Source organism: Hemitrygon akajei, chromosome 4, assembly GCF_048418815.1.
Source record: "Hemitrygon akajei chromosome 4, sHemAka1.3, whole genome shotgun sequence".
Classification (NCBI taxonomy): Eukaryota; Metazoa; Chordata; class Chondrichthyes; order Myliobatiformes; family Dasyatidae; genus Hemitrygon; species Hemitrygon akajei.
Genome location: NC_133127.1, coordinates 35,713,471 through 35,772,181, shown reverse-complemented (window position 1 = coordinate 35,772,181; position 58,711 = coordinate 35,713,471). Strand labels below are relative to the sequence as shown.

The 58,711-nt window shown below is 42.5% G+C and overlaps 1 protein-coding gene and 1 long non-coding RNA gene across 2 annotated transcripts; one reads left to right on the top strand and one right to left on the bottom strand.

The window, feature by feature from the left end:
- Positions 1-5,113: 5,113 nt before the first annotated feature.
- Positions 5,114-13,427, bottom strand: LOC140725902 (uncharacterized). The gene is made up of 3 exons (XR_012098506.1): positions 13,328-13,427; positions 8,866-9,014; positions 5,114-5,470 (listed from the first exon to the last, which is right to left on the bottom strand). It is a non-coding gene; the product is annotated as an uncharacterized lncRNA (long non-coding RNA).
- A 1,149-nt stretch (positions 13,428-14,576) lies between these two features.
- Positions 14,577-54,342, top strand: cisd2 (CDGSH iron sulfur domain 2). The gene is made up of 3 exons (XM_073042319.1): positions 14,577-14,720; positions 48,825-49,039; positions 53,860-54,342. Exons 1-3 carry the CDS (start codon positions 14,618-14,620, stop codon positions 53,947-53,949), a joined length of 408 nt encoding a protein of 135 aa, XP_072898420.1. The 5' UTR covers positions 14,577-14,617; the 3' UTR covers positions 53,950-54,342.
- The last annotated feature ends 4,369 nt before the right edge of the window (positions 54,343-58,711 follow it).

Sequence of the window (58,711 nt, the reverse complement as noted above, 5' to 3'; positions counted from 1 at the left end):
AGATGTTATTTCTGCTTCACAAATAGAACATAAGAAATAGGAGCAGGAGTAGACCATCTGGCCCATCGAGCCTGCTCTGCCATTCAATAAAGTCATGGCTGATCTGGCCATGGACTCATCTCCACCAACCTGCCTTTACCCATAACCTTTAATTCCCCAACTATGCAAAAATCTATCCAACCTTGTCTTAAATATATGTACTGAGGTAGCTTCCGCTGCTTCATTGGGTAGAGAATTCCACAGGTTCACCACCCTCTGGGAAAAGCAGTTCCTTCTCATCTCCATCTTAAATCTACTCCCCTGAATCTTGAGTCTATGTCCCCTAGTTCTAGTCTCATCTACCAGTGGAAACAACTTTCCTATTTCCATCTTATCCATCCTTTTCATAATTTTATATGTTTCTTTAAGATCGCCTCTCATTACCTGGCTGGAATAATTCTTCAAATAAAGAAGATAGTTGCAGGAATAATTCCAGTTCCAGGAAAGACCTTGTAAACTCCAGAACATACTGACTCCAACAATCTTCAGCTGCTTCTTTGGATCCTTGCTGATGATTTTACAATTCAGCTTCATAAATAGGGCAGAGACGACAAAAGCTGGGGTTAGTTTGAAGCTGGTAGTCCAATAAGTTACTCCATGTCAGGAAGGATGTAAATATGGGGATGCTATCTTAAAATGAAAGGCTAGAGGCTCTGTAAGGTTGAAGGAAACAAAATCAATCAACACTTTTTAAAGAGGAGTTAGATTGGGACATAAGAGGAAATAATTTGCAGAAAAAAACATAGAGAAAGAGTGGGGAATGGAAATGAGTCCTGATGAAGGGTTTCAGTCCGAAACATTGACTGCTTGTAGCCCTCCTTAGATGCTGCCTGACTGGCTGAGTTCCTCCAGCATTTTGTGTGTGTTGCTCGAGATTTCCAGAATCTGCACAATCTCTTGTGTTAGGGAATGGTTCTGTGCAGAGCTAGTGTAGACACAATGACCAAATAGCCTCCTTCTCTGATTCTATTCACAGCTCTCAGAAAACAAGGCAGTCAATAACTACATGCTGCAAGACATGTCGGTATGGGCAGATAAGTTCATTCACATCACAACGATCAATATTGACCAAGAAACCCTCAGACCTTACCCTAGATTGTAACTGGAATGGCCTCACCAAATCCCCATCATCAAGATCCTGGGAACCAGCTACTTTCATTCTGAAGCCCCCAGAATCAGTTAAGGGCTAAGTCACCTGAATCATCTCTGACTCTCCAAGCACTTTGGCTCCATCTACAAGGCACAAGTCAAGAGTGTGGTGGAACACTACCACTTGCCTGGAAGAGTGCAGTGCCAATAACTCTCAAGAATATTGACACTGTCCTGGGTAAAGCAAACATTTGAATTCCAGCCTCTTCCACCACTATAACCATTTCTTCCCTCTGAGGAAGGTATCACTGGAATGAATAATAATGGATGTTAATATGCTCACTGGACAACAGATTTCCTCTTATGGTGGAAGGACCTCAGTTTAAATTCTGACTTTGGGAAGTCACCCATCCCTAGTTCCCACTCCTGAGTCTGCTGATCACTCAGATCTGATCTTCCATTAGTACAGCTCTCCATGATAACACTCTTCTGACAATGCAGCATCCACTTAATGCCGCCCTTCATCAATTCAGCTGTTCCTCAGTACTAGCCCCCTATCCCCACGGTATGACACACCCTCAGTACCATCCCTGCCCTGCGATGGATTGGACTGCATCCACCACTTTATTAATTAATTAATTAATTAATTAATTTAGAGATACCAGGAAGAAGATGCCCTTCTGGCCCAATGAGCAGCACCACCCAGCAACCTACCTATTTAATCCTAGCCTAATTGAATTGACTTCATTACTTACATCCTTCATATACACGAGGAGTAAAAATCTTTATGTTACATCTCCATCTAAATGTGCAATTTATTGTAATTTAAAATAGTATGTACAACAGGACAGTCAATATAACATAGAAATACAATTGTGTCAGCATGAATTAATCAGTCTGATGGCCTGTTGGAAGAAGCTGTTCTGGAGCCTGTTAGTCCTGGTTTATATGCTGTGGTACTGGATGGTAACAGAACAGTTTGTGGTTGAGGTGACTCGGGTCCCCAATGATCCTTCGAGCCCTTTTCACACACCTGTCTTTGTAAATATCTTTAATAGTGGGAAGTTCACATCTGCAGATGTGCTGGGCTGTCCGCACCACTCTCTGCAGAGTCCTGCGATTGAGGGAAGTACAGTTCCCATACCAGGCAGTGATGCAGTCAGTGAAGATGCTCTCAATTGTGCCCCTGTAGAAAGTTTTTAGGATTTGGGGGCCTATACCAAACTTCTTCAACCGTCTGAAGTGAAAGAGGCGCTGTAGTACCTTTTTCACCACACAGCTGGTAAGGTTTATTCCAAGGAACTTAAAGCTGTTCACTCTCTCAACCCCAGATCTATTTAGCTAACTGCTATGCTGCTGTGGTGCGCCAAATCACAGAACAATTTACAATGTCCAATTAATCAATTAACAAGTATGTCTTTGGAACCTAGGAGAAAATAGAGCATCCACAGGAAACCCATGCACTCACAGAAGGAACATACAAACTTGTTACGGATAGATACTTGATCCCAAAGGAAATTACAGTGTCACAGTAGCATTACGAGTGCACAGATATAGAAATATTAGAAGAGAAGTAAGAAAGAATAGAAATAAGTTACCCCAAACAGTCTAACAGGAGGGGGTCATCACTTCCCCAGGTATAGGATGACTCATTATAAAGTCTAATAACCAAGGGTAAGATGGCTTTGAAATTGAACTTTGAACTCTGACGCCCCAGGTTATAATTGTGTCGTGCTAACTACTATGCTACTGTGGTGCATAAAAATTTATGTAGCCTTTTCAGTTCCTGGGCATTGATGTTTTCATACCACACTGTGATGCAACCAGTTAGGATGCTCTCCACTATGTATCTATTGGAGTTTTTCAACCTTCTGGTGACGTGCTGAATCTACGCAAACTTCTAAGAAAGTAGATATGCAGTCATGCCTTCTTTGTGATGACACTTCTGTGCTGGTCCCAGGATAGATCCGATATGTTAACGCCAAGGAATTTGTAACTCCTACCACCATTCCCTTAACGTGGAATTCCCTCAGAACTGTCCCTCCCACAGTGCAACTCTCCCTCAGTACAGCCCCTCCCACAGCGTGATGTTCCATCAGTACCAGTCCTACCACAAAGTTACTATCCCTCATTACCATCCTTGCCTGGGTTGAGTGTTGAGCTAGCAACTTGACCTCGTAAAAAAAAAATCTGGAGAGGGATGGGCTCCCCCAGGTTTCAGATGCCCAAGGCACGCCGTACGATGAGCAATCACCAAAAAGATCGGTGCAAAAAGCTTGTCATGATGGTGCCCCGACGACTTCACCAGGAGTTAAGGGGGCGCGCGCGCGCGCGCGCGCACACACACACACACATCCATCTCATGGTGTGTTGTCCCTCTGTACTGCTGTTCTCACTGTGTAATGCTCCCTCAGTATTCTCCTCAGCACTGCCCCTCTCACAATGTGACACTCCCTCAGTACCACCCCCCCACAGTGTAGCACTGCCTCAGTACTGCGCCTCATACAGTGTAATACTCCCTCAGTAATGCCCCTTTCTCAGCAGTACCTCTGTGACAGTGTAAGTTCTCCATCAGTGCAGTGTTCTTTTTCTGTGTGCTCCCCTGGAAGTTATATCACTCATTCCACAAACTGGAACCACTTCCACTTCTAAGTTGCCTAAAGGACTTGCCATGGTCACTGCCTGACATCACCATCACTCAAGGAGAACTTTGTTCTCTACTTGTGCCATGGACCACATTCTCACCGCACCCTCGCAAAATCAGCAACACTGCAGAAACTCTGGGGTAACTCTCAACTAAAGCACAAAGCCCAGAAACAACAAAGTATTCAGAGTCAATTCACATGATACAAACCAACACTTAGGAAAGATTGTACTTCCTTTAAGCCTCTAATCTGATGGCATGAATATCCATTTCTCCTTCCAGTAAAAAAATTCCCCTCACTTCCTCTAATCCTCACTCTGACCTTTTATCTCTTCTCACCTCCTGTTGTGTCCCTTCCTTCTTCCCTTTCTCCTAAAGTCCACTCTCCTCTCATATCAGATTCCGTCTTCTTCAACCCTTGACTTTTCCCACTTACCTGGGTTCACCTATCACCTTCCAGCTAGCCTCCCTCCTCTCCCCCCACCTTTTTATTCTGGCATCTTTCCCCTTTCTTCTCAGTCCTGAAGAAGTGTCTCGGTTCAAAATGCCAACTGTTTATTCATTTCTATAGGTGCTGTCTGACCTGCTGAGTTCCTCCAGCGTTGTGTGCGATGCTTTGGATTTCCAGCATCTGCAGTCTTTCTCATGTTTATGTACTTAACAGGTTTTTCTTTATGATAAGTGGTATTAAGTCCCCATCCATGTCTTCCTACAATCAGTAATATGGCCTAATGGCCTAATTCTGCTCCTAAATCTTATGGTCTCACATGGTCTGTACATAACGGCTGTGTGGTGAAAAAGGCACAACAGCGCCTCTTTCACTTCAGACGGTTGAAGAAGTTTGCTATGGGCCCCCAAATCCTAAGAACTTTCTACAGGGGCACAATTGAGAACATCCTGACTGGCTGCATCACTCTGCCTGGTATGGGAACTGTACTTCCCTCAATTGCAGGTCTCTGCAGAGAGTGGTGCGGACAGCCCAGCGCATCTGCAGATGTGAACTTCCCACTATTCAGAACATTTACAAAGACAGATGTGTGAAAAAGGCCCATTGGATCATTGGAAGCCTGAGTCACCCCAACCACAAACTGTTCCAGTTGCTACCATCCGGGAAACAGTACCGTAGCATAAAATCCAGGACCAACAGGCCATCCGACTGCTTAATTCATGCTGACACAACTGTATTTCTATGTTATATTGACTATCCTGTTGTACATAATATTATAAATTACTATAAATTGCAGATTTATACAGAGACATAACATAAAGATTTTTACTCCTCATGTATATGAAGGATATAAGAAATAAAGTCGATTTAACATGCTAATAGGTACCATTAAATATTCTTAATTATGTTTCTTCTCACTGATCCCACCAGTTGATGTCCCACAAGAGGGTTCAATGACTCTGTAGCTATGATCTTTATTGCCTTCTGTCTTCTCCCAAAACTTGTACCCATGTGAACTGTGCCCCAGCATGTGACCATTGAGGAACAAAGTCACCTTAACTGACCCAGCATACACCTCCAGGACTCCCAACTTTGGCACACAGGAGACCTGGCTTGTTGCAGTCATGTGACCTGCTGTCTCTTTGCCCATTCCTTCTGGAGAACACACGTGCCACAGCAGGGAAGGGGGAGACCACACCAGTATTTCCATTCCTGTGGGTGTTCTCCTTGCTCAGAACTTGAGGCTTGGACTGAAAATTAAACCAAAGAGTTAAATGAGAGACCTTCCAGGCAGTTGATGTCCAACCAGTTGTGAGAAAACCTTACCATAAAAAGGCCATGCAGCTTTTCTGGCTGTGCTGTGCTGTGGAAACAGCCAGTGATGGGTCTGTGTCCTACAAGACTCAGCTCTTCAAGTGTAATTAAAGGTTCTTTCTCCACTATTCCTTCCTTCAGTGAGTTCACCACTTCTATCAGTGAATATATCTTTCCTATTTATTCTGTCTACACCCCTCACTATTAAACACTTCAGTTTGGTCTCCTCTTAGCTACCCCATACCAAATGAAACAAAACGAGGCTATCTAATAGTTACCTACGGCTAAAATTGTCCAGTCCTGGCAATGTCCTTATAACTCCTTTCTCACCCTCCCCAGTGCTTTCTGTACTGTGGTGACCAGATCTTTTACTGCTGGGTCTAATTAATTTAATATATTCATAGTCACAAAGTCATACAGCATGGGAACAGGCCATTCCACCCACCATGTTCATGCCAACCAATGAACACCCATCCTTATGAATCCCATTTTCTAGTTCTTGGTCTGGAGCCCTCCATGTGTATTGGTTCAGCTACTTTTCCAAACTCTTCTTAAATACTGTCAGTGACTCTGCTTCCATTGCTCTCTCTGGCAGTGTGTTCAAGATATTCACCACTCTCTGGGGGACAAAGAACTCTTCAAACCTCTTCTAACTCACATCTGATATGGGGAATGGTTTCCTGCAATCTATCTATATCACTCATAATTTTAAATACCTCAACCATGTCCCCTCTAAACCTTCTCCATTCCAGAGAGAACTGATCCATTTCTCTAGACACCACCCCACCACCGGCTGAGACACTCCATCCCAAGCAATATTCTGGTGAATCTACTCTGTACTCTCTCCAGCACTATCATATCTCCTCCATATTGAGGTGAACTTTTCCCCAATCTGGATGGATAAAACAAGATCCCTTTGTTCCTCTAAACTACCGAGTATCCTCACATTTATTGTACACTCAGTGGAAACTTTATTAGGTACGTGTGGCACCAGTCTATTCGGCATCAAAGTAAATTTATTATCAAAGTGTGTGTGTGTGTGTGTGTGTGTGTGTGTGTGTGTGTGTGTGTGTGTGTGTGTGTGTGTGTGTGTGTGTGTGTGTGTGTGGTGTGTGTGTGTGTGTGTGTGTGTGTGTGTGTGTGTGTGTGTGTGATGAAGAGTCCTTGAAAGTGAGTTCATAGGTTGTGGGAACATTTCAATGATGAAGTAAAGCTGCATGAAATTATCCCCTTTGATGCCAGAAAAAGGCCAGTAACATCATGAAAGATCCCACCCACTCTGCTCATGGATTGTTTGCCACACTCCCATCAGGGAGGTTATGTAGCATCTACGTATGCCAGAATCACTAGGCTCAAAATAGGTACTTTCCCAAGCAGTAAGGCTGATGAAAACCCAGAACACTAACCCCCCCCCCCCCCACCTCCCCCACTACCACTACTTTATCATTTCTTGTCAAAGTCATCTTATGTACAGAAACTCCTGTTCCTAGTGTTACCTTATGGACATATAATCAATCTATGCACATAAGCTGTCTTATGTATTTATACTTATTGTAGTTTTAAAAATGATTCTGTTATTTATCTTATTGTGTTTTTTGTTCTGCATTGGATCGAGAGTAACAACTATTTTGTTCTCCTTTGCACTTGTGTGCTGGAAAAATCATTAAACAATCTTGAATCTTGAATAAAGTGGCCACTGAGTGTATGTTCATATCTGCTGTTACTGTAGACCATCCATCTCAAGCTTCAAGAGATGCTGTTACGCACATCACTCTTGTAAAATGTACATAGTTATTTGGGTTACTGTCGCTTTCCTGTCAGCTTGAACCAGTCAGGCTAAGCTCCTCTGATCTCTCATTAACAAGACTTTTTCACTCACAGAACTGCTGTTCACTGGATGGATTTTGTTTGTCGCACCATTCTCTGTAACTCTCAGAGACTGTTGCATGTGAAAATCCCAGGAGATCAGCAGCTTCTGAAATACTCAAACCACCCTGTCTAGTACCAACTATCATTTCATGGTTGAAGTCACTTAGATTAATTTCTTCCCCATTCTGATGTTTGGTCTGAACAACTGAACCTCTTGACCAGGTCTGCATACCTTTATACATTGAGTTGCTGCCACATGACTATTTGCATTAACAAGCAGGTGTACCTAATAAAGTGGCCACTAAATGTATATTCCCTGCCTTGTTTCAATTTCCCAAATGCATTGCCTTTTCTTTGTCTGGATTAAATCCCTTTTGCCAACTGTCTAGGGCATCAATACTTCCTGCAGTCCAAAGCCCTTGTCCTCACTCTCCACACATAGCCAGTGTTTTTGTCACATTTGTGAGCTTATTTATTTTGCCTTCTACATTTATCTAAGTATAATAAATTTCACTTTTTCTCAGTGAGAAACAGAATCAAGTTTATTATCACTGGTTTATGTTATGGAATTCGTTGGTTTGCAGCAGCAGTACAGTGCAAGACATTAAAATTACCAAAATAAATATATAATGCAAATGACAAATAATGAGGTAATGTTTATGGGTTCATGGACCATCCAGAAATCTAATAACAGAGGGAAAGAAGCTGTCCCTAAAAGATTGAGCGTGGATCTTTAAGCTCCACTACCTCCTCCCCAATGGTAGTAATGTGGAGAGGGCATATCCCGGATGGTGAGGGTCCTTAGTGAGGTTTAATGCCTTCTTGAGGCACTGCCTTGTGAAAATTTCCTTGATGGTGGGGAAGATTGTGCCCATGATGGAACTGGCTGAGTCTACAACCCTCTGCACCCTCCTGTGATCCTGCATTGGAGGCTCCATACCAGGCCGTGTTATGGTATGTTCTCCATGGTGCATCTGTAGAAATTTGTAAGAGTCTTGGTGACATTCCAAATCTCCTCAAATTCTTAATGAATTATAACCATAGCACACCTTCATGATTTGTTGGGCCCAAGATAGATCCTCCAGGATGTTGACACTCAGGAACTTGAAGCTGCTCACCCTTTCCACTGCTGACCCCTCTGGCTTCCCCTTCTAGAAGTTCACAATCAGTACTTGGTCTTGCTGACAGAGTGCGAGGTTCTTGTCACAATACCACTCAACCAGCTGATCTATCTCACTTCCTCGTCATCATCTGAGATTCTGCCAACAGTGGTTTCATCAGCAGATTTATAGATAGTGTTTAAGCTGAGCCTAGCCACACAGTCATAAGTGTAGAGAGAGTAGAGCCATGGGCCAAACACACATCCTTGATGTGCACTTGTGTTGATTGGCGAAGGAGGAAATGCTATTATCAACCCACATTGACTGTGGTTTTCCAATGAGGAAGCTGAAGATACACTTACAGGTCCAGGTTTTGAAGCTTGTTGATTAGCACTGAGGGGATGGATGTGTTGAATGCTGGGCTGTAATTGATAAGCAGCAACCTGATGTATGATTTACTGCTGTTTCGGTGCTCCAAAGGCAAGTGGAAAGCCAGTGAGATTGCGTCCATCTGTTGTGGCGGTACAGAAATTGCAGGAGTTAATTCTAGCCATGACCAACTTCTTAAAGCATCTGAAATCATTAATTAAAAAAGCAAGAGTCTGGGTAGTTTTTTGGATCCCATGGGGTTTTACTTTGCAATCAGCCATATGACACCTTGCTAAAATCTTTATAGATGACATTAAATACTTCTCAAAGTTATTGCCTCAAACATTCTACATCTGTCAGAATCTCTTCACAATTCCACACTGACTACCCCTGATTAATCTGTACCTTTCTAAGTTCTGGTTTATATATAATGCTCCCTCTAATTTTTATTACAGCTGCCTGGACCAATCATTGCTTTGAGCAGGAAATTTTTACATAGCCTGAAAACTGCATAGCATTTTTAAATGTGTAAATGTTAAGAAAATTCCAATTTTGTGACAACAAAGTCTATGTGCATGGGATCGTTTCAGTTACTATGTAACTGTGCACCCATGCAACTTAGAGGGAACAGTGTTTATATGGTTCTTTAGAAAGCTTTTGAATAATTTTCACATCACTGGTTAAATTTAGCTGGTACTTATTATTTCAGAGGATCTGTCCTGGGTCCAGTATTATACTTCTTTAAAATTTATTTTTTCTCAGCTCAAGCTGGTAAAACCTGAGGTACAGGCATAGACAAGCACACTCATTTCTCAATTGATTTGGAACTTCCTGACCATTCTAGTTTTAGTGTTTAGTATTGTGGCTTTCTGGGGATTTATTTAAATATTGCTGTGTAGGCCTAATTGTTCAATGCTATTGTGATGATGCAGTTGTTGGGACAATGTTCATGTTCCATAGTCTTTCAATTTCCCATTTTACTTCAGTGTACTGGAGTTTTTCGTGCATTATTATTATTATCATCATCACTTTTTCTTTTTCTTTTTGTATTTGAACAATTTGTTGTCTTTTGCACATTAGTTTCTTGTCTGTGCTGTTGGGTGCAGTCATTCATTGATTCTATCGCATTTCTTGTATTTACTGTGGCTGCCTGCAAGAAAATGGGTTGTATATGGTCACGTACTATCTACTTTGATAATAAGCTTGCTTGGAACTTCTTTATCCACTTTCCCCTTTCACGACTACAACGTTCACAATCCTCTAATTCTTTGACACTGTTCTTGCAGCTGGAGATTGAAAAATTATAAGCAGAGTTTCTTCAATTTTCTCTCTGTGATAGATTTTATCTGGGCCCAGTAAATTACCCATCTTAATCTTCTTAATATTTCTTCCTTTACTTTTTATCCCATTAAATATTTTGCATTCATCTTCTTTATCTTCAACATAACCATCTTCCCCCTCTTTTGTCAGGTTTGGATTTATTTAACACATGTACACCAAACATACAGTGAAATGTTCTACATCCAGTGATATGTTCTACACATTCCACTGTCAACCTAGCATGCCCACAATGTGGAGACAGGTGCAACACATTCATTAAGGACCTTACCCACATCCTCTATTTCCATGCACTGATGAACTCTTTAGGCCCACTCTCCTCAGTTATACAGTTTTATGTTCTATGTTCTAGTTAAGAGAGGGAAAATGATAGTGGTATTTCAGAGCCCATTAGCTAGACATATGAACCTGCGGAGAATGGAGGGATATGGATAATGCATTGTCAAAAGATAATTATTTTATTTAGGATTGTTCAATGCAGTTATCATGAGCCAAGGGGCTGGTTTCTGTGCTGTACTATTTTGTGTTCTATGTTCTCAGCTCACTATTTAGCTACTTATAAAGCATCAGATTGAATTGATGCCAATATTCTTTCATGCCTTCTCTTTCTTTTGTTTTTACAATATTTTTATTCAGAAGAAAAAACAAGATTTACAGAGTGCAACACATAGATACATCTCAACATAAATTGTGTACATTCATATATTGTAATAAAGTTGATCAAAATGTTATAGTGTATCACATAAAGGTATACCACTCTATAATCAAAAATTTAAAGATAGGTCATACATCATAAAAGAATTTTTTTTATATAAAAAAATGTCAACCCCCTACCAACTACCAAAGAAAAAAGCTGATGGATGATAATGGATAATTAGAAAAAAAACATTCGCTTAAGAAGGGAAGATAGAAATATACATAAAAGTCTGTGCACTGTTAAACTTTATAAATTGGAAAAGTAATTTAGGAAAGGTCCCCAGATATCATAAAAAGATTGTCTCGAATTTAAGACTGAGCAGCGGATCTTTTCTAAATTTAAATAAGACATAATATCACGTAGCCATTGAAGATGCGTAGGAGGGGTAGACTCCTTCCATTTAAGCAAGATTCCTTTCCTTGCTAAAAGGGAGGTAAAAACTAAAACCTATAGGTTAGGAGTATTTAAAGTTATATCTTCATTTGCAATAATACCAAACAAGGCAGTAAGGGGATTTGGGTCAAATTGGACCCTAAAAAGTTGTGAGAAGGTATGGAATACTTCCCGCCAAAACTTTTCAATTTTAGGGCAAAACCAAAACATGAATCAAAGAGGCATCAGCAGAGTTGCATTTATTACAAAGTGGAGAAATGTTCGATAAAAACTGGACAGCTTCTATTTAGAAATGTAAGCTCTATGAACCACTTTAAATTGTAGAAGAGAATGACAGGCACAGAAAGATGATTTATTAACCCATTTAAGAATTTTATTCCATCTTTCATCAGAAATCTGACAATTTAGGTCATCCTCCCAAGCTTTTTCTATTTTATCTAAAAAGTCTTGTCTAGAATCAATCATCAAGTTATAAATACGGTACTGGTAATAGAACCATTAACAAAAGGTTTTAAATTTAAAAGATCATCCAGTAAATTTTTATCAGGACCTATAGGAAAAGTAGTTAATTGGGAACGTAAGAAATATCTCATCTGAAGGTATCTGTAGAAATGTGTTTTTGGCAGTGCAAATTTAGTTGAAAATTGGTCAAATGAAGCAAGAGGTCCTGAGATAAACAGGTCCCCAAAACACTTAATACCTAGTTCATCCCAATCCTTAAAGACTTTGTCAGTCATGGAAGGGATAAAAAATGGGATGCAGAAGTCTTAACGAAGGGTCTTGGCCTGAGTTCCTCCAGCTTGTTGTACGTGTAGATTTGACCACAGCATCTGCAAGTGTACTTTGTGTTTACCATGCAAATATTTGGGCACCCCAACAGATTTGAACTCTCAGATAACTTTTACCAAGGTCTCAGACCTTAATTAGCTTGTTAGAGCTATGGCTTGTTCACAATCATCGTTAGGAAAGCCCAGGTGATGCAAATTTCAAAGCTTTATAAATACCCTGAATCCTCAAACCTTGTTTCAACAATCAGCAGCCATGGGTTCCTCTAAGCAGCTGTTTAGCACTCTGAAAATTAAAATAAATGATGCCCACAAAGCAGGAGACAGCTATAAGGAGATAAAGTGTTTTCAGGTAGCTGTTTTTTCAGTTCATAATGTAATTAAGAAATGGCAGTTAACAGGAATGGTGGAGGTCAAGTTGAGGTCTGGAAGACTAAGAAAACTTTCCTGGAGAACTGCTTGTAGGATTGCTAGAAAGGTGAATCAAAACCCCCATTTGACTGCAAAAGACCTTCAGGAAGATTTAGCAGACTCTGGAGTGGTGGTGCACTGTTCTACTGTGCAGTGACACCTGCACAAATATGACCTTCATGGAAGAGTCATCAGAAGAAAACCTTTCCTGCATCCTCACCACAAAATTCAGCATCAGAGGATTGCAAAGGAACATCTAAACAAGCCTGATGCATTTTGGAAACAAGTCCTGTGGACTGATGAAATTAAAATAGAACTTTTTGGCTGCAATAAGCAAAGGTATGTTTGGAGAAAAAAGGGTGCAGAATTTCATAAAAAGAAAACCTTTCCAACTGTTAAGCATAGAGGTGGATTTATCATGCTTTGGGCTTGTGTTGCAGCCAATGGCATGGGGAACATTTTACTGGTAGAGGGAAGAATGAATTCAATTAAATACCAGCAAATTCTGGAAGCAAACATCACACTCAGTTTTTTTTTTAAAAAAGCTGATGATGAAAAGAGGATGGCTTCTACAACGGCATAATGATCCTCGACACACCTCAAGATCCACAATGGACTACCTCAAGAGGTGCAAGCTGAAGGTTTTGCTATGGCCCTCACAGTCCCCTGACCTAAACATCATCGAGAATCTGTGGATAGACCTCAAAAGAGCAGTGCATGCAAGACAGCCCAAGAATCTCACAGCACTAGAGATCTTTTGCAAGGAAGAATGGGTGAAAATCCCCCAAACAAGAATTGAAAGACTCTTAGCTGGCTACAGAAAGCACTTACAAGCTGTGATACTTGCCAAAGGGGGTGTTACTAAGTACTGCCATGCAGGGTGCCCAAACTTTTGCTTCGGGCCCTCTTCCTTTTTTGTTATTTTGAAACTGTAAAAGATGGAAATAAAAAAGTAATTTTGCTTAAAATATTAGAAATGTTTTCATTTTTAACTTTAAGCCTTTTGGAAATCAGTTCTTCTTTTACTTGCTTAGCTATTCACAGTAACAGAAATTTTGACCAGGGGTGCCCAAACTTTTGCATACCACTATCTGAATCTTCTGAAATAGCTCCCTTTTCTCTGAATTGCAATACCTTCCAGGTATTCCCATATTCTCATGGTCAATCACCAGATTTTTGTAAAATACTTCAAGTATAATCTTTTATCCAATATATTAGACTATTTCCATAGTTCTATGGAGAATCTTTTTCCTGTCATCTACCCAATCTATACTTACATAATTTTTCATACCTGTCAGGAAATCCCTCAGACTCTTCAATTTCATAGTAAACAAAAGGAAGCCTAACCAACTCTGCCAGAGAGGAATATGATGGAAGAAACTGTGTTGTGGAGTGATGGAGTTTGGAGAATGTCAGAGTTTGTGGTGGAGATACCAATTGATGATGAACAGAATTAGTAGAGTGCAGAATTTGGGGAATTATATTGGAGAGGAGACATGGGGTTGGTAGAGTAATGGTTTTGTTAGACTTGCTATGTAAAGGTGGTGTGGCAACACAAACAAAATACTGATGGAGCTCAGCAAGTCAAGCAGGATAGATGGAGGGGAGGGTGTTTGATGAAGCACAGAAAGAATTTTTGGAACAGGCAGCGTAGGGGAGTGGTTGGCTGAGGGCATGGTGGGGAAGGGGTGAATTTAATTCTAATATTGATTTAAGATGGCGCTGAAATGCGATGTCCGTCGAAGTCGAGGTCACACCATTGTATTTTATTTGTCGGGATGATTTTAAGGATAGCACGGGGAGACAGGGGTCAGGGATGAAGGGGAGTTATACGTCCAGGAACAAGAGTTGGTAGTCGGAGCACTCCGCGATTAAAGAGCAGGGTCCAGGCGATGGACGGAGCTCGGGACTTGTAGGCGGGATTGGAGTGAGGGGCGGAGTCTAGGTGATGGACGGCTGCGGACTGTCATTCTTCCAAAGCCAAAGAATTTCCCGCTCGCCCTTTCACCTCAGCACTGAGCCAATAGGAAACACACATCTGGCAGCGTTTACCATCGCGAGGTGTGACGTCATGTGTCGTCGGCCTGAGGGGCGCGGTCTCCGTCTTCCGCTGACACCACCATGGTGCTCGATGTTCTGGCGCGCATCATCAAGGTGCAGCTGCCTGCCTACCTGAAGCGGATCCCGTTGCCGGTCACGCTGGGCGGCTTCGCCCAACTCACAGGTAAAGGAGGGGATATAGATTCACTTTTCCGTCATCCCCAACCCCCTTTTACTTACCCCTTCCCCTCACCTCAGTTACCCAAACCCCGTACCTTCACACCCCAACCCTCTCCATCCCCCCTTTGAACTCCACCCCCACCACTTTCAGCGTCAGTTCCACGTGTCTTTGTTTAGTTCCTTGACTTTATAATACATTACTACTTCCAGCATTTTACCAAAGGCTAAGTTGTGAATGTTTCCTGTGTTTTATCCCCTTTCTTGGATGGGTGAAGGATGTCTGCTTGTGTTTTGCCAATCTATTGGGACCTTTCCGGAAACTTGGCAAGTAGAAAGTCATAAATAAACTGATGGAAATGCTCTGGTGTTTAGTCAGGATTTGCAGTTTTTGGATCCGCTATTTTTGCAGCCATTTCTCTTAAGAGCAACGCAAAGGGCTGGGATAACTCAGTCTGTCATGCAGCATCTACATTGGGAGATGGACCATTGGCACTTCAGGTCAAGACCCTGCATTCGTACTGAAAGATAGAGATGAGATAAGTAGTCTAAAAAGATTGAAGGAAGGGATGGAGCAAGAGCTGGCAGGTGACAGGTGGATCCAAGTGAGGAGGGAGAGTGCTAATAGTGAGTCACTATGAGGTGGAAATGATAAAAGGCTGAAGATAGTGGAATCTGATTGGAGAGGAGGGTGGAGCTTGGAATAACAGGAGGGATGTTGGCAAAGCAACTAGTGGAAGTAATGTGGGGGTGATGGGCAGATAGAATCAGGTTTATTATCACCAGCATGTGATGTGAAATTTATTAACTTAGCAGCAGCAGTTCAATGCAATACATAATTTAGCAGAGAGAAAAAATAAATAAATTTGGGAATCAGATGGTGGAGGGAAAGAAGCTGTTCCTGAATCACTGAGTGTGTGCCTTCAGGCTTCTGGACCTCCTACTTGATGGTAACATTGAGAAAAGGACATGCCCTGGGTACTAGGGGTCCTTAATGGATATTGCCTTTCTGAGACACCACTCCCTAAAGATGTCCTGGGTACTTTGTAGGCTACTGCCCAAGATGGAGCTGACTAAATTTACAACCCTCTGAAGCTTCTTTCTGTCCTGTGCAGTAGCCCTCCATAACAGACAGTGATGAAGCCTGTCAGAATGCTCTCCACGGTACATCCATAGAAGTTTTTAAATGTATTTGTTGACATGCCAAATCTCTTCAAGCTCCTTTATTCTTTATAAAGGTGCTCCCCTCCCCCTTTCTTTCTCCCTAGGCCTCCCATCCCATGATCCTTTCCCTTCTCTAGCTCCGTATCCCTTTTGCCAATCACCTTTCTGGCTCTCAGCTTCACCCCACCCCCTCCAGTCTTCTATCATTTTGTATTTTCCCCTCCCACTCCTACTTTCAAATCTCTTACTATCTTCCTTTCAGTTAGTGTTGACGAAGTGTCTCAGCCCGAAACGTCAACAGTGCTTCTTCCTATAGATGCTGCCTGACCTGCTGCGTTCCACCAGCATTTTGTGTGTGTTGCTTGAATTTCCAGCATCTGCAAATTTCCTCGTGTTTGCCCCTTGTGATTGTTGCTGGGGATGTATCATGTTGTGTAAATGTGGGGAGGCTGAAATCCATGACACATCTTAAAAAGTGCCTGGAAATTTGTGGCCCACTGTGTCAAGTGTTGGAAAGTGGGACTAAGTTAGAGTCCAATCACAAACAAGAGAAATGAAGTCCTGCTGAAGGGTCTCGGCCTGAAACATCGACTGTACACTTTTCCATCGATGCTACCTAGTTTGCTGGGTTCCTTCAGCATTTTGTGTGTGGTTTTTGTGTGTTAGAGTGCTATATTTGACCTACGTGGATGTTATTGGCTAAATGGCCTTTGCTTTTCTAAGAGACCACTCTTATACTAATGGAAGCTTTTTAAATTCCTTGCTAGCTTACTCTGTAATTTATTTTTACACTTTTTCCATCATCCTTTGGTAAATTATAGACACTAGCATTTTACTGGGTTAGCACTTATCTTCACAGCATTGTTTATCTTTCCCTTAAATTTGATATGCTTCTTGACTTGACTTTTTAAGAATAAAATATCTCAAATATCTGCTGTTGCCTATTTATGTCTTGACTGTAATACAGTGACCCTCTGTGCAAGCTGCTGTTTAATGTTGTATGTCAGTTTTAGCATAGCTCTCCTGCTCTTGTATTTTGTGCAACAGCAGGGACAAGTGCTGCTCAAGAGCCTGCTTCTGTGCTATTTAACTCTGACACCAATGAAGAAAATCATCCCATATCCTTTTTTAACTATGTTATTGCCATTCCTACTATCTTTCTAAATATCTGTAGATGTAGGTTCAAAGGTCTTTTTCTCTTCCTGCAAATTACAGCATTGTCCTGCTTTTGTCTTGGGAAGAAACAAGAGACCCTTAGAATGAACGTCCTCAGACCCCTTGTCTTGTTGATACTTCCCAAATTCATAATGTCCTAATTGCCTGCAAGAATTAGTGCAACAGACATGTAGGGAGATAGTAAGAATAATAACTGTAAGAATAATGTTGTAATAATAGGTAATTTTAATTTCCCTCACATTTATTAGTGCAAAGGGATTGGATGGGGTGAAATCTGATAAATGTCTAGGAAAGTTTTCCAAAACAGTATGTAGATGTTTTTTTTAGAGATGGGACAGTGCTTGACCACCTCTTGGGAAGTGAGGCTGGGTAAGTGACAGAAGCATCAGTTAGGGGAGCTCTTTGGGGGCCAGTGACCATAATTCTATTAGTTTAAAAATAGTTCTAGGAAAAGATAGGATTGGTCCATAAATTAAAATACTAAATTTTGGCAAATTTTGGTTGATTGGGAGAGGCTATTTGCAAATATAGGGCTGTCTGGTAAATGGGAGGCTTTCCAAAGTGAAATAAGGAGAGTTAGGGGACAGCATGTTCCTTTCAGAATGAAGAGCAAGGCTGACAGGATTAGAGAAACCTGATTGACGAGGGATATTGAGCCAAGAATAAAGCATGTCAGCTGGGATCAACTGATTCCCTTCTGTGTAAGAGATGTAAGAGAACATGAGGGAAATCAGGAGGGCAAATTGTCAAATAAATGAGTAAATTGGTTTATTATTGTCATATGTACCAACGTACTTGCATATTGTTCACACATATCAATTCATTGCAACAATACATTAAGGTAAAACAATAACAATAAAAAAGTTACAGTTACAGAGACAGTGTAGTTGGGTAATAATGTGCAAGATCGTAGGATAGAATCTGTCTTTGAGCTTAGTAGTACGGTATGTATTTTCAGGCTTTTGTATCTTCTGTTGGATTTGAGGGGAGAAGAGTGGATGTCTGGGTTGGGTAGGGTCTTTGATTATGCTTTTGTGGTATAGTGAGAAGTGAACTCAGTCCATAGAGTGTAGACTAGTTTCTGTGATGTGCAGAGCTGTGCCTACAAACGTCAGAAGAGCAGTGATGCTTTCCATAGTGCATTGGTTAAAAATTGGTCAGTGTCAAATGGACATGCCAGATTTCTTTAACCTCCTGAGGATGTAAAGGGACTGGTGTGTATTCCTGGCCATGGCATCAATGTGATTGGACCAGGACTGGTGATGTTTACTCCTAAGAATTTGAAGCTCTCAATCCTCTAGACCTCAGCACCTTCATAATTGAGAACCTGAGATAGCTTTGGGATAGACAAGGAAAATATTTAGAGTATAGAGTATTAAGTGTAAAAGGGTAACTGGGGGAAAAATAGGTGCTGTTAATTATCACTGGTTATGTGTGGAGCCAAAGAAGGTAGGAGAGATGTTAAATCAATATACATTGTTGGTATTTGTCATGAAAGTTCAGGAACTAAGGGAAACATAGTTACTATAGGGGAAACATAGTTACTGTATGTATTGGAATATATCCACATCAAAGCAGTGGTGCTGACAGATTTGAGGCCTATTAAGGTGAATAAATCCCCTGGGTCTAACCAAGGATATGCTAGGACACTAAGGGAAGATAGGGGAGGAAAGACATTGTAGGGGCCATTTTTAGGCACTGATTGGATACCAGAATACTGGAAAGAAAAGCCAGGTAACTGTAGGTCTGATGTTAGTGGTGGGAAGGTTAGTGAGGGGATTGTGATATGTGGGATATACCAACATTTGGAAAGGAAGGTCACCATAAATTTGTCTCTCATATTGGATTGGTTTCTTTTGAGGAGGTAACAGAAATTTGATAAGCGCAGGGTGGTAGACGGTGGGTATGTGGATTATAGCAAGGCTGGGGTTTTTTCTTTGGAGCTTAGGAAGCCGAGGGTTGAGCATAAGAGGTATGGAAAATCATAAGGGGCTTAGATAAGGTAGATGACCAGTCTTTATCCCATGGTAGGGGAAGCTAAAACTAAATGATACAGATTTAAGGTGAGAGGGGAAACTTTAAACATAGGTGGTTTGTATATGCAATAAGCTGCCAGAGGGTAGAGGGAGATTGAAAATCTGACTGAGTGGTGCCATAACAATCTCTTAATTAATGTCAGCAAAACCAAGGAGCTGATTATTGACTTCAGGACGAAACTGGAGGTCCATGAGCCAGTCCTCATCGGAGGATCAGAGGTGGAGAGGGTCAGCAACTTTAAGTTCCTCAGTGTTAGCATTTCAGAGGATCTGTCCTGAGCCCAGCACGCAAGTGCAATTATGAAGAATACACGGCAACGCCTCTGCTTTCTTAGGAGTTTATGAAGATTCATCTTGACATCTATAACTTTAACTAATTTCTTTAGATGTGATGTGGAGAGTATATTGACTGGTTGCATCACAGCCTGATATGGAAACACCAATGCCTTGAATGGAAAATCACACAAAAAGTAGTGGATACAGCCTAGTTCATCACAAGTAAAGCCCTCCCCACCATTGAGCACAGTTACATGGAGTGTTGTCGTTGGAAAGCAGCGTCCATCATCAGGTACCCCCACCACTCAGGTCATACTTCCTTCTCACTGCTGCCAACAGGAAGAAGGTACAGGAGCCTCAGGACTTTCACCACCAGGTTCAGGAACAGTTACTACCTCTCAACCAGCAGACTGCGAAACCAGAGGGGATAACTTCACTCATGTTTGAACTGATCCCACAACCTATGGACTCACTTTCGAGGACTCTTCATCTCACATTTTCAATATTAATTGCATATTTATCTATTATTATTTATTTTTGTATTTGCACAGTTTGTTGTCTTTTGCACACTGGTTGAATGCCCAAGTTGATGTAGTCTTTTATTGATTCTATTATGGTTATTGGATTTATTGAGTATGCCCACAAGAAAATGAATCTCAGGATTGTGTATGGTGACATATATGTACTTTGATAATATACTTTGAACTTTTGAGGAAGCTGTACAAGCAGATACAATTACAATGTTTAAAAGGCATTAAGATGGGTACATCAATAGAAAAGGTTTAGAAAGTTTGGCTTAAACATCTGCAAATAGGACTAGCTTGAATGGACATCTTGTTTGGTATGGACAAGCTGGGCCAAAGAGTTTGTTCCATGCTGTATGACTCCAAATGCTATTTGTCATGTTTTTTGTCCAAATTACTAGACTTTATGTATTTTCAGAACTTAAGATAATTAATGAGGATGTCTTGGGGGGTAGTCTGCATTATAGCAGATGAGAGGATGGCTGACTTTAGGTGCAGGAAGGTAGGTAAATCTGGGCCTAATCAGGTACATCCAAAACATTGTGGGAAACTAGAGAAGAAATGATGGAAGCCCTGGCTGAGATATATGTATCATTGTTAACAGAAGTACCAGAAAACTAGAGTGTGGTTAATGTTATGCCTTCGTTCAGAAGGGCTGCAAGGAAAAGCCTGGGAACTATAGACCAGCAAGTCTATTGTCTGTGCTAGATAAGTTACTAGAGGGAATTCCAAGGGGTAAGATATAGAAGCATTTTGGATAGGTGGTTCATGGGGATTATTAGCAAAGCTTTTTGTATGCAAGAACTTGTCCTGCAAATTTGATTGAGGTTTTTGAAGAGTAACCAAGAAGGTTGAGAGAGGCTGGTTGATAAAGTCTATAGTAAGACCTTTAAGGTTCTACATAATAGGTTGCAATGGGAAGTTAGATTACATGCGATCCAGGGAGAATTGGCTAATCAGATACAAGGCTGGCTTTGTGCTAGGAAACAGGGTGATGGTGCAAGGTTGATTTTGGACTGGAGGCCCATGACTAGTGTCTCCCCAGGGTTAGTGCTAGGCCCATTACAGGTTTTCATCCATATCAACAGTTTGGATGAGAAGGTATTGTTAGTAAGTTTGCAAGTGTTATAAATATTATTGACAGTGAAGATGGTTATAAGGATTTAGGGATACTGAGTACTGGCTGAGAAATGGTGAACACAGTTCTGTTTGGATAAGTGAGAGGTGTTACATTTTAGAAAAACAAATTGAGGTAGGACATTCACAATCAACAATAGGGCATGAGGGAGTATTGTAGAACAGAGGGACAAGGACTACAAGTACATGGTTCCCTGAAATTAGCATTGTAGGTAGTTAAGGTAGCAAAGAAGCTTTTTGTCATTTTGGTCTTCTCCAGTTGGCATTAAGTTGGGATGTTATATTGTTGTACAAGATGTTGGTGAGATTGTATTTGGAATATATTTCGTTTTGAACTGAATAATGGAAAGAGACTGAACACGTCAGGACTTATTGGAGCATTGGCGAATGAGGAGCTAATCTTAGAGGTGTATAAAATCATGAGAGGCATAGATAGAGGCATTGCACAAAGTGCAGGTGTAGGGAATCAATAACCAGAGTGCATCAGTATGAGGTGAGAGAGATGTTTAATAGGAACTTGAAGGGTAACTTTTTCAATCAGAGTGATCAATATATGGAATGAGCTGCAGCTGCTGGAGGAAGTAGTGGAGGCACATACATTAATACCATTTTAAAAATTACTTGGATAGATATAATACATGCATTGGAAAGGTTTAAACTGACGTGGATCAAATGCGGCCGAATGAGGTTAGCTTAGTTGAGAATGTTGGTTGGCATGGAGCATTTTGACAAGGAGTCCATTTATGTTTTATCACTCTTTCTGCTGTTTATAGATTTTCTCAAAATCAACCACAGAACCACTTGTTTCATCAGCAAACTTTTTAAAGCCCCAATTCTTTTATAAGTGTAAATCTGTAAAATATACTGTGACAAAAAATAGATGGTGTACTGATCAGTCATGCTCTTGATGCTGGTGTGTAAGAAATCCAGGTGGCAAGTCTCTAGTGAGATCACATGGGTTATTGTGTATAATTTTGGCTTTGATTTAAAAAAAAAGGATGTATGTATGATATTGTAATTGAGCAGGTCATTTAGCAGTGTAATGTGTGACCTCAATGAAACAAATAACTTTTTCAAAGGGCTTTGCAGGTTAGATAAGGAAAAGTGGAGATAAAAGCGACTGTAGATGCTGGAATCTGGAGCAACAAATAATCTGCTGGGTTGAGCAGATTCTGTGGAGGGAAATTAATTCTCAGTTTTGGGTCAAAGCTATGTATTGGGACTGTGAATGGACTGGTGAGATAGCTAGTTTAAAAAGAAAGGGAATAGTGATTGATGGATTGAGGAAGGCTGTAAGATGACAGGCAGCTTATGCCATGGAAGAGAGCAGGGATGAGTTGGGAAACAGTAATAAATGAATGATCGATGGAAGGAAGCAGAGAAAATATAGAAAAGCAGATGTGGGAGGAGATGAGTGGATTGACAGCTGCTGGGGAGAGATGAGCAGAAATACAAAGGGCTACTGGTGCTGGACTCTTGAGTGAAGGAGGTGTGGGACCACTGAAGATGGGTGAATGGTAGTTGGAACCGGAACCAGGACCAGATGGAGGGGTTTGGAAGATCTGTGGGGGAATCATAAACTGGGGGAGGGGGGAGAAAAGGGTCAAAAATGGAGGACCAGAGGAGGATTGGAAAGAGAGAGAGTGTGGGGAACAACTTACTGGTGGGGAGGTCACTAAAACTGGAAAACCCAATACTCATCCTTTGGGTTGTAGACTACCAGGCAGAATATGAATTGTCGTACCTCTAGTCCGCGTTGGACCTCTCCCTGGTAGTACGCAAGGCTGAGTATGGACAGGTCAGTGTGAGAATGAGAGAAGTATAAAATGGCATGCAACTAGGAAGTCAGTATGGTCATTATGAACTGAGTGTCGTTTTGCGAAATGGTCCCCTAGTCTGTACTGGATCCTGTTGATGTGGAGGAGGCCATGTGGGGTGCACCAAATGCAATAGTTGAGGTTGGAATAGGTGCATGTGAACCTTTGCTGTGTGATGGGGTCCTGGGTGATGGGGGTCCTTAATGATGGATGCTGTCTTTTTGAGGCATCGCCTTTTGAAGGTGTCCTTGATGCCGGGGAGGCTAGTGCCCATGATGGAAGTGGACTTGTTTACAACTTCCTGTAGCTTTTTCTAATCATGCACTGGCACCTCCATTCCAGATGGTGATGCATCCACTCAGAATGCAGTTTATGGTACATCTGTAGATATTGGCTGAGGGTCACAAATTTAAAAACAAAGGAGCAATCTCCTAAAGAATTTTTGTTTCTGGAGAACTCAGGGATGTTCACTGACTCTTTTCAAAAGTGAGATCAGTAGTTTTTTGGATATGTGGAATTCAAGAATATGGGGATAGGGCAGAAAGATGGTATTGAGGTAGAAGATCTGTCATGAACTTATTGAATAGCAGGTAGTTTGAGTAACCAAATGGCTGCAAGTGCTTTTATGTTCTTGACATCCTGATGTCTATAGCACATTATTTATATTCCCATTGAAAGGACACCTAGCATCATAACGCAGAATGTGTTACTTGCTTTGTTCCAACAAATTCAAGCAGCTCAAATTTGCATTTCAAACTAGTTCAGAAGAGAAAAACCAGTTGTGTAGCTCTCCAGGTAGTTCAGTGGATCGTTTATCTAATATTAAAATAATGGGGTGGGGGAAAATGGAGTACTGGAAATTAAAATTCAAGATTATTTTCTTTCTCAGTACATGGGGTGGCACGGTAGCATGGTGGTTAGCACAATGCTTTACAGTACCAGCGACCTGGGTTCAATTCTTGCCACTGCCTGCAAAAAGTCTGTATGTTCTCCCTGTGACTGCACGGGTTTCCTCCCAAAGATGTACAGGTCGTTAGGCTAATTGGTCATTGCAGGTTGACCCGTGATTAGGCTAGGTTTAATTTGGGGGGTTGCTGGACAGCGCAACTCGAGGGGCCAGAAGGGGCTACTGCAGGCTGTATCTCAGCTAAATAAGTAAGTGTAATGAAGTATGGAATAATTGCTACTCTGGATCCGTTGCAGCATGAAGAGCACAATAAAAGAAAACATAATAGACTTGTATGTATAGACTGATTGTATGTACGTAAAGTGATGCTGTGTCCAGGAGTATCTGTATATAAGGTGACTGACAGAAAATGATATAGTGAGTTAATGGATAGAGGTGTTGATCAGACTGAAGGCTTGGGAGATGTAACAGGTCCAAGTGTGGATGCTGAATAACCTCTTTCCTAGTGGGAGTGGGGCAAACAGTTTATGAGCAGGGTGGATGGAGTCCTTCATGATGTGCTGGTCTTTTTCTGGCATCTTTTTGCATATACAGTGCCTTTAAAAAGTATTCACCCTCCCTGGTTGGAAGATTTCATGTTTTATTGTTTTACAAAATCGAATCACTGTGGATTTAATTTGGCTTTTTTTGACATTGATCAATAGGAAAGACTTGTGTCAAACAGAAAATAAATTTCTACAAATTGGTCTAAATTTATTACAATTATTAAACACAATAATTGATTGCATAATTACTCCCTTAAAGTCGATATTTAGTAGATGCATCTTTGGCAGCAATTACATTCTTGAGTCTGTGTGGATAGGTCTTTATCAGCTTTGCCCATCTGGACACTGCAATTTCCCCCCATTCTTCTTTACAAAATTATTTAAGCTCTGTCAGATTGGATGGGCATTGTGGGTGAACACCTCTTTACAAGTCCAGCCACAAATTCTCAATTGGATTGAAGTCTGGACTCTGACTTGGCCACTCCAGGACATTAACTTTGTTGTTTGAAAGCCATTCCTGTGTAGTTTTGGCTTTATGCTTGGGATCATTTTCTTAATGGAAAACAAATCTTCTCCCAAGTTGAGTTCTCTTACAGACTACCAGGTTTTCGATTTCCTGGTATTTTGCAGCATTCATTTTACCGTACACCTTCACAAGCCTTCCAAGCCTGCTGCAGTGAAGCATCCCCCACAGCATGATGCAGCCAACGCTATGCTTCACAGTAGGGATGATGTGTTTTTGATTATGGTGTTTGGTTTATGCCAACCATAGTGTTTAGTCTGATGGCCAAAAACCTCAATTTTGGTTTTGTCATACCATAGAACCTTCTTCCAGCTAACTTCAGAGTCTCCACATGCCCTCTGGCAGACTCTAGCTGAGATTTCATGTGAATTTTTTCAGCAGTAGCTTTCTCTTTGCCACTCTCCCATAAAGCTGTGACTGGTGAAGCACCCAAGCAACAGTTGTTGCATGCACAATCTCTCCCATTTCAGCCACTGAAGCTTGCAACTCCTCTAGAATTGTCATGGGTCTCTTGGTGGCCTCCCTCACTAATCCCCTTCTTGAACAGTCAGTCAGTATTTGAGGATGGCCTGCTCTAGACAGAACTGTGCCATATTCGTTCCATTTCTAGATGATTGACCTTCCAGATACAGGTGTAGTTTTACTATAGTCAAATTTGACACTGACTGCAAACAGGGCTCCAAAAACAGTTCTCCATTTAACTAATTATGTGAATCTATAACCAACTGGCTGGACGGGTGATGATTTGGTGTGTCATATCATAATGGGGGTGAATACTTCTGCAATCAATTATTTTGTGTTTTCTATTTAATTAAATTGTATCACTTTGTAGAGATCTGTTTTCACTTCGACACAGAAAACATCTGTTTTCTGTTGATCAGTGTCAAAAAAGCCAAATTAAATTCACCGTGATTCAATGTTGTAAAACAATAAAACATGAAGAGTTCCCGGGGTGGGGGGTGCATTGTATGTCCTTGATGGCAGGTAAGCTTATGCTGGTGATACATACATCGGACGACAGTTTTAGCTATCTGTTGTAAAGTGCTCCTCTTCGCTGCAGTGCAGTCTTCTTGCCAACAGTAGGTGGGATGTCACTGTTCATGACATGAACCTTGAGTGGTCATGAGCAGTGCATGGAAAGTAGATAAGGTGGTGGCAGTGCTATGAAGAGTGGATAACTTTGTAAGTAGAATCAGAATCAGGTTTTATATCACTGGCATATGTTATAAAATTTGTTTTTTGGCAGCTTTATGTTGTAATACATAATAAAAAGACTATAAATTAAAATTACAAATACATATAAAAATTAAACAAGTAGTGCAAACAGAGGAAAAATAATGAAGTAGTGTACATGGGTTCATTGTCCGTTCAGAAATCTGATGGTTGAAGGGAAGAAGTTGTTCATGAAACAGTGAGTGTATGTCTAAAGGTTCCTGTATCTCCTCATTGGTAGCAATGAGGAGAGGGCATGTCCTGTGTGACGGAGGTCCTTAATATTGCCTTTTGAAAATGTTCTTAGTGCTGGGGAGACTAGTGCCCATGATGGTGCTGACTGAGTTTACAGCTCTTTGCAGCTTTTAACAATCATGTGAAGTGGCCCCTCCCTACCAGATGGTGATACAACCCAGTTAGAATGTTCTCCACAATACACATGTAGACATTTGCAGGAGTCTTTAGTAACATGCGTCTCCTCAAAATTCTCATGAAATATAATTGCTGTCATGCCTTCTTTGTAATTGCATCGATCTTCAGAGATGCTGACACCCAGGAATTTGAAACTGCTCACCCTTTCCATTGCTGATTTCCCTCAATGAGGATTGGTGTGTGTTCCCTCAACTTCCCCTTCCACAATCAATTCCTTGGTCTTACTGACGTTGTGCGCAAGTTTGCTGTTGTGATACCAGCTAGATGGGTCAACCAGCTGATCTATTTGGCACCTGTATGCCTGAAATTCTGTTGAGAATAGTCGTATCATCTGCAAATTTGTAGATGGCATTTGCACCTTGAGGTGCATGTATTTATTGTCAGTGAGGAGCAGTTGGATTCATTGGTACCATTTTCTAATCAGCATCTGAGTACAATCAAAAAGGAAGAACATAGGTGGATGATTGAGAGGTTTTCAAGAAAGTTGAATGAACTCAATCATAAGTGTGCTCAAAACATCTTTAAAAAAACGTTTCTGATCTGTCTGCCCCGTGGCAAGACTACCTGAAAGTTATGTCTAGTTTTGCATATAGCATTGGGTCAGTGCAATCTCTTGGCTCCTTCACTGTCTAAAGCATGATGTTGTTCATCCAGCAACCAGTTCTGGGTGAAGTGAAATATCCTCTGTCCAAATATTGATTCAGCAGAAATCTCTGGTTCAAGAAGTTTACTGACTAACAACATATCCTCTAATTTTTTTTATATAACAGTTGCACGGACAAAGCATTACTCGGAGCAGGATATTTTTATATGGCCTGAAAACTGTGCAGCACTTTTATAAAACATTTGTATAAAAGAAAATTCCAGCTGATGGCCAGATACAGTTTTGAGGGGACAGTGTTGACCACTCCCACTTTCTAAAGTGTAATTGGAGAGGGGCAGTAAATTCTGGTCTTGCTAGTGACATTCAGGAAATGAATTCTAAATCTGCTGAAGCAGTTGGATTGGATTGTTCTTGTTTCAGTTCACACTGCAAGGTGATTGATGTCCAACCCTTGGTCTGATTACTCTGCTGCCACTGACCTTGGGTGGTGGCTGTGGTGACCCTATTACCTTTGAATGTTGCTGATCAGAGCCACTTGTTTAGGTGGATTTATGTAAAGTTATTCTTAAATGAATTAAACCCCTTTTTAAAGTGTAAAATTAAGTAAAGAAAAAGTCTGCTTTATTTTTTTCTCTTCTGGAGGAAAGGGGCCATTTTTCATAGGTCAGCCATCACTGGCCACATCTGAAGCCCAGATGTACTGCATGCAGCTTCTGTACAGCCCCAGGATTGGATGCAGGGTCTATTGGGTCAATGTGGCTTTGTGTGTGGTAGGTCACATCTAACCAATTTTGTAGAATTTTTCAAGGAAATTACCAGGAAAGTTAATGAAGGCAAAGCACTGGATGTTGTCTACGTGAATTTTAACACTTTAACAAGATCTTGTTAACAAGAACTTTAACATGGGAGTTATCAAGAAGGTTCAGTCACTTGGCATTCAAAATGAAGTAGTAAATTGGATTAGACATTGGTGTCGCAGGAGAAGCCACAGAGCGGCAGTAGATGGTTGCCTCTGACTGGAGGCCTGTGACTAGTGGTGTGCAACAGGTATCGGTGCTGGGTCAGTTGTAGTTTGTCACATATATCAACAACCTGGTAAACTGGATCAGCAAATTTACAAATGACACCAAGACTGGTGGTGTAATGGACTGTGAGGAAAGCTATACAAGCTTGCTGTGAAATCTGTATCAGCCGGAAAGATGGGCTGAAAGATAGCAAATAGAATTTTAGTTCAGGGAATTGGGGGGACAAACCAGGGTGGGGCGCTGAAGAATGCAATGGAAGAAAGGGATCTGGGAATACAGATCCTTAATTCCAGTGGCATCACAAGTACATGGGGTCTTAAAGAAAGCTTCTGGGATATTGGCCTTCAAAAATCAACATTTTGAGTACAGACATTGGGATGTTAATGTTGAAGTTATATAAGACGTTGATGAGGTCTAATTTGGTATATTGTGTGCAGTTCTGGTCATGTACCAACAGGAATGACGTTAGTAAGATTGAAAGAGTGCAGAGAAATTTTATAAGGATGTTTCCAGACTTGAGGACCCAAGTTATAGGGTAAGGTTGAATAGGTTAGGACTTTATTCCCTAGAGTGTAGGAGAAAAGGGGAGGTTTGACAGGGGTATGTAAAGTTATGAATGGTATAGATGAGAGTAAGTACAAGCAGGCTTTTTCCACTGATGGTGGGTGAGACTAGAACTAGAGGTCATTGTTTTAAGTGTGAAAGGTGAAATGTTTAAGGGGAACATGAGCAAGAACATCACTCGGGATGTTCAGGTGCTGCTGCAACTTATTTTCTGCTACTTATCTATTTAATACTGTTTTTCTATTACCGTCTTGTTTTTATCTACTGCTTTATTTAATTGCCTGAGAGGAAGCCAAACAGTTTCATTGTATCTATGTATAATGACAATAAAGATCATTCATTCATAAAATGAATTGCCAGTGGAAGTGGTGGAATCAGACTGTCTGTAAATTCCGGTGTATAAGCCGAGAATTTGGCCCTAAATTTTGGTTGTAAAATTAGCGGGTTGGCTTATACAGAGGGTGCCAACTTTGGAAAAATGAATACACGGAAGACAGTTTGTATTTATTGGCTGTTTTTGAGTCAAATTGGTTCCACTATCAACGCATGAATCCTTCGGTTTGTTTAAACTCGCATCTAGTGACTGGAGCATGGACATCAAACCACCGGGGATGACTGCAATGTCTGTATTTTCAGCTTTCAATGCTGCTTTTGTCTCACCTGACAAGTGCGCTTTGAACACGTCCTAGACAAATAGCAACTTTTCCTTCCTGACACCTTCAGGATGTCGACGCCACACCTCTAACCCACTTCAAGCAACCTGCTTCATCCATCCAGCAGCGTTCTTGAACGTAAACAACACCCCACAGGAATTTTCTGAGCAATCTTTGTTTTTTGTCTCAACACAAGATCACGTCTATACATAAATAGGGTGCACCAACTTCGCGTAACTTTGAATTTTTCGCTGACCTCACGGTGTTTTTCGTCCCATTTCAAAGCTTGAACTTGAATCATTTCTCTGGTAACAATATATCCAAACGATCGCTGGTGATTCACCCACTCTAAAACTTTTTCTTTCAGTTCTGGCCACTGGCATGTTTTCCCACAGTTTGCACATTTCATCTTTGGCATTTTCCCTCAGCATGTCCCCTGCCTTTCTCCACTCACTCTCTCTCGTTTACACTAAACTTCTTAGCAGCCGCAGAATTATTCGTTCCTTTAGCAAAATCAACAACCTTCAGCTTGAAGCCAGCATCATATCACATTTATTTGAATCTTTTGTACATGGTGGTCGCAAACTCAAAACTGAGTACACGTACTGATCCCACCAGCCTGTGTTATATTTTAAAGAGATTACAATGGGCGCTAAATGGTTTCACGGGGGTTACATTTTAGAGGATTCTTTTCCATTGGAAACCTAATCCAAAATTTCTCTCCCTGATTTATTTATTAAGAATTTGCCTATAACGCTCTATAATGTGTAGGCCTGTTTTCTTAGCAGGTACTAGTTCACAAAATTTCCAGGGTCCGGATCCAGCAAAGCTGAGTGCCAGTATGTGAGGTCTTGTGATTGTTTCAAAAACCTCTACAAAAGGGGTCGGCTTATACAAAGGTAACATGAAAAAGTCACTTTTTTAACCTTGAAAATGGGGGCCGGCTTATACTATGAGTCAGCTTATACACCAGAATATACGGTAATTTCAACATTTACGAGAAATTTGGATAAGTACATAGATGGGGAATGGAGGGCTATCATCCAAGTGCTGGTTGATGGGGCTAGGTAGATTAATAGATTTCACTTGTTAGATGGGATAAACGGGCAGTTTCTGTGCTGTAGTGTTCTATGACTTGGCAGAACAGGTTTGAGTTTGTTAGGAAGAAGCCAAGTCTTACATTATAGTTAATTGGTGGTTTGTTTGGGACTGCTGGCGCAAGTTCAAGGCCATCCTCCCTTTTGGTTGTTGATAACAATTGTGTCTTGTATGACTTTGAAATAATTGTCCACCCACATCTGTCACAAGGTCACCTTTTCTGACCTCCCTGTAGATTCAGTCCATTGACATCCTTGAGTCCATGGCATCACTCCTGATTAACCCTGGGGCTTAGTGCCAACTCCCACCTTGTCAGTCCCTTCAAACTTTTACTGAACTGTACTGATTAAGTAATACAGTGTTTAGCCTTAAATCCTCATATACAGTGGTATGCAAAAGTTTGGGCAACCCGGTCAAAATTTCTGTTACTGTGAATAGCTAAGCAAGTAAAAGAAGAACTGATTTCCAAAAGGCATAAAGTTAAAGATGAAACATTTCTTTAATATTTTAAGCAAGAGAACTTTTTTATTTCCATCTTTTACAGTTTCAAAATAACAAAAATGGAAAAGGGCCTGAAGCAAAAGTTTGGGCACACTGTATGGCAGTACTTAGTAACACCCCCTTTGGCAAGTATCACAGCTTGTAAACGCTTTTTGTAGCCAGCTAAGAGTCTTTCAATTCTTGTTTGGGGGATTTTCACCCATTCTTCCTTGCAAAAGGTCTCTAGTGCTGTGAGATTCTTGGGCTGTCTTGCATGCACTACTCTTTTGAGGTCTATCCACAGATTCTCGATGATGTTTAGGTAAAGGGACTGTGAAGGCCATGGCAAAACCCTCAGCTTGCGCCTCTTCAGGTAGTCCATTGTGGATTTTGAGGTGTGTTTAGGATCATTATGCTGTTGTAGAAGCCACCCTCTTTTCATCTTCATTTTTTTTACAGACGGTGTGATGTTTGCTTCCAGAATTTGCTGGTATTTATAATTGAATTCATTCTTCCCTCTACCAGTAAATGTTCCCCATGTCATTGGCTGCAACACAAGCCCAAAGCATGATCGATCCACCCCCGTGCTTAACAGTTGGAGAGGAGTTCTTTTCATGAAATTCTGCACCCCCTTTTCTCCAAACATACCTTTGCTCATTGCAGCCAAAAAGTTCTATTCAAAAGGTTCAAAGGAACATCTAAACAAGCCTGATGCATTTTGGAAACAAGTCCTGTGGACTGATGAAATTAAGATAGTGTGGCAACCCACTTCCTAGCGCACTGGAACTGGCTCACAAATAGCCAGCACGCTGGCACAAAGGCCAGTCCCAAAAGGGCGCCAGGTCTGCTTCACCAACAAAGGGAAAAGCCCACGGGACAGGACTGTGAGTACATGCCCCCTACAGCATCCGCGCCCGGGGAGGGCGGGATCAGGGAGGCTTTAAAGCGAGGCTGTGAAGTTCGAATAAAATCTTCTTTAACTGCAGTTTACCGATTCCGTGTCGTTATTTTAGCGCTGCGTGTAGCACACCGCTACAATTGGTGACCCTGACGCTCCAAACAATATTTGGACCGGAGATGAATGATGCCGCATCTCTTCATGCGGTTTCGTTGAAACTGCCAAGCTTCTGGACGCTGCGACCTCACCTATGGTTCCAGCAAGCAGAAGCCCAATTCCACGTTCGGCAGATAACCTCAGAGGACACACGTTACTATTACGTGGTGAGCTTCCTTGACCAGGAGACAGCCGCCCAGGTTGAGGAGTTCATACAGTCACCCCTGGAGGACGGCAAATACACGGACTTCAAAGCCCTACTCATAAGGACTTTCGGACTCCCACGGCGCGAGCGGGCTGCCCGTTTACTGCACCTGGATGGCTTGGGAGACAGACCTCCATCGGCTTTAATGAATGAGATGTTGTCTCTGGCCGGCGGACACAAGCCCTGCCTCATGTTTGAGCAGGCATTCCTGGAGCTGCTGCCCGAGGACATGACGCCTGCTGCTGTCCGACGTGGATTTCAGCGACCCCCGGAAGGTGGCAGCCCGGGCGGACTTGCTGTGGAACGCCAAGAAGGTGAGTGGGGCGTTCATCGCACAGATCACCAGGCCACGCTCCCAGCAGCAAACCAGACCAGGCCCGGCCACAGAGCCCGCTAACCCCGGAGGCAGGGGTGAGGAGACCAACGTACAATGGTGCTTCTACCACCAGCGGTGGGGCGCAGAAGCCCACCACTGTAGCCCACCCTGCAAGTTCCCGGGAAACGCCAGGGCCAGCTGCCGCTGATGGCTATGGCGGCTGGCCATCGGGATAGCCTCCTGTATGTGTGGGACAAGAGGTCGGGACGCTGTTTTTTGGTCGACACCGGTGCCGAGATCAGCGTCTTACCTCCGACGAGTTACGACACCCGCAGCAGGGCACCGGGTCTCCCCCTGAGGGCTGTGAACAGCAGCACAGTAAGGACCTACGGCACCCGTACGGTGCAGCTACAGTTCGGCTCCAGCCGGTTCACGTGGGACTTCACACTGGCCGCCGTAGCCCAACCGCTTCTGGGTGCGGATTTTTTGCGGGCTCACAGCCTGCTGGTCGACCTGCCGAGGCAGAGACTGGTCCACGCCGAGACTTTTCAGACGTTCTCCCTGGGTGCAGCCCAGTTGCCAGCCCCTCACCTCGACTCCATCACGCTGTCCGACAACGACTTCACCAAGGTTCTGGCGGATTTCCCATTGGTTCTGGCACCGCAGTTCATGGCAGCCATGCCCCGACACGGCGTACAGCACCACATCCCGACCCAGGGACCACCCCTCCACTCCCATGCTCGAAGGCTTCCCCCGGACAAGCTCCGACTGGTGAAGGAGGAGTTCAAGAGGATGGAGGAATTGGGGATCATACGGCGATCCGACGGCCCATGGGCCTCCCCCCTGCACATGGTGCCCAAAGCAACAGGGGGCTGGAGACCATGCGGCGACTACCGCAGGCTGAATGAGGCTACAACACCAGACCGCTACCCTGTGCCGCACATTCAGGATTTTGCAGCAAACCTGCACGGCGCACAGATCTTCTCCAAGGTAGACCTCGTCCGGGGATACCATCAAATCCCGATGCATCCGGACAACGTCCCCAAAACGGCACTCATCACCCCGTTCAGCCTTTTCGAGTTCCTCCGCATGCCGTTCGGCCTGAAGAATGCCGCACAGACGTTCCAGCGGTTAATGGACGTGGTGGGACGCGACCTGGACTTCGCTTTCATCTATTTGGACAACATCCTCATAGCAAGCAGCAGTCGTCAGGAGCATGTGTCCCACCTCCGTCAACTCTATGCCCGACTGAGTGAATACGGTCTAACAATCAACCCGGCCAAATGCCAGTTTGGGCTCGACACCATCGACTTCCTGGGCCACAGGATTACTAAAGACGGGGCAACCCCTCTGCCCGCTAAGGTAGACGCAGTCCGCCATTTCCTCTGACCCACCACAATCAAAGGCCTTCAGGAATTCGTGGGTATGGTAAATTTCTACCACCACTTCCTCCCTTCAGCTGCCCGAATCATGCGCCCCCTGTTCGCCCTGATGTCGGGTCCGGGCAAGGACGTTACCTGGGATGAGGAGTCCGCCGCCGCTTTCATTAAAACGAAAGAAGCCTTAGCAAACGCCGCGATGCTAGTGCACCCCAGAATGGACGTCCCTACCGCCCTCACAGTGGACGCATCTAACACGGCAGTCGGTGGGGTACTGGAGCAACTCATCGCGGGTCGCTGGCAACCCCTGGCATTTTTCAGCAAACACCTGCGACCACCCGAGTTCAAATACAGTGCTTTCGACCAGGAACTGTTGGCGCTATACCTGGCAATCCGGCATTTCAGGTACTTCTTAGAAGGTAGGCCCTTCACCACGTTCACGGACCACAAGCCGCTTACCTTTACGTTCACGAAGGTGTCCGATCCCTGGTCGTCCCGCCAGCAGTGACATCTGTCCTACATCTCTGAATACACGACGGATGTCCGGCACGTCTCGGGTAAGGACAATGTCGTGGAGGACGCGCTCTCTCGCCCTAACATTCATGCCCTTTCCCAAGGGGTAGACTTTGAGGCGCTGGCGGAGGCGCAGCAGGCAGACGAGGAGATCCCAAGTTACAGAACCGCAGTCTCCAGTTTGCAGCTCCAGGATCTCCCCATAGGCCCAGGTGAGAGGACCCTACTCTGTGACGTCGCCACCGGCCAGCCCCGTCCCGTCGTCCCGACACCTTGACGGCAACGCGTTTTCGACTCCATTCATAACTTAGCGCACCCCTCCATCAGGACAGCCGTCCAGATGGTCTCCAGCAGGTTCGTTTGGCACGGACTCCGTAAGCAGGTCAGTGAATGGGCCAGAACGTGCATGCACTGCCAGACGGCCAAGGTGCAGCGACACACCAAAACTCTGCCGCAGCAGTTCCACCCCACCCACCGGCGTTTTGACCACATTCACGTGGATATCGTGGGCCTCCTGCCAGTGTCGCGTAGAGCGCGGCACCTCCTGACTATCGTGGACCGGTTCACAAGATGGCCAGAGGCAATCCTGCTCACCGACACCACCTCCAACTCTTACGCCCGGGCACTGATCGCCACCTGGGTGTCCCGCTTTGGTATACCGGCCCACATTACCTCCGACAGAGGCGCCCAGTTCACTTCCGGCCTGTGGTCAGCTATGGCCAGTCTTTTGGGGACACAGCTGCACCACACCACTGCCTACCACCCACAGTTGAACGGACTGGTGGAGCGTTTCCACCGTCACCTAAAGTCGGCTCTCATGGCCCGCCTGCGAGGAGCTAACGGGTGGACGAGCTTCCCTGGGTCCTACTCGGCATCCGCACGGTGCCCAAAGACGATCTGCATGCCTCGTCGGCCGAGTTGGTGTACAGCGCACCCCTGGTCGTCCCCAGGGAGTTCGTACCAGCCCCAAGAGGGCACGAGGCAGAACCCGCAGCAATCCTGGGCAGACTACGCGAGAGGCTCGGCAACCTGGCCCCCATACCCACTTCGCAGCATGGGCAGAACCCGACCTGCGTACCCGAAGACCTGCAGAACTGTAAGTTTGTGTTTGTACGAAGGGGCGGGCATCGGCCACCGCTGCAACGGCCCTACGAGGGGCCGTTTACGGTGATCAGGAACAACGGGTCCACGTTCATGCTGGACGTTGGGGGGAGAGAGGAGGTTTTCACGGTGGACCGACTCAAACCGGCCCATGTGGACTTGGCGCAACCAGTCGAGTTTCCGGCACCGCGGCGCAGAGGCCGACCTCCCAAACAGGGTCCGGCCCAGACTGTGGACATTGGGGGGTGTATCGCCGGTTCTGGGGGGGAGGTTATGTGGCGACCCACTTCCTAGCGCACTCGAACCGGCTCACAAATAGCCAGCGCGCCGGCACAAAGGCCAGTCCCAAAAGGGCGCCAGGTCTGCTTCACCAACAAAGGGAAAAGCCTGCGGGACAGGACTGTGAGTACATGCCCCCTACAGCATCCCCGCCCGGGGAGGGCGGGATCAGGGAGGCTTTAAAGTGAGGCTGTGAAGTTCGAATAAAATCTTTAACTGCAGTTTACCGACTCCGTGTCGTTATTTTAGCGCTGAGTGTAGCACACCGCTACAATAGAACTTTTTGGCCGCAGACGGACATACTTTATTGATCCTGAGGGAAATTGGGTTTCGTTACAGTCGCACCAACCAAGAATAGTGTAGAAATATAGCAATATAAAACCATAAATAATTAAATAATAATAATAAGTAAATTATTCCAAGTGGAAATAAATCCAGGACCAGCCTATTGGCTCAGTGTGCCTGACACTCCGAGGGATGAGTTGTAAAGTTCAATGGCCACAGGCAGGAATGACTTCCTATGACACTCAGTGTTACATCTCGGTGGAATGAGTCTCCGGCTGAATGTACTCCTGTGCCAAACCAGTACATTATGGAGTGGATGGGAGATATTGTCCAAGATGGCATGCAACTTGGACAGCATCCTCTTTTCAGACACCACCGTCAGAGAGTCCAGTTCCACCCCCACAACATCACTGGCCTTATGAATGAGTTTGTTGATTCTGTTGGTGTCTGCTACCCTCAGCCTGCTGCCCCTGCACACAACAGCAAACATGATAGCACTGGCCACCACAGACTCATAGAACATCCTCAGCATCGTCCGGCAGATGTTAAAGGATCTCAGTCTCCTCAGGAAGTAGAGACGGCTCTGACCCTTCTTGTAGACAGCCTCAGTGTTCTTTGACCGGTCCAGTTTATTGTCAGTTCGTATCCCCAGATATTTGTAATCCTCCACCATGTCCATACTGACCCCTTGGATGGAAACAGGGGTCACTGGTGCCTTAGCCCTCCTCAGGTCCACCACCAGCTCCTTAGTCTTTTTCACATTAAGCTGCAGATGATTCTGCTCACACCGTGTGACAAAGTTTCCCACCGTAGCCCTGTACTCTGCCTCATCTCCCTTGCTGATGCATCCAACTATGGCAGAGTCATCAGAAATCTTCTGAAGATGGCAAGACTCTGCAGTAGCTGAAGTCCGAGGTGTAGATGGTGAAGAGAAAGGGAGACAGGACAGTCCCCTGTGGAGCCCCAGTGCTGCTGACCACTCTGTCTGACACACGGTGTTGCAAGCGCACGTACTGTAGTCTGCCAGTCAGGTAATCAATAATCCATGACACTAGGGAAGCATCCACCTGCATCACTGTCAGTTTCTCACCCAGCAGAGCAGGGCAGATGGTGTTGAACGCACTGGAGAAGTCAAAAAACATGACCCTCACAGTGCTCGCCGGCTTGTCCAGGTGGGCGTAGACACGGTTCAACAAGTAGACGATGGCATCCTCAACTCCTAGTCTGGGCTGGTAGGCGAACTGGAGGGGGTCTAAGTGTGGCCTAACCATAGGCCGAAGCTGCTCTAGAACAAGTCTCTCCAGGGTCTTCATGATGTGGGAGGTCAGTGTCACTGGTCTGTAGTCATTGGAGCCACTGGGGCGCGATGTCTTTGGTACAGGGATGAGGCAGGATGTCTTCCACAGCACAGAAGAACCTCTCTCCAACTGTTAAGCACGGGGGTGGATCAGTCACGCTCTGGATAGACCTCAAAAGAGTAGTGCATGCAAGACGGCCCAAGAATCTCACAAAACTAGAAGCCTTTTGCAAGGAAGAATGGGCAAAAATCTCCCAAACAAGAATTGAAAGACCCTTAGCTGGCTACAAAAAGCGTTTACAAGCTGTGATACTTGCCAAAGGGGTGTTACTAAGTACTGCCTTGCAGGGTGCCCAAACTTTTGCTTCAGGCCCTTTTCCTTTTTTGTTATTTTGAAACTGTAAAAGATGGAAATAAAAGTTTTCTTGCTTAAAATATTAAAGAAATGTGTCATCTTTAACTTTATACCTTTTGGAAATCAGGTCGTCTTTTACTTGCTTAGCTATTCACAGTAACAGAAATTTTGACCAGGGGTGCCCAAGCTTTTGCATACCACTGTAATTACCATCAGAATGAGCAACAGGTACAGTCATACAGCACAGAAATAAGTCATTTAGGTGTTTTGAGTTAAATATCCATGGAAAACCCACAGATTGATTCTTGACTGTCCAGACATATTTTGCCTCACTAGAGCTTAATTTCTGGATTTTAATGCTAAAATCAATACCTGAGCAATGCTTAGATCTCAGATCCCGAGAATCCAAGAATCCTGCTGACTGATAACACTTTGTTTTGCTGAACCCTGTTCTCGTGTCTGGATTACAATTGTTTCTGGATTAACAATCAAATTCCGTGAAAATACTGGGAACTAATTTGCCTCTGTAGTTCAGGGCATTGCGTGTGTGTGTGCGTGTGTGTGTATAAAAAGTAGGATTATGATAGTTGAAACTACATGTCATGTTTAGTAAGGTAGTCTGGAGGGTTAGCCAATGTAGAACCGAGGAAATGTTGAAATATCTGTGGTAGTAGTTTTCATCTGGCTGTGCATTTTGCTTTTTTAATGTGTTAATGAGGCAAGTATCTGATGGCAGATATCCCAAAAGCTGTGGTAAATGAAGTTGCATTATCCAAACACAAAGCTATATTTAAATGAGATTAACTTGAAATTACAGCAAAATTAACTTGAGCATTAATAGCTTGGGTTTATACCTCTCATAGGAATTATGCAGAGGCTAAGTTCTTGGATCACACTGTGAATTGAGCACTTAATGCTTTTAGGAGCATTAAATTGTGGGTTCCACAAAGGTATAGATTTCATTTTTTTCTCTCTCTCTGGTTTAAATTGCATGTAATATTGAAGTGGCAGCTCTGTAGGAGAAGGAAAAGCTAGTTGCTCGAAGTATTTATTACAGAATTCAAAGGGCAGCTATCTATTGCCCTGAGCTGATTTCTGACTACAGTGGTTCCATGAAATGGGCTGAATACGTTCAGCATGTTCTTGATTGTGTGAAGAAAGGAATAAAGGATGCAGCATTTCTTGTTCACTTTATTCGGCTGTTTGACTTCCTGAAGGTTTTGCTGAGTTGTATTTTGTCATTTCTATTTTCTAAGCATTGCTTTATTTTGTTTATGTATACTTCAGAAATTTGAGGGCCGGGTACAGAATTTCTAGTTGTACATTTTAATATTTTGTGGGTTTTTGTGGAGGAGGAGTAAGTTATAGTTGGGCCTGTTTTGTCCTTGTGGGAAGGTGAATGGGTGTTTAACTTTTAAAGGTTCAAAGATTCATTTATTATCAAAGTATGTATGCAGGAAACAACTCTGAGATGCATCTTCTCCAAATAGCCATGAAACATAGAAAACCATGGAAGTCATTCAAAGAAAAATCACCCCAAATTTAAACCACACAGTGACAGCAAGATCATCAACCACATCCCTCCCAACAGAAAACTGATCAAATCGGCTGAACTGCGAGAACATCAAACCCCAACCCCCCCCCCCCCACACGAAAAACTTACAAATTGTGTGAAAGCACAGAATCTAAAAGACAAAAAAATAGAGACCAGTCCGGTACATAAAACCATTATATCTCAGAACTTCGATAACATCCTCTACAGATTCTCCACAATCTCCACAAGAGAGGGAGACCACTTGAACAGAGGCAGAGTAGCGAGGGAGATAGGCTGTCACCCACAGCCACCTTGTCTGGCGAGCAATAGGTGGTCATACACAGTCACCTTATTTGGCAGAGATACATCACAGCACAGCGAAAATCAGGTCATCAGCACTGAACACTCGCTCGCCTTTAGCATTTGCCTCGACATTTCAATCTTCCTCAACGTTCGCCTCGATGTTTCAGTCAAAGTTAGATGGTCAACTTAAAACTGAGCAAGGCCTGGAGGTCTCTGTAGCTTAAGCTCCTGCTGGTCAGATCCAGCAGCTGGTCATTCTGAGCTTCAGGAATACTGATTGTTTGCCTGGGCCATTCAAATATCAATGTTTGTGTTCTCTCATGAATACGATATGTTCCTCATCCTACGACTCCACATGAAGGAGTTGGAGCTGGATGCACTCAGAATCATCAGAGATTCTGAGAGTTTCATAGGTATGTAGGCAAAATATAGAATTTTAGTGAGGTGGTCAATAGAAAATAGTTGGGTGTCCACCAGGAAAAGGGAGTAGGCAGAGAAAGGAAAAGGGAGTATGCCGATAGGGGGAAATTATCCTGGTGGCTATTCCCTTCAAACAAGTATACCATTTTGGATACTCAATGGTGGATGACTGTTCAGGTAAAGTCAGATCTGTGGCACCAGGACTGGCTTTGAGGCTCAGTGGGGAAAGATTACAATAGAAAGGACTTTGGTGAAAGGGAACTCAATAGTTCGTGGGGGTAGGAGTGGACTGAAGATTCTGTGACCTCAGTGGGAACTCTGAAATGATTGATTGTCTCCTTTGTACCAGATGGCTCAAAGTGGCTCCAGAACATACTCAAATGGAGTGTGAGCAGCCAGAAGATGTTGTACTTGTTGGCACAAATGACAGATAGAGAAAAGGATTGGATCCTGAAGAGTGAATATAGGGAGCTAGGAAAGAAGTTACAAAGCAGGACCTTGAAGCTAGTAACCTCTGGATTATCAGTATTGTGTGCTAGTGAGGGTGAGAAAAGGGGAATGTGGGAAATAACTGTGTGGCTGGGAAGTTGGTATAAGGGTGTAGGGATTTGGATTTTTAGAACATTGTGGTCTCTGCTGGGGAAAAGGTGACCTATATAAGAGAGACAGGTTACACCTGAATTGGAAGGGGACCGATATACTATCAAGCAGATTTGCTAGTACTGCTAGGGTGATGAATGGAAATTCCGAGCATCGGAGAAGAAAATGAGAGGCTGTAAAATGATGCAGAAGTCAACGACAGCAAGTTGAATAGGCATAACAAATAGGGGAATGGCCAGGAGTGAGGAAAGCCTGTTGGATTAAGTTGCATTTATTTCATTTGAAAAGGTCTGGCAGCTGAGGTAGATGAATATAGGGGCTTAGATAGTTACATGGAACTGAATGTTATAGCCATTATAGAAATATGGCTGAGGAAGGGACAGGACTGACAACTCAATGTCCTGGGGTTCCAGTACTTTAGGCAGGACTGAGGCAGAAATAAGAAAGGTGCAGTTGTATTTTTAATTAAGGTAAATATCACACTAGAGCTCAGAGATAAAATTATTGGGAGCACTGAACCAGTATATGACTCCAGTTTCCAGGTGAGGCGACACTTCACCTGTGAGTCTTTTGGGGTGATGTACTGTGTTTGGTGCTCCCAATGTGGCCTCTTGTATATCAGTGAGACCCGACATAAATTGTGAGACCGCTTCGCTGAGCATCTACTCTCATCTTCCAGAACAAATGGGGTCTCCCAGTGGCCACTCATTTTAATTCCACTTCCCATTCCCATTCCGATATGTCCATCCATGGCCTCCTCCACTGTCGGGATAAGACCACATTTAGGTTGGAGGAACAATACCTTATATTCCATTTGGGTAGCCTCCAACCTGATGGCATGAACATCGATTTCTCAAACTTCCAGTAATGCCTCTTCCCACCCCCCCCCCCCATGCCCTTGTCTCTCTCTCACCTTATCTCCTTGCTCACTCATCACCTTATGTCTGCTGCTCCCCCCCTCCTTTTTTCTTTCTTCCATGGCCTTCTGTCTCTTTCACCAAGTTTCACCTATTGCCTGGCATTTCTCTCTCCCCTACCCCCACCTTTCAAATCTATTCCTCTGCTTTTTTTCTCCAGTCCTGCCGAAGGGTTTTGGCCCGAAACATTGACTGTACTTTCTTTCATAGATGCTGCCTGGACTGCTGAGTTCCTCCGGCATTTTGTCTGTGTTGCTTGGATTTCCAGCATTTGCAGATTTTTTCTTGTTTGTCCCTGGAGGAGTATTGGGGATGCAGAAGTATACTCAAAAAGGAAATTGGGAGAGGGTTAAAAAATGGAGACGTGAGTTAAATCTAGCTGAGAAGATTAAGGGAAATCCAAAGAGATTTTATTATCTCTACTATTAAAAGAGAAGAGAGTCACTCAAACACACAGGAAATAGGCAAGTTTCTTAATGACTCTTTCTGTTTAAGGTTTTACTGTGGTGAAAGCCATAAAGGCTTCAGAGCTTGAAAAAGTAAATGTGGGGTGGTCTAGGAGATGGCTTGCATTACAGTAGGGGAGGTGTTGGAAGTCTTAGAATGCATGAAGGTCGACAAATCTCTAGGGCCTAACCAGGTTTATCTAGGAACAAGCTGAACAGAAAATTTTGGGATGTTACGTACCCCGTAACTGGGTCACTTACCAGCAAAGATAGAGAGGTCCGTTGAAGTCTGATGGTACACTTTTTAACAGTATTTATTGATGATAATACACAAAAATAATATCAATGCAAACACACAGATAATATAAGTCGTCAATACTAAATCTAAAAGCGCGAGTATAATAATAATCAGTAAGAAATAGCTCTATCGTTGTCTAGGGATAATGTATTGTCCGATGGAAATATAAAAGTCACTTTAGTTCAGTCAAGCTGTAGGCTGCAGCCTTTTTGGTTGGAGAGAAAGACGGAGGTTTAACTTGCCCATTCCTTTTATGATGTCAATCCTTCGAGAGTCGTTGGGGTACTGATTTCCCCTTCGAGGTTAGCTAAAGCCGTGCTTCCGTGGCAAGACCCACCAATTCCGAGGTAAATGGAAAAGGACGCACGTGGGCTGGTTCCACTGGCTTCTGCTGTTACGCTGTTACAGGAGTTCTAACATTTCTTCCAGTGCGTTTGAAGGGGCTGTTCCTCAGACCCTCTTTTATCCTGACTCACAGGGTCTCAGATGTCAATCATGGTGGGATGATGCAATCCCTCCACCAACCCCCTCTCGGTTCATTGCCTGGGGTTTTGATGCATCGTACAGTATTCAATACACAAGTCCGTCTCCAAGAGACAATAGCCGTTATCGATGGTTCCGCCTTTCGGAGGCCAGGACACATTCCAAACTCTTTGTGGATTCTGCATGTCTTTCTCTCATTTCCTGGGTCTCCTGACTCTAATCAATAGCGATCCTGCCATTCTCAAAATGGAGGGGGCCACGGGCGTAACAGGGAGCCCTAGCTGAAATATTTGCAACATTGATAGCCATGGATGAAGTACTAGTTGACATAAGGCTAGCAAATGTTATGTCCTTATTTAAAAAGGATGGCAAAGAAAAACATGGGAGCTATAGGCCAGTAAGTCTAATTTCTATGGCTATGGAAATTACTGGAGAAGATTCTGAGGGATTCTGGAAGGACTGGTTGATTCAGGGTAGTGAACACGGCTTTGTACATAGGCGAACATGTCTTATGAACTTGAGTTTTTTTGATGAGGACAGCGGTAGACGTAGTTTATATGGACTTTATTAAAGCCTTTAAGGTTCCACGTAGTAGCCTGCTTTGAAAGGTTAGATCACATGGATCTGTGGAGAGCTGGCTAATTGGATGCACAATTAGCTTGATGGTAGAAAGCAAAGGGTGATGGTAGAAGGTTGATTCTTGGACTAGAGGCCCTTGACTAATGGTGTGCCTTAGGGCTCAGTGCTGGGCCCATTGTTGTTCATCATTTGTATCAACAATTTGGAAAAGAATGTACTGCAAGGCACAGTTGGCATGTTTGCAGAAGACACTAAAATAGGTGCTATAGCAGACAATGAAGGAGACAACTTATCAATAAGAAGTTAAAATATAATACACTCCAGACATATCGAACAGAAAAAGCAATTATGAGAACTAAACAGAGATATTATGAACTAGGTGAAAGATCACATAAGGTCCTTGCATGGCAGTTAAAAACAGATCAGATTTCTAAAACAATAAATGCAATCCGAACAAAAGTGAATAAAGTTACTTATAAGCCTTTAGAAATTAATGAGGCTTTTAAGAACTTTTATTCTGAGTTGTATAAATCAGAATCAAAAAATGATGATGTTAAGATAGAAAGATTTTTAGCACAAATAACTCTTCCAAAATTAGATATGGAAGAACAGAAGGGATTAGGTATGCCTTTTACAGTGAAGGTGGTTGAAGAAGCTCTAGGATCACTTCAAAGTAATAAATCCCCAGGAGAAGATGGTTTTCCGCCTGAATTTTATAAAAAGTTTAAAGATTTATTAATTTCTCCCTTTATGGAGTTAATACATCAAGCGGAAAGAACGCATAGACTTCCAGAATCTTTTTCAACAGCTATTTTAATAGTATTGCCAAAAAAAGATAGAGACCTTTTAAAACCAGCATCATATAGACCTATTTCTTTATTAAATACTGATTATAAAATAATAGCAAAAATCTTATCTAATAGATTATCTAAATGCTTACCAAAATTAGTGCATATGGATCAAACAGGATTTATCAAAAATAGACAATCGGCAGATAATGTAACCCGGTTAATTAGTATAATCCATTTAGCGCAAAAGAGGGAGGAAATGAGTGTGGCAGTTGCTTTAGATGCAGAAAAAGCATTTGATAGATTGGAATGGGATTTTTTATTTAAGGTATTGGAAAAATATGGATTAGGAACATCATTTATAAAATGGATTAAAACCTTAAATATTAACCCCAAAGCTAAAGTAGTGACAAATGGTCAAATTTCGACACCATTTCAGTTAACAAGATCAACTAGGCAAGGTTGTCCATTATCACCTGCTTTGTTTGTGTTGGCAATAGAGCCATTAGCTGAATTAATTAGAATGGACCCAGATATTAAGGGTTTCAGAGTTAATCAGGAAGAATACAAGATTAATTTATTTGCTGATGATGTTTTACTTTATTTAACAGATCCATTACATTCATTATGTAAATTATCTTATAGATTAGAAGAATATGGGAAAATATCAGGTTATAAAGTAAATTGGGATAAAAGTGAAATTTTACCTCTTACTAATGGAGACTATAGTCAATGTCGATTAACAACTCAATTTAGATGGCCGGCAAATGGTATAAAATATTTAGGTATAAGAGTTGACAATGACATAAAAAACTTATACAAATTAAATTATTCACCACTTTTGAAAAAAATTCAGGAAGATCTTGATAAATGGATGGCATTACCAATAACATTAGTAGGTAGAGTAAATACTATAAAAATGAATATATTCCCTAGACTACAATATTTATTTCAATCATTACCAATACAATTACCCCAGAAGTTTTTTCAAGAGATAAACAAATATGTGAGGAAGTTTCTCTGGAAAGGTAAGATGTCAAGAATATCGTTGGAAAAATTGACATGGAAATTTGATCTAGGAGGGTTACAACTTCCAAATTTCAAGAATTATTATAAAGCAAATCAACTTAGATTTATTGCATCTTTTTTTGAGAAAGATAAACCGGCATGGATTAGAATAGAACTAGATAAAATAGGAGAAAACGTACCAGAAGATTTTATATATAAATGGGAATCTAAATGGATACGGGAAAAGAAAGAATCTCCTATATTAAAACATTTGATTGATTTATGGAATAAGATAAATGTTGATGATGAGACAAAAAAATCTTTATTAGCAAAGAGATCTTTAATTCAAAATAGACTTATTCCTTTTACAATGGACAATCAACTTTTATATAATTGGTTTCAAAAAGGGATTAAATACATAGGAGATTGTTTTGAAGGAGGTATATTAATGTCATTCGATCAATTAAAGAATAAATATAAAGTATCAAATAACACTTTATTTTGTTACTTTCAACTAAGGGCTTACATAAGAGAAAAACTAGGTCAAACAATGTTATTGCCGAAATCTAATGAAATAGAAATTTTAATTCAAAAAGGAAATATTAAAAAATTTATATCTTGTATGTATAATTTGATTCAAAAACAGGCAATTAAACAAGGAGTCCATAAGTCAAGACAAAAATGGGAAAGTGATTTGAATATTAAAATTGAAGAAACAAATTGGTCAAGACTATGTCTTGATAGTATGACAAATACAATAAATGTTCGGTTAAGATTAGTGCAATATAACTTTTTACATCAATTATATATTACACCACAAAAAATAAATAAATTAAATCCAAGTTTATCTGATCAGTGTTTCCGATGTAACCAAGAAACTGGTACATTTTTACATTCTACATGGTCTTGTTCTAAAATTCAACCTTTTGGGACAAATTTAAGACTTTTATTGGAACAAATTACGGGAATACAACTTCCTCATAATCCAATATTACTTTTACTAGGTGATATTGAAGGGATAAAACCGAAACTCAAACTAAATAAATATCAGAAAGAATTCATAAAAATTGCACTGGCTGTAGCCAAAAAGGCTATTGCAATTACTTGGAAATCAGATACATATTTAAGTATAGATTGTTGGAAAAAAGAAATCTATGGCTGTATTCCATTAGAAAAAATTACTTATAATTTAAGAGATAAATATGAAACATTTTTGAAAATTTGGTGCCCTTATTTACAAAAGACAGGATTAAATATATAGGTGCTCTGAAGATGAAATAATTGGTTACTTGGGGAAAGAAATAAATATATATACTAAAGTTATTAAGAACTCCATGGAGCATGTGGAGACCTTCCAACAACCAGGCACTCTTTCTTTCTTTTTTCTTCTTTCTTAATTTTTCTTTTTTTATATAGGGAAATTAGGGGGGAGGGATATATACTTTTTTCCCCACACTTGTAATCACTTAAAAATGCAATTAAATAAAATAAAAAAAAAAAACAATTTGGATAAGAATGTGCAAGGCACAGTTGGCATGTTTGCAGAAGACACTAAAATAGGTGCTATAGCAGACAATGAAGGAGGGCAAAATGCAGGGGGATCTTGATCAGCTGAGTAAGTGGAGTTTAATTCAGATAACCGTATCATAGCCATTAGTGTAACACTGTTACAGTGTCAGTGACCTGCAGCTGTCTGAAGGAGTTTGTAGATTCTCCTTATGAGTGTGTGGGTTTTCTCTGGCTGCTCATCTTTCCTCCCACATTCCAAAGACGCACGGGTTAGTAGTTTAGTCACGTGGGTGAAGTTGTGCAGCACAAGCTCATTGAGCTGGAAGGGCCTGTTATCATGCTATATCTCTAAACAAAAAAGTATAAAAAGTAAATGCAAGGTTGTTGGATTTTGGGAAGTCAAATCTGGGTAGGACTTTCACATTGAATGGCAGGGCCCTAGCAGCTGTTATAAAACAGAGGGATCTTGGAGTACAGTACATGGTTCCCTGAAAGGTCAGGTGGTGAGGAAGGCTTTTGACACATGACCTTCATTGAGATGACAAAGAGCATATTGAGTATAAAATTTGGGAGGACATGGTGTGGTTGTAGAGGATGCTGGTGAGAGTGCACTTGGAGCATTGTGGTCAGTTTTGGTCGCTCTTCTAGGAAGCATTTCTAAACTGGAAAGAGTGAAGAGAATATTTACAAGGATGCTATCAGGACTTGAAATACCAAACTGTCGGGAGAGGTTGGACAGGCTTGGACTTTAGGAGACTGGAGGTGATCTTATAGAGGTGTTTAAAATCATGAGGGGGCATAGAGAGGGTGAATGCACTCAATTTTATTCACCCAAAATTGAGGTATCAAGAACTAGAGGACATAGAATTAAGGCGAGGGGAAAAATTTAAGAGGAACTTGAGGAGGAACTTTATTTTTCCACAAAAAGAGTGGTATTTATGTGGAATCAGTTGCTGGAGGAAGTGGGACAACAACTTTTAAAAGACAGTTGGACAAGTACATGGATTGGAAAGATTTGTAAGATTATGGGCTAAATGCTGGCAAATGGGACATCCTGGTCAGCAGGAACCAGTTGTTTCCATGTTATATGATTCTTGGTATGAAATTGAGATGGCAAAGAGGATAAATAGTAAGATCCTGCAATGTATTATGCTTAGTACTGTTGTACAGAATCACTGATTCATTAACTCTGTCATGTCCAAACACCATAGGTACGTATCCCCCTTGATACGTTGTGAAAATACAACTGCTTGGCCTGTGTTCTGTCCTGCTGGGAACCAGGCAGACTCCTGTCTGCTGCTGCTATGCCAGGACACTTGTGGAGCGTCACCTTACACTTGCATCCCCCAAAACAATGAATATCCCATGACTAAGTACCAAGGAGCAGACTGTGAGATTGGTATTAAATGGAACAGGGTGAGCAGAGTGGTTGCTCGGTACTGAGATGAGAGAATCAGGACTGCATTCTGTAGGGTATGGTGATGGTGAGTGTGGATTAATGTTGAGGATGGGCAGAACCGTCAGTATGTGTTGACAGACATTTGAATGTGATGGAAGCTGCTATATCCCCTCTGTGTTTGGCACACAATCTCATTGGCTAACAACTACTGAGCTTATCACCATAGAGAAACCTCTGTGAGGAAGAGGTGTGCAGCCAAAGAAAGGTATATCTGTTCCATATTTAGCCTTTGTAAGCAGCCTCTCCACGTTAATCTATAGGGCATTTCACTGGGGCATTTGAAGGTGGCTTTCAGCACCCTAGTCCTCATAGTAACACTTCTCCATATGTATAATGTTATAATGACCCTTTTAGCACAAGTTCCTTAAGCAGCCCCATTCCTGAGAATACATCCTGTGCAAAGTTATCACCTGTGTATTTACTGTGCCAGTGAAATCAGTAACTAGGTAATGTAAGTTTAAATAAATTGGTGGGGTGGGGGGGAATTGAGGGAAAACAAGCAGTGGGAGTGTCCAAACTTGCATCCCAAGGCGAAATCTTCCCCACACTAGATGATTTATTGGAGAACTGTGACCTCTTTCACCACAGGCCAAGAAATGACATTCTCACAAGCATGGGCAAATTGGCGGCATGGTCACATTCTTTGTCATAAGTGTTCTCAGGTTTTGCACCCTGCACCTTACAGGTTACTATCATTTAATAGCAATTTTTAATTCAGGATCTCAGATTCTTAACTGTTGCTGTAGCCTTTGCCTCTTTTGAGCAGTGGTACTGAAAATCTTATAACCTCGCTTTTTTTTTTGCCTTCAGTTGCAGAATGGCTGCGGTTGCTGCCGTTTCTTGGAGTTCTAGCACTGCTTGGATACCTTGCTATTCGCCCTTTCATTCCTCGAAAGAAGCAGCAGAAGGACAGCTTGATCAATCTAAAGATCCAGAAGGAGAACCCCAAAGTGGTGAATGAAATCAACATTGAGGACCTGCAATTTACGAAAGCAGCGTACTGCAGATGTTGGCGATCAAAGACGGTAATGATATGCAACTGTTTTGTTGTAGGGCATTCCAGCTGAGGTGCATGTACAGTGAACTGATGGTCATTATGTTGTTGTTGTTGTTCGTCCTTCGGAGTCGAAGACGACCACGACTTCTGTCAGGTGGAGGGTTTGTGACTGTGGGTCCAGAGGTGACTGGTGAGGCCAATCCGGGCCCTGAAAGCTCGCCCACATGTGGGACACATGAGGGTAGGTGCTGCAGTGGAAGTGGAGGTAGCTCGAGCCTTGCGCGCAGCGCGTTTCCTCTGAGCCTCTGCGGTGCGTCTGATTTCTGCTGCATACGCTCCTTTACTGGTCCTGCTCCACCAGGTTGGGCGGTCCAGAGCAAGCGATTCCCAGCTACTGGGATTGATGTTGAGGTCTTTGAGGCAGTCTTTGAAACATTTCTTCTGCCCTCCAACTGAGCGCTTGTCCTGGCTCAGCTCTCCATACAACAGCTGTTTTGGTAGTCGACTGTCAGACATCCTGACGACATGGCCAGCCCATCTGTCTTGGGCTTTCTGTAGGAGGGTGTAGACGCTGTGGGTGCTAGCCCGCTCCAGGACCTCCGTGTCTGGGACTTTGTCCTGCCATTCTACGTGGAGAAGTCTGCGGAGGCAGCTCAAGTGGAAGTGGTTGAGCAGTTTAGCGTGTCTGCTGTAGACAGTCCAGGTCTCGCTGGCATAGAGGAGGGTGGTGAGAACCACTGCTCGGTAGACCTTCAGCTTGGTGGTAAGGCTGAGTCCTCTCTGCTCCCATACATTCTCACGGAGTCTCCCAAAGGTGGCACTGGCTTTGGCAATTCTGTTGCTGATCTCTGCATCTATGTTCACCACTCGTGATAGAGTACTGCCCAGGTAAGTAAAGCTGTCGACTGCCAGTAGCTTCTGCCCCTTTACTGTGATGTGTGGTTCCGGGTGCGGGCTGGTACATAACTTCGGTCTTTTTGGTGCTGATTGTAGGTCCGAAGTTGTCACAGGCCTGTGAGAGGCAGTCCATTTCTTGCTGCATCTTCTGCTCTGTGCTGGAATTGAGGGCACAATCATCAGCGAATAAGAGGTCTCTGACGATGGTCTCCTTTACCTTTGTAACAGCCTGTAGATGGCGGAGGTTGAATAGCCTACCACCAGTCCTGTATCTAATGTGTATACTATCCTGACAATTGCGGAAGGCATCATTCAGCATAGCAGAGAAGACCATGCTAAAGAGTGTAGGGGCGAGAACGCATCCTTGCTTCATACCGTTCGTCACTGGGAAGGCTTCTGACTCATCACCATCATCCAAAACTTTCACCATCATGCCATCGTGGAACTGCCGAACAATTGTGATGAATCTGCTAGGGTAGCCAAACTTCTCCATTATCTTCCATAAGCCATCTCTGCTGACCGCATCAAATGCCTTGGTCAGATCGACGAAGGTCATAAAGAGGTTGCTATGCTGCTCATTTTCCCTGGAGTTGGCGTGCAGCAAATATCATGTCGACAGTTCCACGCTCTGCACGGAAGCCACACTGGCTTTCTGGGAGGAGACCTTGCTCAAGGTGTTGGAGAAGGCGATTAAGCAGGACGCGAGCCAAGATCTTCCCAGCTATGGACAGGAGGGAGATGCCTCGGTGATTGTCACAAGACTGGCGGTTGCCTTTCCTCTTGTAGATGTGGACCATACTGGCATCTTTCAACTGTTGCGGGACCTTTCCTTCGTTCCACATAGACTGGAAGAGCTCAGTCAGCTTCTACATCATGAATGGGCCTCCTGCTTTGTAGACTTCAGCAGGGATTGCATCTGATCCTGGTGCTTTGCCACAAGAAAGTGGCCTGATGGCTTTTCTGACTACTTCTTCTGTGGGGAGGTTGTCAAGGTCCAGGTTGATCTCCACCTGAGGTAGGCAAGCAATGGCCTCATCATTGATTTCGGCAGGGCGGTTGAGGACCTGGTTGAAGTGTTCAGCCCATCTCTCCAAAATCTGCTTTTTCTCTGTCAGCAGCCGAGTCCCATCTGCACTGAGGAGGGGGGAGGAGCTAGAGGACTGAGGTCCATACATAGCCTTCAAAGTGTCGTAGAAGTGCTTGGTGTCGTGACTGTCTGCATAGCCCTGGATCTCATTGGCCTTATTGCTGAACCAGACATCCTGAATCTCACGGAGTTTCTTCTGCACTTTCCGTCTTGCACTGGTGAAGGCATCTACTTTTGCTTGTGATGTGGGATCGTTCAGGTGCGTCCTGAACGGTTGGTGTTTCTCTGACAACAGTGCCTGTATCTCCTCGTCGTTCTCATTGAACCAGTCTTGATATCTACAGATTGCTGGTCTGAGGTGTTCGAGAGCGGTAGAGTAGACAGCATCTCTGAAAGCCGTCCACTGCTCTTCAATGCTGGTGTGGTCATCCTGGGGTGTGTCAAGCAGCCTGCTATCTAGGTCTTCACGAAATTCTTCTGCAACTACGCTGCTCTTCAGCTTGGAGACATTGAGCCTCTTTGCAGTCTTCTGACCTTGGGGTCTTCTCACAGGCAGGATGCGAAGTTTAAACTTGGACACTATGAGTCGACGATCTGTCCAGCAGTCGGCACCACACATGGCCTTTGTCACTCTCACGTCTTGCCAGTCCCTCTTTCTGGTGATGACATAGTCCATCAGATGCCAGTGTCTAGAGCGTGGATGCATCCAAGATGTCTTGTTACGGGTAGGGAGGCAGAATAGGGTGTTGGTGATGACAGGGTCATGCGTAGCGTATGTCTTGAGGAGCAGCAGGCCATTGCTGTTACACTTGCCAATACCATGTCTTCCAAGAATCCCTTCCCAGGTCTGGTAATCTGTCCCCACTCTGGCGTTAAAGTCCCCGAGGACAATAAGAACTTGACGCCCTCATAGCTGCAGTCCCACAGTCAGAGAAGCTTATTGTCTTCTCTGACTGTGAGACTGCTGCTATGAGGGCGTCAAGTTCTTCATAGAACTTATCTTTGATGTTATCTGTGTTGGTCATCGTTGGGGCATATGCGCTGATCAGCGTTGCACTCCTCTTATTGCCAAGTGGGAGCCGAAGCGTCATCAGGCGATCGTTGATGCCCTCTGGAAGCTTGGCAAGTTTATGAGCGAGGTGGGATCGGATGGCAAATCCAACGCCAGCCTCTCGTCATTCAGTGCTGCTGCGACCGCTCCAGAAGAAGGTGTACCCACCACCACGTTCTGTAAGCTGGCCCTTGTCTGCTTGGTGTGTTTCGCTGAGTGCTGCAATGTCCATTATACACCAGATGAGAAGGCCTCTGTTTATCCATTTGAGCTTGGAGATGTTTCCTTGCACTCAAGAGCATAGACAAGAGAATACTCAAAACGGAATCCCTACTTGTGATTGGAATAAGGATACGTGATCATATTAACAACCTCAGTAACCATGGCATACTTTGGTTACAGTATAGAAGGTGATGATAGCAACAGATAAGGTACAGTTTACTTTGTGAGCTTAGCCAGCTGCCCTTCTCACATAATTGAGTAAAATTTTCATCTTCAGTCTTTGCAGCTCTTTGTGCATCAATTCTTTGTCAGTTGGATTTGATAAAACAGGTTTCAAACATCCAGCAGTGATTAGAAATTGTTCTAGTTTATAGTTTGAGGAACAGTGTTATGCCTTAATACAGTTCTTCAGAGGCAGCTGCTCCCATTTTTATTTATAAGCAAATGTGGACAAAATTGGTGTCTTTTAGGTTGAGGTGCTTCTGCCTTTCAAAAGACCTGAACTCTTGAATGCTTGGCTAGGTGAATGTAAACTAATCCATTATTTGGCAGAAAATTCTTTCCATTCTCTGGCTCAATTATCAAAAGAGAGAAATGTGCATTTTACTATTTGTGGAGCCTTCCTGAGTGTGCTTTGCATCTGGGAAAAAACAGCCTTTGATGTTGACAAGTAATTTCATTAGCTCAGATCTTTGGGATGCTCTGGGAAAACTTTTCTGTATAAAAGCAATTCCTTCATTGGCATTTCAGCATAATTTAGGGTAATGTCAATGCATTTAAAGTTCAAACTGTTGTGTTGACATGTGTTTCCTAACAGGTGGTGTTCAGTAGTGCTTGTCCTCAAATTGAGCCAGGTCTTTGTCAGTGTACATGTAGCTGGAGTGGCTGAGCTGAAGCTTCTGATTTCTGGCAATGAGGAAATGTTTAAATCAATTTACATATGTCATAAGTATTTCAATAATATGATGCCTGTTTTAAATTATCCTGACCACAATGACAGTTCATTGCAAAGAATTTGGATTCCAGAAAGTTGTTCATTTTCCCTCCCTCTCCCCTCTTCTATTCCCCACTCTAACCTCTCGCCTCTTCTCAACTGCCTATCACCTTCTCCTGGGTCCCGCCTTCCCTTTCTTCTATGGTCCACTCTCCCCTCCCAACAGATTCCTTCCTCTCCAGCCCTTCATCTTTCCCACCCAAATGGCTTCACCTCTCACCTTCTGGCTAGCCTCCTTCCCCTCCCCCACCTTTTTATTCTGGCATCTTCCCCCACCCCTTCCTTTCCAGTCCTGAAAAAAGGTCTCAGCCCAAAACATCGACTGTTCATTTCCATAGATGTCACCTGACCTGCCGAGTCTCTCCAGCATTTTGTGTGTGTTGCTGTTAATTTTTGCGGGTCAGAACTTTTTTTGCCTGTATTTAATGGTATTAGTTGATTATAAAGTTAGCAGCCTCTTGATGAAAGGACAATAACTCGAACTGGAATGTTTCCATTCCACAGCATACTCTACTATGACATTGGATACTAGAACAAATTGTGAATGTGTATTGAATCAGGGAATGAACTTGAGTGGTCTTATTTTCTTTTTTTTAGTTCCCTGTTTGTGATGGTTCTCACAACAAGCACAATGAATTGACGGGCGATAACGTGGGTCCATTGATAATTAAGAAGAAAGAAGTATAACATTTTTATTTTCTTTATGGGTGCTGTAATGTGTTCATTATATGTAAAAAATTTCTAAACCGCGGTCCTGAATATTAACAGTCCAATAAATATCTTTGCAGAACTATTTGCACAAGATGTAAAGCTTTGTCACTAATCTATCTGTTGTATTTTGTCGGTGTACAGTGATAGTGCATTCTTTTGTTTTTCATTAAAATAATCAATGATTAAAGTTAATAAGTATTATTTAAGACCTTTTGAATTTGTGCTACATTTATGTTGACTAATTGAAATGCAAGGAATTGCAGGTGACTCCCATGTAATGGCAGTTGTGGGAAAGGAAATTTTCCCTTTTGGAATTCACAAATTAATGCCAATAGATCTGGGATACAATAAAAATGAACTCTTATGGAATTTGTTGCTGGGTTGGTAGTTTTTTTTTAAAAAAAATCAATTTTCACTTCTTGACATGTGCAGATTACATGGCTTCATATTACAGAAAATCACAATTATGAATACACACCACCCTGCACTATAGATCAGTGGTCTGAATTACCTCTCAGTTATGATGGATTTTGGGTTTAATTTCTTTGGCTTTAATCTAGGAATTTACAAGCAGCAAATCTGTACAGCACAATCTTTTGCTGCAGATATAGAACAGAAGGCAATGGTCAAAGATTGTTCTTTGAATTGGATTCTTGTGAATAATGATGTGCCACATGGATTGAGCTCACTGTTATCTATTTGGTCATTTATATGAACAATTTGAGAATATATAATGGTTAGTAAGCTTGCAGATGTCAGTAAAATAGATGGTATCATGGATAGGTTATCAAAAATTACTGGGGGGGAGGAGAGATATTGATCAGCTGGCTAAGTGGATTAAGGAATGATAAAAGCATTCAATCCAGAGAAATACAAAATGATGCATTTTGTGAAGTCAGATCAAGATAGGATGTATATAGTGAACGGTAGGTACATTTGATGCAGCTGAGAAACAGTAAAAAGGAAGGGAATATGTGATCATCTACAGGCATGAGGAATCAATGAGAGAACAGGCTATTTCAGATCTAGTATTGTGTAATGAGAAAAGGTTAACTAATAATCTGACAATATTATAGCAGGGCCCATTGCTAAATCAAACTTTACTGCTAGGTGGCAGTGTAGGCGTGTGGAAGATGCAAGAACATCTCTGGGATATGGATGCACAAGCAGATGGAACCTAATGCAGAAAAAAGACATCTACTCTGAGGAGAGATTTGAAAAGTAGTGGTGTTAAATGATGAGAGATTGAAAGGCAGCAAATTCAGTGGGGCCTTGTACACAAATCAAAATTAGCATGCAGTTGGAGCTTGCAATTATCAAGCCACATGGTTTGTTGGCCTTCACTGCAGAATCAGGTGAGTCTTATTATTTATAGATCACTAAAGTGTGTGAGTACGATGAAAGTTCACCAGATTGACTCCTGAATGTGGTATTTAACTATAGAGGTGAAGTAGACTTGACCTTAAATCTTGTTAAATTTCAGAGGAATTAGACACTTGTTTTCAAATACAGTGGATTCTGGTTAGTTGGGACACATTGGGACCAGTACAATTTGGCCCAATTAAGTGGCTGCCCCAGTTAGGAAAAGTTTCATGGAAATAGTTAAAAAGGTATTAAAGACAAACTACCATTTAACTGAGTAACAAATTATGTAATTAAATGAAATACAGAACAAATTAGAACACTACCAATACTACTACAGTACTGTAAAACTGTACTAGTTCCTAATAGTTATCGACAGAGGAATTCATCCAGTGTATGCTGCTGCGTTCTTTTGGCTGTAATCAGTGCAGATTACTAGTGCAGGTAAAGGACTGACTTCGAACAATGCTATTATTGATTGTATCCTCCAAATCTTCATTTTCATTATAACATTCAAGATGATTGGTGATACCTTCACATTCTTCATAGTTCCTAACTTGTTGAAGTAGTAAAATCATTTAATTTTCACTCCAGGCAGTTTCTGGCAACTCCATGCCTTGAAACCACAGTGAGCAAAACAGTTTTGAATTGTGTTACTACTTATTTCTTGCCAGCTAGCAGTGTGGGGGGAGGGGGATCCCTCTTAACACAACCATGCACAACTGACGCTATTTCAATATCCTGTCTTGAAGAAGGGTTTCAGCTCGAAATGTTGACTGTTTACTCTTTTCCATCGATGCTGCTTGGGGGCATGCTGAGTTCTTCCAGCATTTTGTGTGTGTTGCCTTGTGTTTGCTGTTTAGAAACTGTTCGCTGTAAGCACAGTGGAGTGTCCCATGGACACATAAGTGAACACAATTGATGCTAGTGAGAAGCTGTTCGGCAAAAGTCTCCTGTCACAATTAAGTGGCATAGTGCCCCAAATAAATCGAGGGAATCCTGGCTATTTTCTTTATTAGCTTTTATTTTTAAAGAATTGTCCCAAATAAATAACTGCCCTGATTAATTGTTGCTGGCTCAATTAACAGAATCCACTGTACACAAGATTTTAGGGCTTGACTGGTTAGCTATAGGGTGTGTGTTTATCATGGCTAGAAGAGGATGAGTGGGGGTGGGTGGTTATCAGTCACAGTAGGCTAAGAAGTATTGTTTTCACCATAGGCTGATTAATCAATAGGTTTTAATTGGTACATTTAATGTCAGAGAAATGTATAGTGCATTCTGAAATTCTTTTTCTTCCCAACCATCCACGAAACCAGAGAGACTTTTTATCCAAAGGATAACTTTTTATTCAAAGGAGCTCTGAAGTCAAATTTATTCAAAGCAGACAGATTTTTGAATATCAAGAAAACAATGGGAAAGCTATGGTAAAATAAAGGATCAGTACTGATTGTTTTCATTCATTCAAAGAATGTGAAGGTTCACAAGCTGAGCCAGTATTTAATTTTCAATCCCTGTTTGCTCCAGAGGTGGTGGGAGCTGCCAACTCAAATCACTGCTGTCCTTGAGATGTAGATAGTGACAATGCAGTTCGGGATTTTTGACCCAGTGACGGTGAAGAAACAGTGATATATTTCCAAGTCACATTCCAAGTGGAGGTGACCCTATACTTTTGCTGCCCTTGTTCTTCTAGCTGGCAGAGGTGGTGGGATTGGAAGGTTCTGTTTAAAGGAACGTCGGTGAGTTGCTGCAGTGTTTCCTGTAGATGGTACAAAACGCTGCTGCTGTGTGTCAATGGTGGAATGGATGAATTCTTGTGGGTGGGTGTCTTATCAAGTGGGCTGTAAATCCTGAATGGTGTTGTTGGAGTTACACTCATCCAAGCAAGTGGAGGGTATTCAGTCACACTCCTGACTTGAGCCTTAAAGATATTGGATAAACTTAGGGGAGTCCTAGCCTCTGGCCTGCTCTTGTGGCCACAATGTGTTTATGGCTTCTCCAGGTCAGTTTCTGGAAAATTTTTGTATTGAATGGCAGAACAAGTGTAAGGGGCCAACATGGCTGAACCTGCTATTTTTGTCATGTATTTATTTAGTAGGTGTTCAGTAATTTAATATTGTTTCAGATGCTGGATTGACTTGTTCATTTTTTTTTATTGATTTGCTTGCAATTTAATGGAATTGATTCATTTTAGATTTATAGTAGAATCATCAGGACACTGACACTGTCAGAATATATAGGGTTAGGGACAGTTATTACCACTGAGCACTGGGGACACAAAACATCCCAGAAGAACTGAGGGATCAAAGACCCAGTGCCATTGACAAATTAAAAGAAAGTAGTAAAGTCTTAATAAGTAGGGAATTAAGTATAAATAAGAGTTGTGGTGTCATGTTACGACTGTACAAAACATCTGGAATATTGTGTACAGTTCTGGTTGTCACATTAGATAGCAGTAGAGAGTGTGGAAGAGGTTCACCAAGATATTGCCTGGAATGAAGGGCCTTTTGGTCCACAATATTGTGCTGATCCTTAATCTACTCCAAGATCAGTCTAACCCTTCCCTCTCACATAGCCCTCCATTTTACTTTCATCCATGCACCTATCTAAGTCCCTATTAAATGTCCCCAATTTATCTGCCTTTACAAGGAGAGACTGGATAGGCTGGGGTTATTTTCACATTTGCTCGACCACTTTCCCCACTCTCTCCCACCAGTCAGAACAGCAAGAGTTCCCTTGGCCTTATCCACCATTATGGTGAGGCCAGTTGCAAATTGGTACCTCAGCCCAATGGTATGACTATTAAATTCTACAATCTGAGATCATTTATACCTCAATGTGCTCTCCCGCAGACATTCAAGGGTCCTCTCAGTTTTCTTCTCACTTTGATCATTGCTGTTATCCCCACCCTCCACCTGCTCATAATTTCCCTCCCCTTCTGGTTCACCTATCATCTCCCAGCCACAGTCAGACTTCCTTTCATTTACTCCATGTGGCTCCATCTATCACCTATCGGCCTCTATACCCCCTTCCCCATGTATTGCTGTCTTTCCTGTTCCCTTTCAGTCCTGATTCAGGGTCTTAATCCAAATGTCAGCTTCAAGTCTTTTGCATCCAAAGATGCTGCCTGGGTTTAGTTTCACTAGAACATAAGTGACCTTTTATGAGATTCAGAAAATTCAGAGACCTAAGTAAGATAGGTGGTCAGAATCATTTTATCCAGGGCTTGGAGCCTGGAACTAAAGGGTACAGATTTACGATGAGAAGAGAGAAATTCAAAAGAGATCTGAAGGGTAAATCATGCACACAGAGGAGACAGATACTGTACAGTACTTAAAGAGAATTTAGCACTTGGATATGAAAGGTGCAGAGAGAT

Coding starts and splice junctions, on each gene's coding strand:
- cisd2 (XM_073042319.1), top strand. CDS start 14,618: ATGGTGCTCGATGTTCTGGCGCGCATCATCAAGGTGCAGCTGCCTGCC. Junction 14,721..48,824: donor CGGCTTCGCCCAACTCACAG/GTAAAGGAGGGG, acceptor TTTTGCCTTCAG/TTGCAGAATGGCTGCGGTTG. Junction 49,040..53,859: donor GATGTTGGCGATCAAAGACG/GTAATGATATGC, acceptor TCTTTTTTTTAG/TTCCCTGTTTGTGATGGTTC.